The sequence below is a fragment of the Theropithecus gelada genome, chromosome 18, assembly GCF_003255815.1.
Source record: "Theropithecus gelada isolate Dixy chromosome 18, Tgel_1.0, whole genome shotgun sequence".
Taxonomy (NCBI): Eukaryota; Metazoa; Chordata; class Mammalia; order Primates; family Cercopithecidae; genus Theropithecus; species Theropithecus gelada.
The window spans coordinates 72422744-72494154 of NC_037686.1; the positions used below are offsets into that span (position 1 = coordinate 72422744).

Genomic DNA, 71411 nt, shown 5'->3' on the forward strand with positions numbered 1-71411 from the left:
TCGTTGTTGTTTTTGGAAATATAAGCAAATATGTGTATGTGTTTGTATTTCCTTCCTGTAGTGCAGCATGTTATGCATGTTGTTCTGAATGCCGCTCTTTGCACTTTGCATTATATCCTGAGTCTCAATATCAGCAGAAAGTGTCCTTTGAGTTACCGTATGGAGTCATTTCCTTAGCCCAGTACACCTTTGCTCACACCCTTTTCCTTTGTACCATTAAATTGTCAAGTATATTGCATTTCTATACATTATAGGCTCAACAATACATTATATACATTGTTTTGTACAATTGCATTTTAAATCAGTTATGTGATGAGAAAAGAAAATATGAATTTATACGTATTTTATAATTACATGATTACCTTTACTGGTGCTCTTTGTGTGGTCTCAGATTGTCATCTCTAGGGTGGACCCCCAGCCCTCTTTTAGCCTGAAGAGCTTCCTTTAGTATTTTCGTAAGGCAGGTCTACTAGCAGTGAATCTCTCAGTTTTTGTTTATCTAGGAAAGTCTTTATTTCACTTCAATTTTTGAAAGATAGCTTTGCTGAATGTAGGATTCTTGAGTGACAGGTGTTTTTTCTTTGAGCACTTTGACTATGTTATCCCACTGCCTTCTGGCCTCCATTATTTCTGCTGAGAAGTCAGCTGTTAATCTTATTGAGGGTTCCTGCCTTATTTTTCTCTTGCTGTTTTCAAGACTTTCTCCTTGCCTTTGCCTTTTGGCATTTTTATTGTGATGTGTCTTTGGAGTTTTTCATGGTATATAGATTACTGAGTTTTTGTTGTTAATTTTGGGAAATTTTAGGCTATCATTTCTTTGAATATTTCTCTTCTCCTTTCTCTTTCCTCTCCTTCTTTCCGTCATATGTATGCTGGTGCATTTAATCATGTCCCACATTTCTCTGAGGCATCATTCATTTTTCTATTCTTCTGATTGCGTAATCTCTATTGATCTATTTTCTTTTTTATTTTATTTATTTATTTAGAGACCGGGTCTCTGTCACCCAGGCTGGAGTACAGTGGCATGATCATAGCTTACTACAACCTCAATCTCATGGGCTTAAGTGACCTTCCTGCCTCAGCGTCTGAAGTAGCTGAGACTACAGGCATGCACCACCACACCTGACTCACCTTTTAATTTTTTGCTGAGACAGGGTTTTGCTATTAATGTGGTTTGGTTCTGTGTCCCCACCCAAATCTCACCTTGAATTGTAATAATCCCCACATGTCAAGGGACAGGAGAAGATGGAGATAATTGAATTATGGGGGTGGTTTCTCCCATACTGTTCTTGTGATAGTGAGTTCTCATGAGATCTGATGCTTTTATAAGGGACTTCCTTCTTTGCTCGGTTCTCATTCTCTCTCCTGCCGCCCTGTGAAGAGGTGCCTTCTGCCATGATTGTAAGTTTCCCAAGGCCTCCCCTGCCATGTGGAACTGTGAATCAACTAAACCTCTTTTCTTTATAAGTTACCCAGTCTTGGGTATTTCTTTATAGCAGCGTGAGAATGGACTAATACAGCTATGTTGCCCAGACTGATCTTGAACTCCTGGCCTAAAGTGATCCTCCCACCTTGCCTCCCAAAATGCTGGGATTACAGGCACGAGCCACCATGCCTGGCCTGATCTATTTCCAAATTTGCTAATTCTTTCCTTGGCCAGGTGAAATGTTTTGTTGAGCCCTTCAAGTGAGGTTTTACTTAGACTATTATAATTTCCATCTCCAGACTTTCCATTTGGTACTGTTTTATACTTTCTGTGTCGTTATTGGTATTCTGTATTTGATTAAGTGTTGTCATCTCATCTTCTTTTATCCTGATTTCTTTTAGTTCTTTCAACAAATTGTAATGGCTACTTTGAAGGCTTTTTCTATTAAGTTTGACATCTCTCACAGAGAGTTTCTGTTGTCTGTTTTATTTCTGGTTAAGAGGTCATGCTTTGCTGTTTCTTTGTATGTGCTGTGATTTTTTTGGAAACTGGAAATTTTAGATCAGGGGTCCTCAACCCCTGGGCTGTGGGCTGGTACCCATCTGTGGCCTGTAAGGAATGGGGCAGCACAGCAGGAGGTGAATGGCAGGTGCCCAGCCAACATTACTGCCTGAGCTCCGCCTCCTGTCTGATCAGTGGCAGCATTAGGTTCTCATAGGAGCATGAACCCTTTTGTAAACTGTGCGTGGGAGGGACCTAGGTTGCATGCTCCTTATGAGAATCTAATGCCCAATAATCTAAGGTGGAATAGTTTCATTCCAAAAGCATCCCCCAACCCCTTCCCAGTCTGTTGGAAAAAATTGTCTTCCATGAAACCAGTCCCTGGTGCCCAAAAGGTTGGGTACTGCTGTTTTAGATGATACACATAGCAACTCTGGGTATGGACCCTTCTCTCTAGGCTTGTTACTGTGATTTACTTGTTTGTTTGTTTAGTGACTGGCTGGCTTATTTTACTGGAGTCTACCTATGCCCAACCCCAGATTCCCAGTGTTAAGTATCTAACGTTGTTCCTCAGGGAACTCAGCCTTGGCCATGTCCATAGTCACCCTGGGATTTAGTAGGAGCTCTCCTTTGATCAGGGCATGGCTCACTTTGACTCTCTTTTCCTGGCCGTACCCAGCTGTCTAATCCGCTAATCACTCTGTTGTTTTAACAACACTCTGGAGCATAAATCACTCCACATCCTAAAGAATCAAATTCAGGATCCTTTGAAGGGTAGTTCCTGAGGCCTGTGTTTGAGATTTGTTCTGACTTCAGGCAGGCTCCTCGGAGCTCTTTTACCAGTTTTCCTAGGCAAACTAGCAGGTGTGCGGCCAAGCCTGCATCTGCTCCTTTCCCTTTAGCCATCACCTTCACCGTTTTTTGAGAGCGCCCTTAGGCTTGTACCTCCCCACACTTTGTTTCAGTGAAATCAGCTCCTTTGGGAAGAGATTCGGAGTTATCTCTCTTACAGTCTTCTACCTCCAGGCAAAATTCCTGGAGCTTGGTGGGTGGTGGGGAGGGAACCCGGGCAAATTTCCTTTTGGGTGACATCCATCATCACCCACCTAGGAGTTGAGATTGGGGGGCAGGCAGTAGCCTGAGGTCTTCTTGGCTTGCCTCTCCTGTGGTGAAACCACCACCAGGACCCCAGTATTTTCAGCGCCAGGTGCCCAAGAGCCTTTGTCCCACAGAGGCCAGTGTGGAAGGGGGCCCTGCCCTTCCCAGGAGGGAGTGCCCTTGCGGCCAAGGAGAGGGTGTCGTGTGGGTGAGGAGGAAACACAAGGCTCTGCGCACATCCCTGTGTTTCTAAAACAGCACGAGTGCCCGCCCCTCTGTTGGTGCATGGTTGGGGCCCCAGAGACTGGGACAGGGAGACCGGATATTCCTCCTTGGCGGGAGTCTTGAGGTGGGGTGGGTCACCGGCCTCTCCAGGGTTCTCTGCAGATCCCAGAGTGTGGGGGTCATAGCTCACTGAGCCCTGCCCCCTGGCTCTGCAGAGCAGACCCCCAGCCCTCAGCCCCATGCCTGGACCCCTGTGGGTGCGACCAGGAGAGACGAGAGCTGTGTGACCCACATTTTATAGGAAATTGTCTTCACCTTTTCCAGTGCATTTGCCAAAACCACAGCTTTATCTACACCCAAAGCACGGCACCACCAAAACAAGAAAGAAAGCCACCTGGTCCCCTGGAATCCCCCACCCTGCCGAGGCACCCGGGGCCTTTCCTGGGAGGCTCAGGGCTGCCCTTGGAGACTCAGCTCCTTCCCAGCTTCCCCAGGCGTGCAGTGCTGAGGGCTGGACCTTGGATGATTTGGGTTTTCTGGGATTTTAGAAATTCTTAAATGTGGCCTAATGGGAAAGGGAGAAACTAACCCACTGTGAGAATGTCTGGTTTCTCTTTCAGCGGCTGTTCAAGTGGTGTTTGCAATGTTTTTTATTCACTTCGCAGTGTTTCTAAGAATGTGCTTCTCATGTGCAGCTTCTGACAAACAGCCAGAGATAAACGTTCATGGGTGTCTGGTCTGCATGAAGGGTGTCCTGCAGGAAGAGGGGGCTGTGGGGCCCTGTTTCTGCAGGTGGCCGGGGGCTCTCTGGCTCCAGGCAGGAGAGAGGGTGGTGACTTGAGATGTGTTTTAGAGTTAAGTATTATAATTTATTTTTATCATTTGTGTTTCATGGTGCTTACTCAGCATTGGGCAGCATAGATACAGCCGGTAAACTCTAAGTGTCAGCAAACCCAGTGTCTTATTTTTAAGCGAATGTGTTACAGGAAAGGGGTCCTGATCCAGACCCCAAGAGAGGGTTCTGGGATCTCATGCAAGAAAGAATTCAGGGCGAGTCTATAGGGTAAAGTGAAAGCGAGTTTATTAGGAAAGTAAAGGAATAAAGAATGGCTTCTCCATAGACAGAACAGCCCCAAAGGCTGCTGGTTGCCCATTTTTATGGTTATTTCTTGATTATTTACTAAACGGGGTGGATTATTCATCCCTTCCCTTTGTAGACCGTATAGAGTAACTTCCTATATGGAAACCCCTATTTAAGATGGAAATGCTCTGCTTCAAATGCCTCTGACATTTCCCCCCTCCCTTTTACAAGAGAACCCTTAATCCTAAGACTTGCAGAGGGACAAAGATCCATCTTCTGTAACTACTTCAGGCTGGATAGAGGTGGTGATATTCCTGCCTTCAGGGCATTCAGGGTGAAGAGGCGCTCAGTCAGAAAGCTCCAGTATGGTGACAGCCATTCACCAAGTTCTGGCAAATTTAAGAATTTGAGAAATTTAAGAAAACATTGAGCCCTTTCCGCCATCTTTCCGCGCCGCCACAATGGTGTGCATGAATGTCCTGGCAGATGCTCTCAAGAGCATCAACAATGCTGAAAAGAGAGGCAAACGCCAGGTGCTTATTAGGCCGTGCTCCAAAGTCATCGTCCGGTTTCTCACTGTGATGATGAAGCATGGTTACATTGGCGAATTTGAAATCATTGATGATCACAGAGCTGGGAAAATTGTTGTGAACCTTACAGGCAGGCTAAACAAGTGTGGAGTGATCAGCCCCAGATTTGATGTGCAACTCAAAGATCTAGAAAAATGGCAGAATAACCTGCTTCCATCCCGCCAGTTTGGTTTCATTGTACTGACAACCTCAGCTGGCATCATGGACCATGAAGAAGCAAGACGAAAACACACAGGAGGGAAAATCCTGGGATTCTTTTTCTAGGGATGTAATACATACATTTACAAATAAAATGCCTCATGGACTCTGAAAAAAAAAAAAAAAAAAAAAAAAAAAAAAATTCAGTAAGCTTATCCTGCAACCCTACACAGAGCACGACAGCAATATATTCCACAACAGTAAGGCAAAATAAGTAAAATTATCCCAAGTAAACTAAATTAGAAGGCTTTCCATGAACTGGGCAACTGCTGGAACCAAGCTCATAGGGGGTCACTAGCTGATTCCAATGTGCCTAGAATTAGAATCTCGATTCAGATTTTTACATTACCCATCCCTCTTGTTCCTTCTGAGCAGCGGCCAGAGTTCACTGGTTGGTTCACAGGAATAAACAGGGTTATTCTAAATTGCAGGAAAATATTATTAAAAACAACGGATGAGACTAGAATCTAAAAATAGGTGTACCATAGTTTTTGAAAAATAATTTCTCTCTCTCCAGTACCCCATTTTCACCAAGGACAAATCATTGTAAGACTGATGTGCTTTGTTACACTTGGCCTGATTATTTGTATAAAGTGCAGCAAGAATAATTATTTTTCACATAGACTTTTAAAATAGGCTTTGATGGAACTGTGTTCCATAGAAGGAATCTCAGATAAGACTTTTTTCTTTTATTATTATGATTATTATTATTTATTATTATACTTTAAGTTCTAGGGTACATGTGCACAACGTGCAGGTTTGCTACATATGTATACATGTGCCATGTTGGTGTGCTGTACCCATTAACTCGTCATTTACACTAGGTATTTCTCCTAATGCTATCCTTCCCCCTTTCCCCCACCCCATGACAGTCCCCTGTGTGTGATGTTCCCCATCCTGTGTCCAAGTGTTCTCATTGTTCAGTTCCCACCTATGAGTGAGAACATGTGGTGTTTGATTTTCTGTTCCTGTGATAGTTTGCTGAGAATGATGGTTTCCAGCTGCATCCATGTCCCTGCAAAGGACATGAACTCATCCTTTTTATGGCTGCGTAGTATTCCATGGTGTATATGTGCCACATTTTCTTTATCCAGTCTCTCATTGGTGGACATTTGGGTTGGTTTCAAGTTTTTGCTATTGTGAATAGTGCCTCAATAAACATATGTGTGCATGTGTCTTTATAGTAGAATGATTTATAATCCTTTGGGTATATACCCAGTAATGGGATCGCTGGGTCAGATGATATTTCTAGTTCTAGATCCTTGAGGAATCACCACGCTGTCTTCCACAATGGTTGAACTAGTTTATACTCCCACCAACAGTGTAAAAGTTTTCCTATTTCTTCACATCCTCTCCAGCATATGTTGTTTCCTGACTTTTTAATGATCACCATTCTAGCTAATGTGAGATGGTATCTCATTGTGGTTTTGATTTGCATTTGTCTATTGACCAGTGATGATGAGCATTTTTTCATGTGTCTGTTGGCTACATAAATGGATAAGACTTTTTTAAAAAAACCGAGCCCAGCTATGGGTTTGTGCCCTCAAATACCTATGAGTTAGGTAAATTCCTCTCCTCTTGAGGTCCCAAGATAACTTGGGGCTCCTGAGCCTGTCATAAATGACATTTTTTACTTACCACAGGTCAGGCCCCCTGTCCAGGGACCATATAGACAAGGTATGTTTTCCTGAGGGGCTTTTATTGACTCTACAAGTCAAGTTTGATTCCTTAAAGGAAAACATACCATTCCAGTCAAATCCTTGGTAAAATAACCAATTTGGTAAAATAACCATTCCAGTCAAATCCTTGGTAAAATAACCAATCCAATTGTGTCCTGTTACAAATGAAAACAGATTCTTATTGCAGTTATGCAAACAACTATATTGCCATGAATTAAGAATACTCACAAATAGGCCGGGCGCGGTGGCTCACGCCTGTAATCCCAGCACTTTGGGAGGCCGAGGCGGGTGGATCACAAGGTCAGGAGATCGAGACCATGGTGAAACCCCGTCTCTACTAAAAATAGAAAAAATTAGCCGGGCGCAGCGGCGGGCGCCTGTAGTCCCAGCTACTCGGGAGGCTGAGGGAGGAGAATGGCGTGAACCCGGGAGGCGGAGCTTGCAGTGAGCCGAGATTGCGCCACTGCACTCCAGCCTGGGCAACAGAGCAAGACTCTGTCTCAAAAAAAAAAAAAAACAAAAAAAACCCAAAACAAACAAACAAAAAAAGAATACTCACAAATAGTTTCCAAATTCTGTAGAAATCAAGTACAAAGAAACAAATGTGCACAAAATTTTGTTCACAGGAATATGCTTTACTCAATTTTTTTTTTTTTTTTGAGACAGAGTCTCGCTCTGTCACCCAGGCTGGAGTGCAGTGATGTGATCTCAGCTCATTGCAAGCTCTGCCTCCCAGGTTCATGCCATTCTCCTGCCTCAGCCTCCTGAGAAGCTGGGACTACAGGTTCCCGCCACCATGACTGGGTAATTTTTTGTGTGTTGTTTTTTTTTTAGTAGAGATGGAGTTTCACTGTGTTAGCCAGGATGGTCTCAATCTCCTGACCTTGTGATCCGCCCACCTCGGCCTTCCAAAGTGCTGAGATTACAGACATGAGCCACCACGCCGGGCCCCTAAGGTAANTTTTGAGACGGAGTCTCGCTCTGTCGCCCAGGCTGGAGTGCAGTGGCCGGATCTCAGCTCACTGCAAGCTCCGCCTCCCGGGTTCACGCCATTCTCCTGCCTCAGCCTCCCGAGTAGCTGGGACTACAGGCGCCGGCCACCTCGCCCAGCTAGTTTTTTGTATTTCTTAATAGAGACGGGGTTTCACCCTGTTAGCCAGGATGGTCTCGATCTCCTGACCTCGTGATCCGCCCGTCTCGGCCTCCCAAAGTGCTGGGATTACAGGCTTGAGCCACCGCGCCCGGCAGGTAAGATTCTTATACCTTTTATAACCCTTTACAATTTTTTTTGTTAAAGAGCAGATTATAAGTAGGATTTTGCTTTAAGAAAAACCTGTTGTGTTTTTATTCCAATGTTTAATTTACAGGAAAACAGAATAATACCCCTTTAACTTTAGCCAATGTCCATACACAGAATTTCTTGTACAATTAATTTTTTACAAACCTTCCACAACTTGTTCAAACCTTTAGCTTGATCCTAACTTAAAACAATTCTTTAGCTCTTTAATCCAGGCAGAAACATCCACATTCCCATGACTTCTTAAAATCTTTTTACCAAAAGTATATTCCACTTTCCTTTTCGCCTTGGGTGTAGAACTATTTCTTGAGTAGTCTCAAATACAATGTTAACTCTTAGCAACTTTTGCTTTGGTGAAAATCTCAGTAAGTAAGGGATTTTAATTATGTCCCAGGTGTGGAGCCTAGCCTAGGACCCACCAGACAGAAGTGCAGATAAGGGCGGACTCTCCAGCATAGTTCGGGTGTGGCTCTCCACGTGTCCCCAGGTGTTATCTAGAATCTAATGTCTACAAGGTAGGTGAATTGAACAACTTTCAAAAGTCAAAGAAGCAGTTTATGACCTTAAAGCATGTAGTCAACTTAATATCTGACCTGCGTAATTTAGACCAAATGTCTTTATTTTACCAATAATCTTTAAAACTGTTTTTGTTTCCCAAAGATTACTTAAGTCACGTGAGCTAAATAAAAGTTATTACACTTTTTACTTTTCTGACAAAATATTTGATTTAAGCTGTTGTTGTTATTAGACCAATTAACCAAAACTCTTGTATATGACACACACAACACATATAAATAGAAGACAAAGGACTCATCCCCGAAGACAGGAATTGGGCCCTAAACCCGGGCCACCGATGTGAAAAAAGAAAGCACAGCCTCATGGTTACAAGATCAAGCTCCCAAGGACATGCAAGACAAGAGGGAAACCTCATCCAGTTTTGTTTTTTTCAGGGACCTGCAGCAGCGTTTATAACCGACCCGTTTGCCAGGCCATCTTGAACAGTGGGCTTATGGGAGTCTCGTTCTCCATGGTGGTTCCCACATCCACTCAGGGGTGTTTGGGTTCTCAGGGACACCTGCTCCTTGCTGGGCACCAAGGCCTGGACTCACCACCCGGCCTCTGGGGTTCAGGCCATGGACATCCGCCCTGAAGTAACCTGTGGGGACTGTCACGCCACAGTAAATGTCCTGGGTCCTTGGCATCAAGCCTGTCAAGCTGTCTTTACTTTCTCAACAGCACTGGGTGGGAGGTGGCTGGGCCTCGGCGAGTGTTGCCTGTCTCTGTCGTCACCACTAGGATGTCGGTGGGAAGTGGCGTTCTCTCCACACAGGTGCTGCTTTGCCTGTGGATCATGTTTTTCTTCTCCCTGTTGACCAGCACACGTGACAAATTTGAGTTGGGTTTTTGTGGACTTGGTGTACTTGATCTGTAATGGGAAGGATATTTATAAAATAGGATTACTCCAAATGTTCTAAACTACACCTTTGCTTTTAGATTGCGCCAAGTGTAGGTATTGGTGTCTGTGTGTGAATGTCTTGCTTTTGTTTTTTAAGGGCATGAAGCAACAGGATTCATCTCCCTCAGACATTCCTGTTTCACAAACACAGTACTTGAGGCGTCTGATGAAATACTGCATGACTGCAGAGATGTGCCCATTGACCACTTCCCATTAAGGGGTCATCGCGGCTAACTTGCTTATTTTTTTATTTTTTATTTTATTTTATTTTATTTTGAGATGGAGTCTTGCTCTATCACCAAGGCTAGAGTGCAGTGGCGTGATCTTGGCTCACTGCAACCTCTGTCTCCCAGGTTCAAGTGATTCTCCTGCCTTGCCTCCCTAGTAGCTTGGATTACAGGCACCCGCCACTCCACCCGGCTAATTTCTGTATTTTTAGTAGAAACAAGAGTTTCACCATCTTGGCCAGGCTGGTCTCGACCCCCCGACCTCGTGATCCACCTCCTTCAGCCTCCCAAAGTGCTGGGATTACAAGCGTGAACCACTGGGCCCAGGCTATTTTTTAATTAAATTAACAGTAAGTTACACTGATAAACATCACTTATAAATAATATAATAAATTACAAATAATACATTAATAAATTAATGATACAATTAATTTTTTTAATTTTAATTTTTGACATGTTAGGCATTGAGGTAAGTGTACTGGATTAACACCCGTCGTGCACAGAAGAAAGGAATGAGGAAGGCACGTTTGCCACACATCTGCGCCCTCCTCTGGGAGCCCTGCGTGTTCCTTGTGGTTTAATCTTCCAGAACTCTGACGGGGGCATTACTGTGAGTTCTGCTTGTCCAGAAGGCTTCTTCTTAAAGCTTTCTGAGCACTGGTACTCATGAAACTCTCCCCAGTGAAATGAAAACACACACAGGCAGGAAGCGACCAGTTCTCACCTTGAGTGGTTTCTCCCCAGTGCACGCTTTTTAAAACTCCCAGTGTTTTCTTTTTTTTTTTTTTTTTTTGAGACGGAGTCTCGCTCTGTCGCCCAGGCTGGAGTGCAGTGGCCGGATCTCAGCTCACTGCAAGCTCCACCTCCCGGGTTCCCGCCATTCTCCTGCCTCAGCCTCCCGAGGAGCTGGGACTACAGGCGCCCGCCACGTCACCCGGCTAGTTTTTTGTATTTTTTAGTAGAGACGGGGTTTCACCGTGTTCGCCAGGATGGTCTCGATCTCCTGACCTCGTGATCCGCCCGTCTCGGCCTCCCAAAGTGCTGGGATTACAGGCTTGAGCCACTGCGCCCGGCCAAAACTTCCAGTGTTTTCTAATCAGATCTAGGTAATACTGTGGCATCACCTCCCACATCTGCCTTTACCTTCCCCATCCTGTTCTTCATCCTAAAAAAGGCTGTGGGACCAGCCAGTCTCAGAGCCCGGGCGGAGCCTCAGTCCCCTGGAACGTGTGCTCTGTGGAGGGTGCTGCCTGGCAGGGCCTGCATCAGGGTGCCCCTGGCCAGACCAGAGCCTCGGAGGTCCCTGGGCTGCAGTGAGGGAGATCAGAGGTCGTGGGCTGGGGCCAGCCAAGAGGAGTAGGGGGCAGTGGGGCGTGCGGCCTGGCCCTGGACATTTCTACCTGCGCGTGTGCTCCACAGGACAGTGGTCAGGAGGGCCCAGGAGTGAGTGTGCAGGGTCCTGGGTGGGCTCCACATGCATCTCATGGGGCAGCAGGACCCTGATGAGGGCACCCACGGGGTGGGAGGCTGGAGTGCTCCGCTGACCAAGATGGGGAGGCCCGGGTCACGGCTGGCTCTGCCTCCGAGGCTGCGTCCAGCAGCCGCTGGCTTCGCCATGTGAGCTCGTGGAAGCCCATGCAGTGTGTGCCCCTTCTGGTTGTATCTGGGGAGACCCTGTGAGGGGATGAGTTCGGACCTGAGTTTCAGTCAGCGGAAAAAGAAGTCTCTGGAGGACTTGATTCTTTCAGGGCATTCAGTTCTGTGTTTAGCCCGTACCCAAGATGAGATTTCTAATACAATGATGTGTTTAAAATTAACCATATCTCCAGGACAGCATCCAGCTGTGAGCCTTGGTGAAGAAGGTCCTGGAGACGGGCGTGAATGGGGTGGGGCCATCCCTGGACCCAACAAGAGGTTTGTAGGCCCTGGGGATGTGTCCATGGGTGCTGAGGAGACGAGGGGTACACGCTGTCTGGGTTCTCTTCTCTCCACTCCATCTCTTGCAAGGTAAGGAGGGGTCTGCTGTTGATTCCTGTCCTGCCTGTGGTGCTGAAGCTACCCTCAAGCTGGGCTTTCTCATCAGGGGCAGTTTCTTCATTGCTCGTACAACTTCATGCTTCCCTGGTGTGTTCTGGGCAGATTGATCCCCAAGGACATGAGAGCCGAGGCCGTGTTTTTAGAGATAAGCAGCAGCCACAGGGACTTAGCTTCTTAATGAATTGCTTCACAAATCTCAGTAGCTCCCTGCGATTAGTCAAGATATGTAGAGCTGATGGCAGGGAGGACACGAGGTGGCTCGAAGGGAGCTAAGCTTTGTGTGTGAATTTAGGATGTGAGGCCAAGAGCCCTACAGGCAGGCAGAGGAAGGTGTCGGAGGGAGGAGAGGCCAGTGTGGGACCTTTGCCTCGAAGAAAGCTTGCAGGTAAGGCTGGGAAGTGTTGGGAGAGAGCTGTAGTTGATCTTTTTGGTTTTGGATGTTTTCTGGTGGTCCTCTATGACTTTGGAAAATGGAGAGAAGAAGGAGAGGCACAGGCACTGAAGGCAGCAGCTGCAACTGAGAATCACGACACCTGTTGGGGGTGCTCACCTGCCCAGGCCTGGGTGAGGAGGTGCCGGGGCCTGGGTGCACACATGTTCCTGCTCCAGAACTCAGTTGGGGGCTTGGAGCAGGGCAGCAGCAGAAGCTGCACATGGTGAGCGTGTGGGGCACAGAAGGCCGTCTGCTGAGGTTCCACGCCACATAGAAAGTAGCCAGTGAAAGACAAGGAGGTGTCCCAGGAGTGGAAGGGCTGGGGCCTGGAGAGAGGGGAGATGGGAGGAGTTGGGAGCTACCGAGGACACCACCCCTGGAGCTGGCAAGCATGGCAGGAAGGGGAGAGTTGAGCCGAGAAGGGCGGCCGGGACAGGAAGATGACCTGGAGTGGGAGCCCCAGAGGTCCTGCTCAGGGGCCTGCAGACCAGTATGCCTGGAAGATTCTGCAGGCCGATTATGAGGCCCACCAAAGCAGGCGGCCCCCTTCCCGGGCCGTCCTTCAAGCTTGGCAATTGTGTGGGAACAAACAAGGCCTGTTGGGTGTGTCCATTTCTGCTCTTGCTGCAATTCTGAAAGTCGACCATTTAAAGACTGTTTTTGTTTTTTTTGTTTTTTGTTTTTTTTTGAGATGGAGTCTCGCTCTGTTGCCCAGGCTGGAGTGCAGTGGCACAATCTCGGCTCCCTGCAACCTCCGCCTCCCGGGTTCCCGCCATTCTCCTGCCTCAGCCTCCTGAGCAGCTGGGACTACAGGCGTCCGCCACCTCGCCCGGCTAATGTTTTGTATTTTTAGTGGAGACGGGGTTTCACTGTGTTAACCAGGATGGTCTCCATCTCCTGACCTCGTGATCCGCCCGCCTCGGCCTCCCAAAGTGCTGGGATTACAGGCTTGAGCTACCACGCCCAGCCAAAGACTGTTTTTTAAACATATCTTATAATGAGAAATACTTCCCTTTTGTTGTTTTTTTGAACTCTTGACTTAGTGTAGTATAGGATCTGGAAATAAGAAACCTGGGTATCTTGGAATAGAAATATAACAGCTTGTCTGTTTTCTTCTGTTGCACAACTTAAATATGCTAGAGTTAAGTGGGTCAAAATCTACCCGGAGGTGAAAGCTGAGTGGACGTGGGTCCATTCCTCTGTGAACTGGGGATGGCAACGCAGTCTTCAAAGGGTAAAAGCAAATGGACAGGCCTGGAGGGGGACCCAGCTCAGATGCGTTCACTGGGCTTTGGCTGTTTTTATGGCACACACAAAGGTCTGGGAGGAGCACGGAACCCTCCCTGAGGATGAGGTTATGGAGGCTCAGGTGCTGCCTTATATACTTACATGTAGTGTGAATTTTTTCAAGAAAGGTATTGTTTTTATAATGTAAAAACAGATTCCATATTGAGGAGAGTAAGTAGACCTGACAGGTGTGCAGCCTTAGGCGTTAGCTATTAAATTAAATACATATTCATTGAATTAAAAATCAAAAATTTAAATGTTTTCCTCCTCTTATTAGAATATGCCATTCCAAAAAATCCACCATATTATTCTCTCCCCCAAGAACTCCGTCCTCAGTGCGGCTCCTGGCAGAATGAGGGTGAGGCGTTGGAACGCGTACCGTGGCATCACTGTCAAAGTTCCATGTGGCAAATATAGTTTTTAATCCTTGCTTTTCTTTTGTTTTCTTAGTTATTAGCATCATTCTCCCAGATGCTTCCTCGATCACAGAAGTGGCCACTGTGTTACTGGATTAGGCTCTAATCCCCATGCCCTTGGCCAAGTCACATTTATCCTCCGGGTTCACTGGTGCCTGTTGGGATGGTCCTGCCCTGGATGTGTGGAATGAGCAGCCGCTCCTGTTTCTCTGGCACCAGCCGAAATCCTCTCTTCTGCTCGAAATTTTTGGCAGCCTCGCCGGCAGCTCAGAATGAGGCTCAGTTAGGACGGGGAGCTCATGAACCCCGGGGCGCAAGTCCTGGGCATGGTCCTAACTAGCAAGGGCTCCAGAAAGGGACGCGGTGAAAGAAAAGGAAAAGGAGTTATTTTTCTGCTATTGGATGGGTGATGCATAAAATGTTTGGAAGCAGCGTTGCTGTGACATGCCCTTCTGCATTGCTGGCGGGTGGGGTGCCCTCCCTAGGGGAGTGGCCAGCGGCGTCTGCTGGAATCCCAAACACATTCGCCCTTTGACCCAGCCGTACCTTTGAGGGGACCTGCCCTGCACCCCGTTCTCTGCGGGAGCACAGTGGGAATGAGGAAAAGTCCCGGTTGTAACCAGAGCAGTATTGTGAAGATGAGCCTTTTAAACAAAATTCTAAAATATTAAAATCCGTATGAATACTCTGTAACTTCAGAGAATCAGGTCTAGAATAATATTAATAAGAGCGAATATCTAGTAAGGGCTGAATTCTCTGGGGGCCCCATATGGACTTAGTTGTGTCCCACTCGGCTAGATAGACCCAGTACAGGACATTTCTTTCTTTACGAGCCTTTTAAACATCAGAACGGCATGTTTTTCTTAAATGGGCAGATCCTTCTATTCTCAAATTGCAAAGCAAAATGTAGATGAAATGAAAAATCCATAAGGGGGGCAAACAGCATTCTGGTCATGCCTCTTTTGTTTTATTTTCCTTTTTATTTTTATGATTATTGTTTTTATTAGAGACAGGATCTGTCTGTGTTGCGCAGGCTGATCTTCAATTCCTGGCCTTAAGCAGTCCACCCGCCTCAGCCTCCCAAAGTGCTGGGATTACAGGCGTGAGCCATCACAACCGCACCCAGCCTGTCTCTTTTATGTTGAATGCTAGGTTAGGTGGCATTTGTAAATACCATGGGTAAATTCCTTTCTCTTTCTCTCGTTCAAGGTGGATGAAGAGCTGATCATTGAAGTCACCAGTTATTTTTCTTAAGAATATGAATAACAATGGGATTTGCACTCATTATGTTTTCAGAATGGCTTCGCATAATTTTCAGTGAGTACTTTGGACTCTTCGTATATCGACTTTTTGCCTTAACAGCCTGGTTTGACTTAAGCCTGCACTGGGTTTTTCTTTGATTTTGCTTGGGAATGGTTTGATAAAGGAAAATGGATGATCATATAAAATAAAACTCAACATGGAATAAATAGTAACTAGAAGTGAGCAAAATACTTCTATAGAAATAAACATCTTAAGATGACTTTTTAAAAAATTATCAAGAGTATCAAAAAATATAGCAGTCCATTAGGTAATTTGGAATAGTTTTTCTATGAACCCATGATTACGTAAAATTATTGAAACCTCTAAAGAAATGTCCTATTTTTAGGCCGCGTACAGTGGCTCACGCCTGTAATCCCAGCACTTTGGGAGGCCGAGGTGGGCGAATCATGAGGTCAGGAGTTCAAGACCAGCCTGACCAACATGGTGAAACCCCGTGTCTACTAAAAATACAAAAATTGGCCAGGCATGGTGGCACGCACTGTAGTCCCAGCTACTCAGGAGGCTGAGGCAGGAGAATTGTTTGAACCCGGGAGGGGGAGGTTGCAGTGAGCCAGGATCGTGCCACTGCACTCCAGCCTGGGTAACAGAGTGAGACTCTGTCTCAAAAAAAATAATAAAATAAATAAATTAATTAATTAATTAATTTTTAAAAAGAAATGTCCTATTTGGAAACCAAATTTTCTTTTTGGAAGGCCCCCACCTTGTGTTCAGTCAAAAATTAGTTGGCAAGACAGGGACTTCTAAGCAAGTTATTTTTGTAGTTGTGCTTCGAATATCTGTGGAATATTAGCTGACACAAAGCAGATTTTTCGTGTTAGATATTGGAATAAAGAGAGTTGCTCCTTACCACAAATGTATAACGTTTCTCTACTGGCATCACGTTGTGCTAAACCCACTATTGGGTTAAATATATGAACTTTGGTGTTGTCTTTATTTATAACTCAAATACTTCAAAAGGACAGCTCTAGAGAAGGTAAAATTTCACAAGACTAAACCTTGGGATACCCAAAGTATTACAGTACAAAGACTTACATTTAAATGGAAAAGCAAGAAGTGTGGACTGAAAGCTCTGAATATATCACCAACAGCAGCCCTGTAGGTGGATCCAGGGTTTGCAGCTTTGATCTTGAGGTGAGGGGGCAGCCAGTCATGCACGAAGCCTACATTTGTGTTCATCGCTGCCACACTAGCCTCAGTTGGTCACTCCCAGGAGGGTGCACGGTGCTGCCTGGACCACTGTACACACCGAGGGCTCACTGTGCTGCCTACACCCCTGTGCAGACCTGCAGGCCGGCGCCCGGCGGCAAGCCCCTGCTCACCCAGCCTGAGTGCTGTTCTGCTTGCCGACAGATTCGAGGGATATTCTGCAGACTCTGGGCTGTTGAGAAATTTGTGATCCAACGACAGATGTCCCATTTATGGATCCAGTTGGACCTTTTTGTGGACTGGCTTTAAGGTTTCAAAACACATTAAATGCCGCCTCCCCAGTGTTGAAACTATCTTTCAGGGCTGGGAGTAGCCTTACATCCTAGCCACCCTTTCTTTGTACAGAAAGTAATCCCAAGTGGCCCTGAAGGTGGCTGGTGTCCGAGTGTACGGAGAGCCCAGGGCCTGTGTGCTTCACCTTTGGCATGAGTGAGGCTCTGTGCACGTGAGAAAGCAGCCTGTGGACCTGTCCAAGAGGGCCCGGGTGCCAGCAGGGATGGCCAGGGTGCTGTGGGATCACCGTTGCTGCCAGCTAGTCTCTCAGAGTAAAATGGGAATAAAACCAAGACGGGATTGGAGCTGGTACTTTTGTTGTTGTTGTTGAAGGCAGGGTCTGGCTCTGTCACCCGGTTGAAGTGCGGTGGTGCAGTCATGGCTTATTGCAGCTTTGACCTCCTGGGCTCAGTTAGTCCTCTCACCTCAGCCTCCCAAGTAGCTGGGACGACAGGTGCGCACGACCATGCCTGGCTAACTTTTTTTTTTTTTTTTTTTTAAGAAACGGAGTCTTGGCCGGGCGCGGTGGCTCACGCCTGTAATCCCAGCACTTTGGGAGGCCGAGGCGGGTGGATCACAAGGTCAGGAGATCGAGACCACGGTGAAACCCCGTCTCTACTAAAAATACAAAAAATTAGCCGGGCGCGGTTGTGGGCGCCTGTAGTCCCAGCTACTCGGGAGGCTGAGGCAGGAGAATGGCGTGAACCCGGGAGGCGGAGCTTGCAGTGAGCCGAGATCGCGCCCCTGCACTCCAGCCTGGGCGACAGAGCGAGACTGTCTCAAAAAAAAAAAAAAAAAAGAAACGGAGTCTTGCTGTGTTGCTGAGGCTGGTCTCCAACTCTTGGCCTCAAGTGATCCTCCCACCTCGGCCTCCCACAGCGCTGGGACTACAGGAGTGAGCGGTGGTGCCCAGCCTGGAGCTGCTGGTCTGACAGGAACACACCACTCCTGTCTCCTTTAAGATGGGCTGACAGGGAAACGGTAGCTCATGTAATTTTCTCGGCATTGGAGGCCGATGTCTGTTGTCACAGAAGTGTGGGGGATTTTGTACATAAGTGTTCTTTATTTTGAAGCAGTCCCAAATGTGGCGCGTTTCCTAGGGTGTCCCCAAGTGAGCATTACGTGAGGGCTGCGCTCTGCTATTTCTCAGTGAAAACTGGTTCATTGAGATCATTACTGGAGTGAAGTAAGTACGTGTGGAAGTTTTGTGTCTGACTGGGGGGAGTATCACTAAAATTAGACGTTTTGTGATGTAGACTCTGTGTGAACAAGGACATTGTCGTGAGTGTCTCCCGGTAACGCGCTGCAGCCGACCGTGGCTTTCCGTTAGCATCCCTGAGTGGAAACGTCTCTGCACTACACAGATGCTCCTCCACTTACATGGCGTCTACGCTGACAGGACCCCCTGTAAGACCGCTGGTAAGGGGGGCGTTACTGAATGCAGATGGCTTTCACGCTGTCGTAAAGCTGGCCCGTTGTGCGTCGGGCTGTTGAGAGTCGGGCCTGTCCGTGCTGTGCTGTGTCCTCAGTTCTGGGTCCACTCTGCCGTGTGCGATTCCGGAGTCCCGGAGCACTGCCACTCCTCCTCCTCTGCTGTGTGGAGCAGCGGCTGCCTCCCTCCTTTTCCGAGGGAATGCTGTGGAGCAGGGGTTCCTTTTTTTTTTTTGAGACGGAGTCTCGCTCTGTGGCCCAGGCTGGAGTGCAGTGGCGCGATCTCAGCTCACTGCAAGCTCCGCCTCCCGGGTTCCCGCCATTCTCCTGCCTCAGCCTCCCGAGTAGCTGGGATTACAGGCGCCCACAACCGCGCCCGGCTAATTTTTTGTATTTTTAGTAGAGACGGGGTTTCACCGTGGTCTCGATCTCCTGACCTTGTGATCCGCCCGCCTCGGCCTCCCAAAGTGCTGGGATTACAGGCGTGAGCCACCGCGCCCGGCCTGGAGCAGGGGTTCCTAACCAAGCGCTGCTCCCCGTCCGTGGCCTGTTAGGAACTGGGCTGCACAGCGGGAGGTGAGCAGTGGGAGAGTGAGTGAAGCTTCCTCTGTATTTGCAGCTGCTCCCATCACTGGTGCTACTGTCTGAGCTCTGCCTCCTGTCATGTCTGTGGTGCGGTGGATTCTCGTAGGAGCGTGAACCCTGTCGTGAACTGTGCCTGCGAGGATCTAGGTTGCATTCTCCTCCTGATAATCTAATGCCTGATAAACCATCACTGTCTCCCATCACCCCCAGATGGGACCGTCTAGGTGCAGGGAAACAAGCTCACGGTTCCCACTGAGTCTACGTAATGGTGAGTTGTATAATTATTTTATTATATATTATAATGTAATAACAAAGAAATAAAGTGTACAATAAATGTAATGCACTTGAATCACCCCAAAACCATCCCCCTGTCCCTGCTGTCAGTGGAAAAATTGTCTTCCACAAAACCCATCTCTGGTGCCAAAGAGGCTGGGGACCGCTGCTCTGGAGGCTCCCTCCCTGTCTTCCTCAGTCCTGCAGCCTGGCCTTTACGTGACTGTGAAAGCTTTGTAATAAGAATGTCAATAGAAAGAACACCACGAGGCCGGGTGCAGTGGCTCACGCCTGTAATCCCAGCACTTTGGGAGGCTGAGGCGGGCGGATCACAAGGTCAGGAGATCGAGACCATCCTGGCTAACACAGTGAAGCCCCGTCTCTACTAAAAAATACAAAAAAATAGCCGGGCGAGGTGGCGGCGCCTGTAGTCCCAGCTACTCGGGAGGCTGAGGCAGGAGAATGGCGTAAACCCAGGAGGCAGAGCTTGCAGTGAGCTGAGATCCGGCCACTGCACTCCAGCCTGGGCGACAGAGCGAGACTCTGTCTCAAAAAAAAGAAAGAAAGAAAGAACTCCACAGTTGAGTGGATTATACTTGGGCTTCTGTCTTGGTCTGTTTATGCTGTTATATTATAATAAAATATCTGAGACTGGATAACTTATAAAAAACACACATTTATTTCTGACAGTTCTGGAGGCTGGAAGACTGTGATCAGGGCCCTGCAGCTCTGAGGTCTGGGGAGGGCTGCTCTCTGCTTTCAAGATGGCCCCTTGTTGCTTTGTCCTCTGTGGGGAAGGGATGCTGTGTCCTCACATGGTAGAAAGCAGACGGGGAAAAGGACCTGCCTAGTTCCCACCAGCCCTTTCATAAGGTAACAAATCCCATTCCTGAAGGCTCTGACCTTGTGACTCAGTCACCCCTAAAGGCCCCACCTGTTAATACTATCACTTTGCCACTCACGTTTCAACACATACATTTGGGGGGACATTTGGACCATGGTAGCATTTGTCTTTTTATTGCTTATAGACTGTGTTCTGAAAAAATGAAAAATGATTTTGACACAAACCAATGCTTTTGAAATATTCTAATATGTTTATCTGGAATATGCCTCTTAAAGAAAACTGAAGGGCCAGGTGTGGTGGTTCATGCCCGTAATCTGAGCACTTTGGGAGGCTGAGGCAGAGAATTGCTTGAGATCAGTCAGGAGTTGGCCACCAGCCGAGGCAACATACCCAATCTTCAAAAAAAAAAAAAAAAAAATTAGCTGGGCCTGGTGGCACACGCCTGTAGTCCCAGCTATTTGGGAGACTGAGGCAGGAAAATTGCTCGAGTCGCAGAGTTCAAGGCAGCCGTGAGCTGTGATTGCACCACTGCACTCCAGCCTGGGCAATAACAACCCTGTCTCTAAAAAACAAACAAAAAGCCTGAAATGTTTAGCTTTTCGTTGATTTTCGTGATTTTTCCTGGTGACCTCAGACCTTCTCCTTTTGTCATGAGGGGAGATTTCCTGGCATGGTGCTCCCGGGGTTTTGTGCTTCCTCTGAGTGGCCTGGCTGTCTCTGGTTCTTGGTCACTAGGGATGAAGGATCGTTTCACTGGCTCACTTGTGAGCTGTTCCCTGGAGGGGCGTGGACAGGCACACGCGGCTCTGGAGGTACTTGGTGGGCAGCCTGGCCTCCAGCGGCTGGTGCCACCTCCCTTTGCTTCCTGTACCCCCAGGATTTCGCCAGACCCGCCTGGCAGCCAATGTCGGGAAGTTGGGCACAGAGCCGAGTCCTGAGGCCTGGGACACTGCCTGGTGAAGGTCACCCAGTCTGACGGGCTCCAGAGCCTGCAGGGCTTCAGCGCCTCCGTGCAGGGCACCCATCGTCTGCTGGCCGCCTGTCTCAGCATGAAGAATTCAGCCAAGGGCGAGCTCCCGGATGCCAAGAGCTTGCCCGTGGTGGGGAGCCGGATGACCACCATGGCCGCAGCTCCCACCCCTTCCACGTGGCATGGCAGACGATCACGCAGCCTGGGCTCAGAGGAGCTCACATCACGTACATGGCACCCTCGGCTGTTGGGGAAGACCTTTAAAGACGAGGGGACAAGGCCTTCTTCCAGGGCACTGGGCCAGCGTCCTCAGAGGCCGGGGGCCCCTCGTGCTGGTCCTGGGCGAGGAGCTGAAAGGTCATCTAAGGGCCTCGGCCTCCTCCAGACACCAAGGGAACCAAGAGAACCACACAGAATCCTCAGCTGTGTGGACCATTGACCTTAGAGAAATTCCGATCATCTTTTTCCTGCCGGATCCTGCCTGTAGAGGGCCGGGAAAGGCTCTAGAAAAGGGACGTCTTGTGATCCAACTGTGGCTCCAGTTCCATATCTTGATCACTGCAGGGAGGGAATCTGGGGGTCCTTGCGGGCCCACAGGAGACGCACTCTGCTACTCAGACCTAGAGTCCAGATGCTTGTAGGACCTGAGCAATGTTTAAGTATTTACTTAAAACAAAAGAATTGTGTTTCTGTACTTAGGCACTAACTGCTCTTTTGCACCACCGAGTACTTGCAATTATGTTCTACGGTGGGGATCTGCCACAAAACAATAAAAACAGGATGCAGAACACCGGAAAAAAAAAATGGGAGTTGTTGAACAGTGGAGTTACTAGGACAGGACAAAGAAATTGAGTACAGGGGCCCTTCCTGGCTGTGAAAGAGTTGAGAAGTGGAGAAGGAAGGAGGGAGGGGCTGAGCCGAGAGGAAGGCACCCACACTGCACCCCACCCGGGGGTCTTCCAAGGCTGGCCTCACCGATTTCCTCTGTACCTTGAGAATGAAGGCAGCTAGTGCCCAAGGGCACAATTAGCTCTTTTAACAGTGAGAGCAAGGCTCTGGGGTTTTTAAGTTGACACTTGGATGCACGGTTATCATTTACATAGCTGGAGAGAGGAAGAAAGCCTGTGATTTTGGTCGGATGTGGTCGCCTGAGCCAGCAGGTATCAGAGCTGACACAGAAATAGGGATTCATTCTCAACCATGGGCTGCTCCTCGCACCACACCCTTCAGAGTGTTCCCCAGCCCCTCAGGCAGCTATCAAGGGACAGCTGATCCCAGAATGGCTAAAGAGCAGCCCTGACCCAAAACCACACGCAGACAAACGGAGTTGGTTTATATTTATTGGTGAACACTAGCAGTGTACCAGGGCAAGGCCAGGCAACACTTTTGCTTCTAATTTTATAATGTAGCACTAAAGAACAGTAAAACCAAAGAGAAGGATAGGAGAAAATCACTGAGGAAGCGAAGAGAAGTGAGAGTCCACATAAGAGAAACCTCACATTGCATCGCACAAACGAGGCTGCGCATAGAATATGTGAGGGTGGACAGAGGTGCGGGGAAACCGTTTCTATCTTAAAAGTTAAGTGCATGTTTGAAAAATGGCAGGCATTCCGCTTTTTTAGGAAAAGGAGTAAAATTTATTAAAAATATGACAATTATAAGGGGCAAGTTCTGAATTAGGTATTATACAGTTTCGCCTTGTTTTCCATACAATATATATAGTTGGAATTTTTGTGAATTACCAGCTTTAAAGGTTCCGGGCCCTCATTTCACGTTTGTCTTCGTCGGCAGTGCATTCTGTGGACGATGAACACAAATGCAGCTGTGGTTGTGCCTGGCCTGCGTGTGTTGAACACGTTCCTGCTGTGTGGGAGCTTCCTACCCAGCAGAGCCTCAGAGTCTGAGTTCTCAATGTGAGCCTCATTTTATTTTATTTTAAAATGCAATTGTGAACTTTCCCCTTAAACAATTCAGAAAGCAGCAGTCTTATGTGGTCTTTTAGAAAACAAACTCAAATGGAAGAGTGTCCTGGTATATTAGTGAACAAAATTTACTCCTGAATATGAGTTTGTTTTTAGTGCTTGGAACCAGCACTTCATGGAAGAGAACAGCAAAAAGGAAGCAGCAGAGAGATGGTGTCCGAGGAGTTAAAAGTTATTTTAATTACAGCAGGCAACTTGGGAAGACTGTTTCATGGTGTCAGAAGTCTATATGACAGGAAGGTAAGAGAGTATCTCAAAGGAGGAAGAGGAAGGAGAGATGTGGTAGGTGAAGTTGTAATGTGATTTAATGATGGCTGAGAACTTGTACAAAACCCAGAAAATGAAGATAAATTAGATATGAAGGAAGAAAAAGGTCAAAGATGAGATTGTAAAACTGTGATGCAGACTTGCTGAAACTGGAGTTTGGGTCTTAACTGCCCCTCCAAACCCCTCCTCCAGTTTGTGTGAGAGTTTGTCAGGAGCCTGGTTTTTGCTCTGCCATGCCTGGCCACGCCGGGCCCTGTTTTGGTGCTGAAGTCTGGTGTTGGAAGGCTGTGGCACTCATAGAGTAAGACCCCCGTCTCCCAATCTTCTTGGTCTCTCTGAGCTGCAATTTCCTTATCTGTAGAATGAGACAATGACAGATCTTGGATCAGTTGAGCAATTTGTTTCTCAGATTGTTCAATTGAAGAATTTGTTCCTAGATATTTGTACTAAAACATACTAAAACTAAAGTGAGAACATCATATTAGTTAACAGGAAATTGTTCTGACATATGCAGTAAAAGGGAATCGAAAGCATTCTTTCGAAATTGCACCACACATTCAGCCAAAATCCGAGTCTGCCATCTTGTGATGAGCACCTCCCATGGTCTCGCACGAGTCCGCCATCTTGTGATGAGAGCCTTCCATGGTCTCACATTTTGTCCGCCATCTTGTGATGAACGCCTCCCATGGTCTTGCACTTTGCTTAGTGTTTGTTCCCATAGGAGTTGACATTTTGGGTGTGTATGCCAAGAGGTGACACGAAACAGAAATTGGGATCACTGTGGCTAACCTGAGCATGTTGGAAACCAAAGAGAGGCTGATGTTAATGTTGGATTTTTGTGAAAAAAGATTCCTTTCAAAGAAAGACCTGTGACAATTGGTAATTACAGCTAATGTGTTTCCACCAACAGCCATTTTGCATTGGCATCACACCATCCACCATCAGCGTTGCTGACAGGAGCAGTGTTCAGGAGCCGTGGACAGTGGATTGCGCTGCTTCAGGAGCCTGGTGGCTGGGAGGTTTGCAGGCTGCCAGGGGCCTCAGCTGAAGACCTGGATCCACAGGACCCACAGAGGCAAATTGTTCAATTGATCATACAGTGTGAGAATGAAACATTAATTCCCCTCTCTACCTCATATGAGAAATGTGAATTGTCTTTTTTAAATTTGGGAATCTGGGTTATAGTATGTATGAACCAATTTTTTAAACAATGACTTTTTTTGGGGCTCGAAATGTTTTGTTTTGTTTTGTGGTAGAGGTGAGGTCTTGCTATGTTGCCCAGGCTGGTCTCAAACTTCTGGACTCAAGAAATCCCCCTTCCTTGGCCTCCCAAAACACTGAGCCTACAGGTGTATTCACCTTAAAAAAAATTTAAAGACCACTAGGAGGTCAGTAGTCTCAAATGTTTCACTAGTTCTTCATCAAGGTAGGAATGAATCTGATTAAAACAACTTGGAAGACTGTATTCTGGAGAACCAGAGAAAACAGGGGGGAATCACCAGAAATACAAAGGAAATCTGAGTGGGGCTGGGAAGAAGCTTAGCACAAGCCACTCTGCCCCTGGACACCAGGTTGTGTGGGACTGGAGGGCACTGGCTGTTTTCTGTGTGCCCTTCTTGTCACTTTGCTTCTCTGTGGACCAAAATGGAGGCAGATGCAGTTGATTCTTGTGATTTGCCACCGTGAGTTCTAAAAGTCACCTAAACACTGAATTTGTGAATACAGAGCCCTTGCTTCTGGAGAAATACAGGGCTGGGTTCCTGCGAGCCTCTGGTCACAACATTTTCATCAACCAATCAGTACATAACCTTGCTTATGCGTGTTCCTGTTTAAAGACACCTTTTTGAATAGATGTTGGTGATCCCACTAACACTGTGTCCATGGCCAGCGGCCCTGGAACTCACCCCTGAATAAAGCTGTCTCACACGCATTTCTCTGTGAGGCACATCACAGCCTCTTGCTCTTAGAATGCTAGACAGTACGTCAGCACTGGGCTTGGGGTCATTTTAAACAGCAAAATCACTAAGAAAAAGCATAGAAGTGTGAAGAATATGGCGCTATGTGGGCCGTGAAAAGAGCACTTGTTTGTGGCATGAGCTGAAATGAAATGGCAGAGCATCACCTGTGCGACCTCAGCCAGGCCGTGGCCTGTGGCTGACATGGGGGCAGCACAGTGCAGGCAGGCAGGGCACACTCGAAGATGAGCTGTTATTATCAAAGGGTGTGAAATTTCCAGACAACCACTGACTTGACGAATCCTCTTGGGCACCAGAGCACGTGCTGCGTCTGAATTGCTGGTTGGGGAGCCCAGGCAGTCGAGGGGAGAGGAGCACTCACTCGCTTACTGGCAACAAGCTGTCTGGAGAACAACCTGTTTTTACTCCCCTTTTGCAAGCAAAACACTCCCACTAAGGTAAAGCTGCACGGGCAGCACTGACTGAGCTCTGCTTTTCTAAATCTGTTTGTTCTCTTGACCTCGAGCCTGTCCCAGGCTGTTTCTACTCTACACGTTGCAATTCACTCTTAGCTGCTATTCACGATGTAGGTGTGAATTACCACCTTGGTGTCTCTAGGCTGTGAGTGTCCTGCCTGCAGTTAGCTTCTCCCATCTAAGCCATCAGTGCTGTGCTCTGAAACACCAGACCATCTTGAAACCTTTCTCCTTCTTCTCTGAATGACTGTACTTCCCCTTTGAAAGGGATAAGTACAGCAATAATTATATCTTTCCCAGTATGTCTAATTTGTTCACATAGGGTCTCTTCATTTTACTACCTTTCTAAAAAGGATCAGATGTTATACTGGCTTTGAAAGTACTAAATCAAACAAAATATGAATTGACACATTAAAAAGATGTTTTTAAAAAAATTGCAGAACTTCTCTGAGTTTCTAAGGGAAACTTATTGCAAATCTCCAAGAGAAGCCCCACGAGGATCCCCTGAGGGATGAGGGGCCCTTTGGGGTTGTCCAGATAACTCCCCATAGAGAGGAAACAGAAAGTGGTAATGGGAACATAAATGAGGTGAAGGAGCCAGAAAGGAGAGCTCAGGCCGGGCGCGGTGGCTCAAGCCTGTAATCCCAGCACTTTGGGAGGCCGAGGCGGGTGGATCACGAGGTCAGGAGATCGAGACTATCCTGGCTAACATGGTGAAACCCCGTCTCTACTAAAAATACAAAAAACTAGCCGGGCGTGGTGGGGGGGGCCTGTAGTTTCAGCTACTTGGGAGGCTGAGGCGGGAGAATGGCGTGAACCCAGGAGGCGGAGCTTGCAGTGAGCCGAGATCACGCCACTGCACTCCAGCCTGGGAGACACAGCGAGACTCCGTCTCAAAGAGAAAAACCCAATATCATTTAAGAGAAAGAAAAAAAAAGGAGAGCTCAAAGCTAGAAACATTCTTACTTTCTCTTAAAAGAGACAGGGTTTTGCTCTCTCACCCAGGCTGGAGTACAGTGGCATGATCATGGCTCACTGCAGCCTCAAACTCCTGGGCTCAAGCGATCCTCCCACCTCAGACTCCTGAGTAGCTGGGATGATAGCTGCATGCCACTATGCCCACCTAGAAACTTTTTTGAGAGTAATAAGAGCAGGAAAAGGGGCCTAAAATGGAAATAGTAAAGTGCCCTAGAGAGACTGGAACCTTGGAAGTGCTGATGGGGAAATGACTCAATGTCCTTTACCTGAAAATCCCTAGGCATGGATTTCTTATGTGCAGAGTCCTAAGGATACCTGCTAGGTCAGTGGAACTTCCTTTTTTTTTTTTTTGAGACGGAGTCTTGCTCTGTCCCCCAGGGTGGAGTGCAGTGGCTGTGATCTTGGCTCACTGCAAGCTCCGCCTCTCGGGTTCCCGCCATTCTCCTGCCTCAGCCTCCCGAGTAGCTGGGACTACAGGCGCCCGCCACAGCACCCAGCTAATTTTTTGTATTTTTTAGTAGAGACGGGGTTTCACCGTGTTAGCCAGGATGGTGTCGATCTCCTGACCTCGTGATCCGCCCGCCTCGGCCTCCCAAAGTGCTGGGATTACAGGCTTGAGCCACCGCGCCCGGCCTGGTGGAACTTTCATAAACTGTTCTGATTCGGAGTGAAAGGCAAGCAGGCTAGGCCCCAGGCTGGAAAGCCATTTCTCTGTGTTCCAGACCCAATTTTATCCTTCTGGGTGTTGGAGAACAACACAAATTGATATCACAGCCTTTCCAGGCATTTTACTGGAAAGTTAGGACATTGATTGGAAAAGAGCAGGGCTCTAAGAATTGGAATGGGAATCGCTGGGTGGATTGTGGTGCAAATGAGAAACTGGAACCTCAAATTCCACATCATCTTCCTTTTGCTGTTAGAAGCCAATGCTCTTTTCCCACCTGAGTGGATCAACCTGCCCTTGTGGAAGACTTTGTCATGTTCTCATTGAGACAATTAGCTTGCAAGAGCAGGTCGTTCTCAAAGCAAACCCCAAACCTCTTGCTGCCTCCAGACCCATCACCACAGTCAGATCCCTGCGCACCAAGGGGGATGAATGCAAAATCTGACTGGGGGAAAGAGGCTTACACAACATTTTTTCCTGGCCAGGTGCATTGGCTCATGCCTATAATCCTAGCACTTTGGGAGGCTGAGGGGGAAGATTGCTTGGGCCCAGAAATTAAAGACAAGCCAGAGGAACATAGATCCCATCTCTACATGTAATTTAAAAATTAGTCGGGTGTGGTGGTGCACACCTGTAGTTCCAGCTACTCAGGAGGCTGAGGCAGGAGGATTGCCTGAGCCCGGGAGGTCGAGGCTGCAATGAGCCGTGATCGTGCCACTGCACTCCAACGTGGGTGACAGGGCAAGACCCTGTCTCAAAAAACAAAAACAAAAAAAATGATTTGTCCTAGTTATCAGTAGAAACATGAGTAAAGTGTGTAAAAATGAATTTTATTGGTATTAGAGAAGGAGGAAAACTGCTAGATTGGGCTGAATTTATTGATACAGGTGTTCTTGGCAGATATTCTGGACTCCATGTGTTAGTGTGAGTAGCTGGGAATGACTGTGTTTGCTTCGTTAGTTGATGGGCCTGGAGATATGGTTTGGATCTGTGTTTCTGTCCAAATCTCATGTTGAATTTTAATCCCCAGTATTGGAGGTGAGGACTCGTGGGAGATGATTGGATCATGGGAGTGGATTTCTCATGAATGGTTTAGCACCATCCCCTCAGCACTCACGATGGTGAGTTCTCATGAGATCTTGTTTAAAAGTGTACAGCACCTCCCCTCTCGCTCTCTCCCTTGCTCCTGCTCTGTAAGACGTTCCTGCTCCCCCTTCACCTTCCACCATGATTGTAAGTTTTCTGAGACCTCCCCAGAAGCCAAGCAAATGTCAGTATCATGCTTCCTGTACAGCCTGCAGAACTGTGAGGCAATTAAACTTGTTTTCTTTATAAATTATCCAGTCTCAGGTATTTCTTTAGAGCAATGTGAGAAAGTATGAATACACCTGGCATCCTTTGTTCTTGGCAGCACTGCTCCTAAAGAGCTAGGACTCCTCCTGGGAATAGGGGTTCCCATCCATCCATTGCTTAGGAAAAGCAATGGGTCAGGCCCTCGCTCACTCTCTAGAACAGACTACAAACATGCAAATTAGAATTCTTTTAGAAAAATATATCTGGAGTAGTTTGTGGCCAACATTAAATGAAGTTGAGATCCATAACTTGATTTAATGTAGAGGAAATAATTTAAAGGCTTAAGGAGATATAAATGATGTCGATTTATCAAGTGAGTCCTGCTCAAGCATCTTCTCACTAGGTTCTCCTAAGAGAGTATTGAGCACCATCTTTATGAAAGCATGGAGAAACATATTGATATGGTTTGGCTGTGTGTCCCCACCCACATTTCATGTTACATTGTAATCCCCAGTGTTAGGGGAGGGACCTGGTGGGAGGTGACTGGATCATGAGGGCAGATTTCGCCCTTGCCATTCTCATGATAGTGAGTGAGTTCTCATGAAAGCTGGTGGTTTAAAAATGCGTAGGGTTTCCCTCTTTGCTCTTCCTCCTGTTGTCATGTGAAGACGTGCTTGCTTCCCCTTCGCCTTCTGCCGTGACTGTAAGTTTCCTGAGGCCCCCACCCCAGCCATGCCTCCTGTACAGCCTGGGGAACTGTGAGTCCATTAAACTTTTTTCTTTATGAACTACCCAGTTTCAGGTAGTACTTTATAGCAATGTGAGAACAGACTAATTCACATATTAATGAAGGGAGCACTAGTATCCTTGCAGAACTCATATAAACCACTTCTGCTTCATAAGGGACTACTGTTGCACATGCCCAATTTGACACTTCTCCTGCCCCAGCCTGCAGGTGGTTCTCTGGTGGGCATCCCTGATCCTGCATTCCAGAGCAAAGCCTAGTTAGCGCTTCCTGATTGAGTACGAAGAGCTCTGGAGAAAGGTAACTCATTTCATGTGTAACTAAAGCTTCTCTGCACACATGAAATGAAGAAAAAAATAACATTTCTTTGAGATGCAAGTGAACTGCCAGCAATTCTAAGGAATGTGTGTGTGTAGCCGTAGACAGCAGCATACCTGTCTTTACATATGCTAACCCTTTGCCTTGAAGGCATTTATTCTAGTCTGATGGTCTAAAGCCCTATTTCTTTTTCAAGATTCAAGTCAGGTCTCATCTTCTCTAGGAAAAGTTTTCCTATATTTTTCCCCTCCCCATCCTGCTTCTCCTAGAAGATCCAGTATAAACATCCATTGCTTGTTGTCAGCATGAATTATCTTGTCTGTCCTTCTCACTGACGGCCTTCTCTATAACAAGCAGCAGAGTGATGCTCAGTAATTGTGAGTTGAATGCTTAACAAGATGTGACAAAATCTCTATTAGAAAAAGGTGAATAAGTCAGCATAAAAGGCATTGTTTTTGTTTCACTTTACTATTTGGATGAAATGTTCAGATATAAACTATCTGAAAGATTACATAATTTATTAGGAGCTAATAAACAAGGATTACTGCAAAGGGGATAAAAAGGGATAAAAAGAAAATAAAGGAAAAAGAAAATTTCTATTTTGTTCCATTTTAAATCTTCTAATCTGCTTCCCTACTCTGACCTAATTTATAGTAATGTAGCCTCAGCATAAAGACAATCATATCAAAATTTGAATTTGCTCTTTAGAGTAGAAAAATTTTATGAGCAATGTAAAAGTAATGTACCTTCTTTTCTATTACCATATTTAATTTCTATAATAAACTTGCCAGCATTGGTAGAGACAGTGGACTGATCAAAGTCTCACTTTTCCAACCTCTCATATGAGCAGTATTTCCTTCCATCAAAAAATTAGCAAGTGGGAAAGCAACAGCATAATTTTAGTTTAAATACAGTTTTTTTCCTTATTGACAATCATTATACATGGACTTCAATCACATGCAGAAACTGTAGATGCAAGGAAGTGCTTGTTTCTGCTTGATACTATACTGAATTCTGAGTGCAAAGCACATTAGAAATATTAGAAATAAAGGCAGCATGTAGATTCAAAGGCCCAAATGAATCATTATATATATTTTTTACCAGTAGCCAACTGATCTAAAGAACAGATATTTATTATTTATTCAAAACTTAATGGTCAGTCTGTACTTGAGAATAATTTATGTTCTGTTGTGGGATAGAGTATTCTCTATGTGTCTGTTAGGTCTAATTCGTCTATAGTGTTTAAATTCTACTTTTTATTGATTGTCTGTCTAGATATTCCACTCATTATTGAAAATGGGGTATTGAAATTTCTAATTATTATTGTAGAACTGTTTCTCCCTTCAATTCTGTCAATGTCTGCTTCATATATTTTGGAGCTCCATTGTTTGATGCATATATGCTTATATTTATAATTGTTATATTTTATTGATGACTTGGCCCTTTTATCAATGTATAACATCCTATTTTTTCTCATAACTATTTTTTACTTAAATCTGTTTGCTATGATATTTATATAGCCATTCCAGCTCTTTTGGTTGCTCTTTGTGTGGAATTTTTTCCATCATTTCACTTTTAACTTTTCTCTTGGGTGCAAAGTGAGTCTCTTGTGGGCAGCATATACTTGGATTATGTTTTAAAATTTATATTGCCGGCCTCTGCCCTTTAATTGGTGAATTTAATCCATTTACATTTAACGTGATTACTGATAATGAAGAATTTACTTCTGCCATTTTGCTATTTGTTTTCTATATTTCCTTAATTGTATTCCTTAATTCCTCCAATATTGCCTCCTTTTGTGCTTAAACAATTTTGATTTCCCCCTTTTTTCTTTTCCATATAGTTATTTTCTTTGTGGTTATTATTAGGATTAGAGTTAAATCCTAAATTTATACCAATCTAGTTTAAATTGATACAAACATAGCTTCAACAGCATACATTAATTCTACTCCTATCCAGATTCATCCCCTACTTTACATTGTTGCTGCCATTAATTACATATTTATATGTGTGTGACCATTAGCATAGATGGATTTATAATTATTGCTTTATGCATTTGTCTTTTGAGTCACATAGGAAACAAAAATTGGAGTTACAATCCAACAATACAATAATACTAGCTTTTATATTTACTTACATATTTACTTTTACTAGAGATCTTTATTTGTTTGCATAACATTGAGTTGCCATCTAGATTTCTTTTGTTTGACCTTGTGTTCGCTGTAGCATTTTTTGTAGCTAAGGTCTACTAGTGATAAATTGTTAGCTTCTGTTTGTCTGGGAATATCTTGAATTCTACTTCATTTTTGAAGAATAGTTTGCCAGATATAAAATTGCTACTTGACGGTTTTTTTTTCTTTCAGTAATGTAAAACATATCATCCCACTGCTTCTGGCCTCCATAGTTTCTGGTGATAAATTGGCTGTTAATCTTATTAAAGATCACTTGTATGTTACAAGTTGCTTTTCTCTGGCTGCATTCAAGATTTTCTCGTTATCTTTGGCTTTTGGTATTTTGAGTGTAATGTGTCTCATTGTGAATCTCTTTGAGTTTATCCTGTTTGGAGTTCATTGAGCTTCTTGGATATGTAGATTCATGTCTTTCATCAAATTTGAGAAGTTTTTTGGCCATTATTTTCTCTTTCCTTTTTTTTTTTGAGATGGAGTCTTGCTTTGTTGCCCAGGGTGGAGTGCAGTGGCATGATCTCGGCTCACTGCAAGCTCCACCTCCTGGGTTCACAGCATTCTCCTGCCTCAGCCTCCCAAATAGCTAGGGCTAGGACTACAGGTGCCTGCCACCATGCCCAGGTAATTTTTTGTATTTTTAGTAGAGATGGAGTTTCACCGTGTTAGCCAGGATGGTCTTGATCTCCTGACCTCGTCTACCTCAGCCTCCCAAAGTGCTGGGATTACAGGCATGAGCCACCATACCTGGCCCCCATTTTTTTCTTTCCTTTGTAGAGACAGGGTATTGCTCTGTTGTCCATGCTGGAGTGCAGTGGCACAATCATAGCTCACTGTAACCTCAAACTCCTGGGCTCAAGTGATCCACCCACCTCAGCTTCCTGAATATGTAGGACTATAGCTGCATGCCACCATGCCCAGCTAATTTACTTTTTAGTTTTTTGTAGAGATAGGGCCTCACTCTGTTGCTCTGGCTAGTCTCAAACTCCAGGCCTCAAATGATCATCTGACCTTGACCTCCTAAAGTGCTGGAATTATAGGCATGAGCTACTGCACCTGGCCTCAGTTTTCTTTATTTTGTTTTCTTTCTGTTCCTCTGACTGGATAATTTCAATTGCCCTATATTCAAGTTTGCTGATCCTTTCATCTGCTTAATCAAATCTACTGTTGTGCCTCTTTGTTGAATTTTTCATTTCCGTGATTGTACTTTTTGGCTTCAGAACTTTTATTTGCTTGTTTGTGCTTGACACACAACTATATATTTATTAATATTTATTTATATATATTTATTATCTATTTACATCTATTTATTAGTATTCCCTACAGTTCATGCATCATTGTCCCAACTGCCCTTAGTTCTTTGTCCATGGTTTCCTTCACATCTTGAGCACAGTGCTGTGCTTTCTAAACGTGGTGTTCGTCATAGTAAGAAGCATGAGGGGCACGTGGGTCCGCCTCACAGACAGGCGAGTCTGCAGCTCTTACCGGACCCTTGTTCACATCCACGAACTTGGCTGTGGATCACCAGGGAAACTGGGCGAGATTCTGCTGTCCAGGGGTTTTGTCCTGAGAACTTGGCTTTTAGAACATTCTCTCTGGTTTTCTGCTTGGGGGTGGGGGTCTGGTGCCAGGTCCTGGGTCTGTTTTTGGAGGAAGCCGGCCCACAGGCTGGGGACCTGAGACACACTGTGCACTGGCATGACACGCCCGCCGCCCGTCACCAGCTCGCAGGGCATCCACGGTTGAATCCTCTGCTCTTCCAGGAAAGACTTATGCTTATCATGGTCCCAGTTCTCATGCTGATCTTTCTAAATGGCAAAACTTCACCAAGGCTGACTTGGGTCTTCAGTGGCAACTCTGGGAACATTTGGCTCGCAAAACATTGTTCATTTCAGAGATTCTTTATAGAAGAGAATGAATAAGATTCCCCAGGCCTAAATGCAGAGGCCTCCAAATGAATTTGTGAATAAAAAAGTATTTAGCTAAGAGATTGTCTGGCCAATGCTAATGACTGACTTGACAAACAGCCCCTCACCCGCCTGCCCTCCGTGTCCCCCTGTGTCTAGCCCTCCTCCTCCCCCTTGTCCTCTCCTGTTTCTCTCCTTCCACACCTCCATCAACTCCTTCCTCCTCTCCCCTGTGTCCAGATGCCCTACCTTTTTCCAACAACTCTTCTACCACACTGTAACCTAAACTTCCCCCATATTCCTTGAAGCCAGAAACAAAGGGCTGACCCCAATCTTTGAAGGCCTTGGATCCAAAGGCCTTCTCATGCACTTCACTAGCTCTTGATGCTCTTGTTCTGCCAGTAAAGAAACCAAATGGATGAGGATGTCGATTTTTCAAGGTCTGAAGGCCATCAAGAAAATTGTCATCTCTTGCTTCCCAGTGGCTCCTAACCCAAACCCCTTCCTGCCGTCAACTCCTCCTGAAGCCACTTGCCGTCATGATAGAGATTCTTTGTCTTTTTCAGTGTGCCCCCGCATAGAGACATTCAGCACCCTTCATCCTCACCTAGGTAGGACAAGAGTATACCTGGGCAGTTATGCCTTAGAGTCTCAATGAAGCTCCCTCCTATTTTTTGCAGGTCTTCAATCAAGACTTAAAAGATGGCCATGTGCAGTGACTCATGCTTGTAATCCCAGCACTTTGGGAGGCTCAGGTGGGAGGATCACTTGAGTCCAGGAGGTTGAGGCTGCAGTGAGCTATGACTGCATCACTGCATTCCAGCCTGAAATACTCAGGGTGACAGAGTGAGACCCTGTCTCAAAAAAAAAAGAAAGAAAGAAAGAAAAAGAAAAAAGAAAAAATCAAAATATAAAAGATCTAAATTTCCATGGATTTGGTTCTGATACTATATATAGATAATTTCCTACATTTCTCAGAGAACAAAGAAGCCTGCGAAAAAGATTCAATTGACTTTCTCTCAGCCTTGGTAGAAAAGGGACATAATGTTTCAGAAGACACATTACCATTTTGCCAAAACATAGTTTATTATTCAGGACATGCCCTATCTAAGGAGACTACCCAAGTTTATTCCAGATCTCTCACAGAATGACAATTGAGAGGATTTCTAGGTTTAATTGGATACTGCAATAAGTGCCAAATTTTTCTAAAATTACTACACTTTTTTTTGTGAATTGACTAAGGACTCAGTAAGAGATCCTTTGCTTTGGGAGCATAAACATGCACAGGCCTCTGGGACCTGAAGAAGGCTCTTCAATGGCCCCTTCCCTTGGCATCCCTAACTGCAAAGGTTCCCATGGTCGGTTTTGCAGGAGCAATCTGTGCAAGTGCTTGGGTTTTTACTCAACTTCCTGGGAACCATCAAAGACCCTGGACTCACTATCGCTTTACCCTTGATCTGGGTGCAGAGGCTTATTCTCCTTGTCTTAGGACAATAGCTGACACTGAAAACTTTTTGAGGCTTCTGATGAACCAGTTTGTATTAGTCCATTTTCACACTGCTATAAAGATACTACCTGCGACTGGTGATTTATAATGAGTTTAATTGACTCACAGTTCCACATGGCTGGGGAGGTCTCAGGAAGCTTACAATCATGGCAGAAGGTGAGGGAGAAGCAAGGCACCTCTAATATGGTGGCAGGAGAGAGAGAACTCAGTGGAAACTGCCCCTTTTAAACCATCAGATCTTGTGAGAACTCCCTCACTATCACAAGAACAACATGGGAAACCACCCCTGTGATCCAATCACCTCCCACCAGGTTCCTCCCGTGACACATGAGGATTACAATTTGAGATGAGATTTGGGTGGGGACACAGAGCTAAACCATATCACAGTTCTCGTCTCCCCATTTGACCTCCTTGTTCCTGCTTCCATGCAGACATTGCTGCTGTCTGCATACTTCCCAGACAGCCAATTAGCCTTTTAGGAGGTTCTGTTCCTCTCCCCTTACTGTTCACGCTGCAGTGCCCTGAATCCTGCTGCTCTCATGCCTCTGCCAAGGAAAGGGAGCCTGAAGGGAGTGCTACCTCAGCCAGGGAGCCTTCTGTAACTTTTTAGGTTCACTGGAGACCTTGATGGAGAACCCTGACCTAATACTATTTGTGGATGGATTCTAGCTCAAAAGTGAAGCTGGAAGTGGTCAGGTAGGATGTGCTGTCACCACTCTCTCTTCTTTGTTAAGGATATTGTCCTCTCCCGAGGTAAAATCAACCCTGATGGCCAAGCTCACTGTGCTTACTAGAGATTGTCAGACAGTGAGAGTCCAGAGGGGCTGCACACAGAGACAGCAGGTGGGCTTTGGGAGCAGCACACAACTGTGGGAAGCTTTGGAAACAGGAGGTTTCTCACTTCTACTGGGACTCCCATCCAAAATGGACAAGTTCAGAAGCTTTTAGCTGGACTCCTACTTCCTAAAGAGGTGAAGCCTTTCCCTTCTGTTAATAAGGTTGAGGCCGAGGCAAGAAGAGACACCATGGAAACTAAAGGAAATACTTGGTCCTCATGCCAAACCGTTTTAGCAAAGGCTGTGATCCTAATCTAAACCCCTAAAGAATAAACCCCTGGAGGGATTCAAAGAGGCCGTTATAAGGTATCCACTGTTGTGGAAGAAGCCTGGTTGTACCGTTACTCAGATAATCTCTGGCACTTCCTGTTGGTGGTACTAGATGATTTCAGAGGAATATTGGCTAAATTTCTCAATGAAACTACTGCTCATGGTACAGACAAATTGGTGACTATCTTAAATCGATATTGGTGGGGGAACTTTAAAAAGATAGTTGAGATTATTTTAGGCATGTATTATGACCTGTCGACCATATAATCGTGGAAAAATCCATAAAGATGGAACATGGCCAGGCATTAAGATCTCAATAGCCCCATGAGCATCTTCAGATGGTGATATGGTTTGGCTCTGTATCCCCACCCAAATCTCATCTTGAATTGTACTTCCATAATTCCCACATGTTGTGGGAGGGACCCAGTGAGAGAGAATTGAATCATGGGGGCGGTTTCCCCCATGCTGTTCTCATGGTAGTGAATAAGTCTCACGAGATCTGATGATTTGATAAGGGGAAAACCATTTCACTTGGCTCTACTCTCTTTTGCTGCCACCACATGAGACATGCCTTTCACCGTCTGCCATGATTGTGAGACCCCCCAGGTCATGTGGAACTGTGAGTCCAACTGAACCTCTCTCTTTTGTAAATTGCCCAGTCTTGGGTATGTCTTTATCAGCAGTGCGAAAACAGGCTAATACAGATGGATTTTACCTGCTTCTGCCCTCCGTGAGAGTTGAGGATGCTTTAGTTATTGCATGTCTATTTTCAGGGTGGGTTAAAATGTTTCCTTAACAAAAAGCCACAGCCCTTACAGTTCCTAAAAAGCTGCTTGCTTCCATGTTTCCAACCTTGGAGCATCTCCGCTTTCACATCAAGTGACCAAGGTACACACTCTATGGAGCCATTATAAGAGGATCCTATAAAGTGTTACCTCCTACCCCCAAACCACACTGCCTTCACTACCCACATATTCTGAATAGATTGAGAGAGCCAACGGCATCCTTAATTAAAGGTAGGAAAATTTTCAGAACCCCTGGAGCTCCTTTGGCCAAAGGTCCCACTCCCCTTCTGGCCATATGGTTCCCTCCTTCAGGGAAACATCAATTACCCTCTGAACTGGTGCTATAGACTGAACATCTCACCAAAACTCATATGTTGAAATCCTAACCCCCAATGTGATTTATTAAGAGTGGGGTCTTTGGGAGGTAAGTTATGAGGGTGAAGCCCTCATAGATGGGGTTAGTGCCCTTGTAAACAGAGACCCAGAGGAGACCCATCACTTCTTCCACCATGTGAGGTATAGTGAGAAGATGGCCTTCTATGATGAACTAGGACTTCACCAGACACTGAATCCGATCACTGCCTTGATCTTGGACTTCCCAGCCTCCTGAACTGTGAGAAATAAATTTCTGTTGTTTATAAGCCGCTCAGTCTGATATTTTGTTATAGCAGCCTGAATGGACTAAGACAGCTTGTAATGCATTTAGGATTTCACCTCTGATCCTAGCCCTGGCCCTGCTGCACCCAGACGAGCAAAATACTGGTGATGTTCGGCCAGGCGCGGTGGCTCAACCCTGTAATCCCAGCACTTTGGGAGGCCGAGACGGGCGGATCACGAGGTCAGGAGATCGAGATCATCCTGGTGAACATGGTGAAACCCCGTCTCTACAAAAAAATACAAAAAAACTAGCCGGGCGAGGTGGCGGGCGCCTGTAGTCCCAGCTACTCGGGAGGCTGAGGCAGGAGAATGGCGTAAACCCGGGAGGCGGAGCTTGCAGTGAGCTGAGATCCCGCCACTGCACTCCAGCCTGGCCGACAGAGCCAGACTCCATCTCAAAAAAAAAAATACTGGTGATGTTCAATATTCAACAGCCCCCTTCTTACAACATCTTCCTAAATAGCTTCCTCATGATCTTCAACCTGGAGATTTTGTCTGTTAGAAGAGATGTCTGAGAAAATTGCTCTTAAATTTTGTTGGAAGGGACTTACCATCTACGTTTACAACAACCACAGCAGTGAAACTCCAAACATTTCACAACTTGCTAAAGAAGCAATCCAGAATCCCACACAATTGGAAGCCTATTCCAAGAGCAGACCTCAAGCTTTAGAGATTCCCCAGAAGCAGCCCATCTTAGGAAGCAGGAAGTTGACTGACTCAAGACCTTCAGAACAAGCTCAAACAGTGGAAAGTTTCTGCTCAAGATAGTGGACCAAGACTCTGATTCTTGTTTTAGTTTTCGTCTTTTGCCTATGATCATTCTTCTAATTTTCTATAGGCCTCTTGTTGCTGTCCACTCATAATGACCCCCTTTTTCTCTTTTCTTCCCTTTTTATGATAATAGTTAGATCAGAAAATAGTCTAACACCATTCTCAGATTATCCCAGACAGTAGTCAGTGCCCTCAATCTTACTGACTACAGGACATGCCATCAATCACCACATTCCAATGATGAAAACCTCTAGGCAATTCTAGTTTTATTAAATGAGACATAGCAGATCACAGCTGAAAGCGTTTCCACTTGCATCTACATGAACAATAAAACCTAAAAGTAAATTTGCATTCAACAACCTTCATAGAGTGATAGACCAATATTTGCCACCTTAAAGATACCAATAGAGACCCAATTAGCATAACCCAGCTAATGTAAAACCTTGGTTCCAAGCTAGTGTCATAGACAAATCCCTTTTTTCCTGGATCTCCATACACCCCTATTGGATGCTACTTTCTTTGGGTCCAGAGCTGATTGCTTTCATGAACTTTATTTTATTTTATTTATTTATTTTTTGAGAAGGAGTCTCACTCTGTCACCCAGGCTGGAGTGCAGTGGTGCTATCTCGGCTCACTGCAAGCTCCACCTCCCGTGTTCATGCCATTCTCCTGCCTCAGCCTCCTGAGTAGCTGGGACTACAGGTGCCCGCCACCACGCCTGGCTAATTTTTTTGTATTTTTAGTAGAGACGGAGTTTCACCATGTTCGAGCCAGGGTGGTCTCGATCTCCAGACCTCGTGATCTGCCCACCTTGGCCTCCCAAAGTGCTGAGATTACAGGCGTGGGCCACCACACCTGGCGAACTTTATTTTTTATTTTTATTTATTTATTTATTTTTTGAGACAGAGTCTTGCTCTGTCTTCTAGGCTGGAGTGCAGTGGCACAATCTTGGCTAATTGCAACCTCTGCCTCCCAGCTTCAAGTGATTCTTCAGCCTCAGCCTCCTCAATAGCTGGGATTACAGGCATCTGCCGCCACCACGCCCACCTAATTTTTGTATTTTAATTTTAATTTAAAAAAAATGTTTTTATTTTTAGTAGAGATGGGGCTAGTCTTGAACTCCTGACCTCAGGTGATCTGCCCACCTTGGCCTCCAAAAGTGCTGGGATTACAGGCATGAGCCACCTTGCCCCAGCCTCTCATGCACTTTAGGAATAGAATTCTGAGACTTGTCTGTACATAGAGACTCTAATTTTAGAAATCACCAAGGCTGGAAATCCGGCTGATCATTCAGGCACTATTCCTGGAGAAATTACTGACTCATTGTTTATACGAACAAGCAGAGCAGTGTTCCCAGAGGTGGGAATCATACAAGTAGAGGAGACTTTGAGAAAATTACTACTCACTCTGGCAGAAGTGAGAAGTGTGAACACCACCTCCTGTGCCCTGGATGGAACACAGGCCAGTCTCAGCTCACTGGTGTACATGGTGATGAACAAGCCTATTGCTCTAGATTTCTTGTTGGCGAGTCATGGCATCTGTGCTGCTAATACTCCTCACTGTACTTGGATGAATGGAACAGGCAAAGTGAAAGAGACTATACAATGCCATAAGGGAAAAACTATTTGTCTCTTTAAGGCTGATCCTATGGGATCCCCTATGGCCTATGGGATTTGTTCTCTTGTTCTGAGATGGGAAACTGGTGTTCCCAGTTCAGAAGCATCTTATGAGAACTATTAGTCATGTTTTGTCTTAGCGGTCATGATGCTGTTGGTTGCATCCTCTGCAGAGTCTGCAGTGCTTCTGTGCGGCTGCTCTGTCATCAGATGATCTCCATGATGCTACAACACAAAGAAAAGATTTCTCATGAAATGATTGCCTATGGAGGCAACCAGACAACCTCCAAGCTGTGACGATCTGGATCTCAAGCCTCCCCTGAGCTGTCCAAACTCTCCAGTGAGAGAATGACCACAAGGGGAAGGGAGACCAAACTGAATGTGCCAACGAAAAATGGTCTGACTGTACAAGACGATCTGTGACCTGTGCCTCTGCAGCAATCAGCCCAAAATGGCCAGGACTAAGTCAGTGACTGCCAGTTTTCCATACTTGTATTGTTTCCACTTCTAACTCAGGACCAACCAGAGAAAGCCAAGCATATTTCCAAAGCCAGTAAGCTCCACAAAAACAAGTGCCCCCTCTAGGGTCTGCCTCCAGCTCTCCATGCCAACAACTGCAGATTCTCTCCCCTCCAAATTTTCTCTCAAGGCTGGCCACTGCTTTTCATCTTCACTGCTGCCACCCTCATGTCAGTTCCCAACTGTCATCGTCTTTCACCAGGACTGCTCCAACAACTTCCTCTTAAGCTGCATCTTCCTTTCCTCAATCAACATTCCTTTCTCCACAGGACAGCCCTGCTGTACATTTCAAATGCAAATCTAATCCTATCAACCCAGCCACTGAAACCACTTCCTTGGCTTCTCCTTGGTCTTAATACAACCCAAATGGCTTCCTAGCCTGGCCCTGGCCTCCCCTGTGATCCTCTTCTTCCTGTGGCCTGCACTTTGGCTGCTCTGGTCTGGCTGTGCCAGGCTCCCTCAGGCGCAGGCCTTCTTTGGGGCCTCTCGCAGACCTCTCTTCTTCTCCGCCTCTCACAGCTTTACGTATCCCCTGATCCCAGACCCTGCTTCTTCGAGACTGCGGGTCTACATCAGGTTTCTGGGTCACAGGCGTATATGGAGATTTCCTTTCTCAGGAGCACTGACCAAAGTTTATAAGTACATTTTCACTGTGTAGTTATTTCGCGGATGCCTTTCTCCTCCATTAGCTTGAGCTCCAGGAGAGCAGGGATGGAGTCTGTTCAGCACTGTATTCTTGGCACCTGGTGGACTTACACAGAGCGTATGTGGGATAAAGGGGAGAAATAACCTGGTGTGGTGGTTTATGCCTCTCAGTCCAGCACTTTGTGAAGCTGAGACGGGAGGATTTCTTGAGTCCAGGAGTATGAGCCCAGTCTGGGTAACATAGTGAGATCCTTTCTCTAACAAAACCAAAGAACTTAGCCAGTCATGGTGGTGCACACCTGTAGTCCCAGCTACTTGAGAGGCAGAGGTGGGGAGATCCCTTGAGCCCAGGAGGCCGAGGCTGCAATGAACTATGATACTATCACTGCAGCCTGCCTCTAAGAGTATGACCCTGTCTCTAAGAGAAAAAAGAAACCTCAAATAACAAAGTAGAGAAAGAGTACGTGTAAGTTGTTCCCAAAGCTCTCCTCTTCTGTGGCTCACTGGTTTTAGATGAACTCTGCAGTTTCTTTGATTGTACATGTGCACGTGCACGGTCGTCTCTGTGCGTAGACCAGTCGGGCTGCTGACTATAGTTGTACATGCTTGTGCTTTACACAGAGTGAGCGGAGCGGGAAGTGGGAGCTGAAATCCAGCTCACTCTGTTCACGTAGGTCTGTGCCCTGCTGTGGGGCTGGGTCTGCACAGAAGCAGAGGAAGTGATACTGGAAAACATACCAAGGCACCTTCATCTTGACGAGCCAGGTCCCGGAGGACAGCAACACACCCAGAGGCCCTGCTTTTCTAATTCACACAAAGGTGCCTGTGGCTGCCACAGTCAACTCTGGGGCTCCCTTTGTTCTGAACAACTATCTTACAAATGCCAATGCTGGTTATAGGGGGACCTAGAGGAGAGCGTGGGAAGCTTCCACACGGGCCATCTTCATTTTCAAACCTAACGGAGCAACCGGAGTCAAGGAATCTACTCTGCTCCTGCCACCAAGTCTGTGGTCTTCTTCTTATTCAGAAGTAGGTATGCAGAATAAACCTGCATGAGCTGTGACTTGCCTGGTAGATAAGTCCTGAGGTCCAACTTGTGTCTTTGGTTTGATGACTTCAGTGTCATGCACTTTTCTGAGTCTATGAAAATGATCTTGACGAGTCCCCAGGTCATATTGCTCATTCCTTCTGTGGTGGGAGGGACAGTCCTTTTTATCTCAACGCTGTGGATGGCGGTTTTAAACTGTATTCATCAGATATCCACGCTGAAGTGTTTAGGGATGGTGTACTGATGTTTGCTTAAAAAAAAAAAAAGAGTAACAGGTAAATATTTGAATACATATGTGATAACGCAAGTAAGCAAATGTTAACTGGAAAAGCTAGGTGATGGTGTTCCCTGAACAATTATTTCAACTTTTCAGTACATTCAACATTTTCATAGCAAAATGCAAGGGGAAAAGAATCATTCGACATTTAAATTTTATTATATTTATATTTATCAAATTTATTATATTTATGAAAATGTTGATATTGCATTTATTAAAGTAATGTAGGCACGAGGGATACAATGATGAATGAGACATGGTCCCTATTGGCGCCCCGTAGAGAGACAAACAGTGAGCAGATAACAGTAAACAAGGTGGCGAGGGCAGCAGGAGACACAGAATGTTTTGGGAATGTCAAGAAGTACCTCCCACATTTTGATGTGTATGTGTGTGTTCAGAGAGAGCTTTCTGGGAGAGAGGCCGGTAGGGTTCAGCCTTGAATGGCAATGGAATGAAAATTAGCTCAGGGGTTGGGACAGGAATCCCATGAACAAACACCATGTGGTGTTTACAGGAGCAAAATGGGGCTGGGGGCTGACTGGTCAGCTTTGGAGAATTTGTGTGTCATGCTGACCAGCTGGGCTTGATCCCTGGGGGATTTTGAGTGATTGCGGCAAGAAGGGAAGGACAGTCAGATTCACTCTTTAAAAGGGCTGACTGGGGAAAGTACCTGAGGTACCAAGCTGGAGGTAAGGTGGTGGGAGCCTGTGCAGGTGTTACAGGCAGGAGATGACCTGAATGCCTGCAGGGGTAGTGAGGCTGCAGATGAGGGAACAGATCTGACGAATATTTGGGATATAAAGTTGGAAAACTGGAGACAGGGAACACACTGCTTGCTGTAGGAGTGGCTGTTGAGGAGAGAACGATGGGCTCAGATTTGAACGTTTTGAATCTGAGTTGCCTGTGGGACTCTGAAGTGGAGCTGCCCCCTTTGGCAGCCAGAAAAATACAACTGAAACGTAGGAAGAGGTGGAGATACTGGTTTGGAATGGAAATAACAAGGTTTGAATCTGTGGTCGAAATTAACAAGGGAGAAAATGCAGAAAAAAATGAGAGGCGTGGGAGTTCCAATACCCAGCACGGTGCCTGGCACACAGGAAGCAGGTGGCGCGTATGTGCTGCACCATGTAGGAAAAAGCCAGCAGGATCCCAGAGAACACCGCGTTCAAGGATGGGCCAGGAAGAGACGCAGGCGAAGATGAGGAAACAGTTCGTAAGTTTGGAGATTAAGGAGCCCGTCTGGGGAGTAGTGGAGTAGGGGGTGGGTTTGTGGGGAAGGTCTGTAGGAAAGGGGGATTGGTCTGTAGTAACAAGTGGAAGATAGATCGAGAAAGACGAGGCCTAAAATCTGTTTTGGACTCAACAGTTAGGAGGGCACTGGTGACCAAGGCGTTTCGGCAGAGTGGTGAGGGTGGGGGTGAGAGGCATGCAGAGGGCTGAGGAGACAGACACAGGGACTGCTGTTTTGAGAAATGTGATAGAATGAGAGGTCACTAGAGGATCAACGGGAGACTGCAGACTTTAACTACACTTTTCATCCCACCCATAATTTTGCAAGGAGGATATATAGGGACATCACATCCGTTTACCACTGTAACTCAAAATAAAATTTTAACTCGTAAGCAAACATAAAGGGCAAACTCTTCTTCAACTATGACTTGTATTCCCGTAGGAAAAAAGCAAATTGTGGTCAGGTCATATCGGCCCACCATTTAACACAATTTTAAAACGAATATGGACATTTATTTAGTGCCTATTATGTTTTTAGTCACTGGGCTAAACTGAGCAGAGGGCTCCCATTGAGAGGGAAAAGCTGAAATTATGGGCAAGTGGATGGTGACAAGGAGGCTCTGGAGAGGTCTGTGGGCGGAAGGCTCAGCCTGGGCACAGCCTTTGCCCCGCGGCGGCTGGAGTGGGCCTCAGGGCTGGAGGCCGGTGGCGGGTTGCAGGAGCTCAGCACTCTGGAAGGAGACATGGCCTTGTGCTGAAATGGGCACGCGTCCTGCAGGGGGCTTCGCCAAGAAGGAAAGGCCTGGAACAGCCACGGAGGGTGCGGCTGAGTTAGGGTCAGGGGAAGGAACACTGGGGGAGAGTTTGGGTCAGAGTCAGGGTTAGTGCTAGGGTGAGGTTCAGGTGCAGGGTCAGAATTAGGGTTAAGGTTGGGGGCACTGGGGGAGGTGCCTGCGCTGCCCTCGTGGTTACTCCCACGTGCTCTGGGGCACGAGGGCCTCCGCCAGAGGCCTGGGGACTCCACAGAACGAAGACCTAGAGCCATTTTGAAAGCCCTACTCCATGTTCCACTCATTTTGAGGAATAAATTATTATTGCTACCCAATTGATAAAAACCTGTGCAAAAGTGAACTTTTAGGTTAAGAGTTTATACAAATGTATGCAATTAACCCTCTCCCCACACAACTTGTAGTAGATCTAAAAATCAGAATTCTCAAGAAAAGGTGTGATCACTTTCCCACAGGAATGATGAAGTCAGGAGACCCCAGCCAGTCGGTTCACCAGGATATGTCAATCATGGCACACTTGTCCCAGTTCTGGGAGCCAAAGTTCTATCTTCCAATGGCAAGGCAGCATTATCACAGCTGGGCTCCCATTGGCTCTGAGATGTGGGCGGGGTCACCACTCCTGGAGCTGGCACTAGCTCCACCCCATTTCATGCAAATGAAGTCAAAGCTGCGGTGAGTCCACGTGATTAGTCACATGGTTGATGACACACTCTCCCCACCCCTTTAGTGACGTCATTACCCACTCAAACTCTCACGAGAGTTTGCACAGATGTGGAAAGGAGCTGGCAGGGCAGTTCCCTGGGCCAGAAGGGAGTCAGGGGGCCCTACAGGGGCCCCCCCACTGCCACCCCAGAGCCTCCACTCCAGCTTTGGCCAGGGGCCCCGGGGGGCCTGTGGGAAATGCCAGGGGCCCCCAAGCACACTCTGCTCCCATTGGCTAGCTGCGCCTACATGCAAATGAGGGCCAACGTCACTTCCTGAGGCCAATCGAGCGCCATTTTCTCTTTCTGGCTGCGCGGGAGGAGGGGACGAGTCGCGCCGGGGGTGGGCGCGCGCTGAGGCGGGGGTCCCGCCGCGCGGGGCGGAGGCGCGGGCGGGTGCAGGCGGCCCCACGGGACGCGGCTGCGCTCGGCGGAAGACGCGGCAGCTCTGCGAGAGGCAGCAGCAGAGACGCGGTGCTCCTCGGGGGCCGAGTGGTAGGTACGGCCCGGCCCAGCGCGGGCCCGCGCGGCGACGCCCCCTGCCCGGGTCCTGGCCCCCGCCCCAGTCTGGCCCCCTCCGAGCCCCGCCCCCGTCGGTACCCAGCCCACACCCACGCCAGCCGCCCGCCCTGGCGCCGCCCGTGGCCGTCTCGGGAATCCTGGGACGTTCTCACGGCGCGGGTTCGCGGCCCGAACGGCGCCCGTCGACCCCCGACGCGCCCGCGGCCCGCCCCGCCCGCCGCCGGTCACGTGGGAGCGGGGGCCGCCCCGGGAGGGCGGAGAAGTGGACGGGGACCAAAGGGGAGAGGAGGAATAGGGGGAAGATGGGGACGGGGACCGAGGGAGAGAGGGGGGACTGGTGAAGGGAGCGAGGAGTAGAGGGAGAGGGAACGGGGATGGAGAAGAAGAGAGGGGGCAAGGAGCTGTGGCGACCCCTGTGAGGACCCCAGCAACGCCCCACCGCCAGCCCGCCCGCCGCAGCCCCGAGACCGGGTTCTCCTGGAAGCTTCTCCCCGGAGGAGCCTTGAGTGACGGCAAATGTAGGGCAGGAGCTGACAGTGACACCTAAGTCTGCCCAGGTTTTTTTCCCCTAGAAAGGTTTGAAGAACAGCTGATAACGGGGCCCTGTTTCTTCACCGTTGAGCTTTCGATGCGAATATCAATAATTGATATGTAGATGTTGACTTTACATATTTTTCATCAGCCGTTGCTGGTTGCGTTGAAATAGATTCCGTTTACAAAATTTCTATCACAGTTGGCTTTGGAATGTTAAAAATTTTAACTGCCCTTTTAAATATTGTGCAGAGGCAGAATGAGAAATAATTAAGTATTTTAAGTAGTTTATTTGAACAGAATAAAAAAACTTGCCTGAGTACTTAAAACTTACTCTATTTGCACGGGTAATCACTGCCTCTTGGGATCTTGAGGAATATACTGCGTGTGGAGGAGTGGGGTGGGGGAGGAGAAGCTGGTAAGCAGATAACTGACAATGCAGATTGGCAAGTGGGGCAGCAGATACTTGTAGAGTACTGTGGGCATCTGCCACGCAGAGCCTTTGTCAAAAAAGGGTTTTTTTTTTTTTTGATAAAGAGCCTTTGTCAAAAAAGTCTGGGTACCATTTGTAGGGGTGAGGAGCATTAGTGGGAGAGAGGACCACATGTAAAAAGTTGCGTAAAGTACATGTTCAGCTGTGTTTGGAAGTCGGTAATGTATGTGTAACTTATTTAAAGATGTTCCTGGAGAGTTGGCCTTGTATGAGTGTGTTTTAATATTTCGGTTAAATTTCGGTTAGAGTTAGGACTTCACTCTGAAAACAGCATTGAGCCCGTCGTCCTTAAACATGGAAGTGACAGATGTGTGTTAAGAAAGGAAGTACAGGAGTGGAGATGAGACAAGAGGTTGTCCTACCGGCCCTCTAGTTGAGGGGAGGAACAGTGAGGGTTAGGACATGTCTGAAAGGAGTTGATCGTTGTTTCTGGGGGAAAATGACAGCTAAGCTAAGATTTTTAGCTGAAGAGATTCTGGGATTTGGGAGACACCTTTTTAATTTGAACCCAAGTTTGCAACATGCTGTTGGTTAATTTATGATTGCCCTCGTAAGTTCACCAACAGCATGTTGCAAACTTGGGTTCTGCCCTGCCCTTCACCCTCTGGGTATCGTAGACCTGTTAGGGCAATGTTTTACATAGGTGGAAACAGGTATCTCCCAGTGATTTGAACCCAGATCTGCGGAATATATGGTCCAAATATTCTGTGTTTTTAAAGTTGTTCTTTAAAAAGCCCTGTATTCCAGTAGTTGGGACATTTCATTTAGTTTTTTGGAGTTAATTAATAGCAAACTCAGTGCTTATGTGCTGTTTTGCATGTATTAACTCATTTGTCCTCATAGCTACTCCGTGAAGTAGGTCATACTTGCCCTGTTTTACAGAAGAGCCAGCTGAGGCCTGGAGAGAGTAAGTGATTGCCTGAAGATTACACAGCTCATACACGGTGGAGCTGATGTAAACCCAGGCACACAGCTCTAGAATCCTTTTTGGTGACCATCGTTTTGTGCAATTTCACAGGAACTGAAAAAAGTTCTGTGGTGTTAAAAAGTACTGTTTATTACTGTATTACTTGAATGACTTTTTTTTGTTTTTTTTTTGAGACGGGGTTTTGCTCTGTCACCCAGGCTGGAGTGCAGTGGTGTGATCTTGGCTCACTGCAACCTCTGCCTCCCGGGTTCAAGCGATTCTCCTGTCTCAGCGTCCTCAGTAGCTGGGACTACAGGCGCACGCCATCATGCCGGCTAATTTTTTTGTAATTTTAGTAGAGACAGGGTTTCCCCATGTTGGTCGGGCTGGTCTTGAACTCCTGACCTCCGGTGATTCTCCCACCTCAGCCTCCCAAAGTGCTGGGATTACAGGCGGGAGCCACCGTGCCTGGCCAACATTTTTTTTTATAGTGTATTTTTTTACTATAATAGAATATCCTAGGCCGGGCGCGGTGGCTCAAGCCTGTAATCCCAGCACTTTGGGAGGCCGAGGCGGGCGGATCACGAGGTCAGGAGATCGAGACCATCCTGGCGAACACGGTGAAACCCCGTCTCTACTAAAAATACAAAAACTTAGCCGGGCGAGGTGGCGGCGCCTGTGGTCCCAGCTACTCGGGAGGCTGAGGCAGGAGAATGGCGTGAACCCGGGAGGCGGAGCTTGCAGTGAGCCGAGATCCTGCCACTGCACTCCAGCCCGGGCGGCAGAGCGAGACTCCGTCTCAAAAAAAAAAAAAGAAAAATAGAATATCCTTAAGAGATCATTATACTAAAAATTCCCCAGAGAAATCCTTTATGTACCCTTTTGAGAAATAATATTTTCTTGTGCATATCAGTGGAATTTTATGGTAGTTCCATGCCTACCGCAAACCTTAGGAATTGCGATTTATTTTGACTTGAGATTGATATGTTAGTGCATGATATATAGGTTAGTGCATGATATAGAAACAGTTGGCCGACCTGGTTAGCTTGCTATTTTCTAGTGGTGAAAATACAGATTTTACTGAGCTCTAAGAATCTGTGGAGAACAGTATCCATAGAGGATCTATAAATATGAAAACATTGAACTATTTCCTAGTTAATTCATCCGCTGGGCATTTTATATGGAATCTTTTATCTTAGGATTGATAAATTATGCTGTAAGAATGGATCTAAGAATGAAAAATTGTGGTAGCTTATATGGGTAAAAGTCAGCTTCCCTTCCCCAGTGGTTGGCAACAGTTATGAAACCTGTAGTTTAGTTGTATTTTATTTTTTATCCTTTGTTGGTTTCCCTAAAGCTGTTAGGAAACTACTTAAAAAAAAAAAAAAAAAAAAAAAAAGGGTAACTTCCCCCCATTTTTTAAATGAAAAGGTATTTGTGTGCTTGTGTTTTGTTTTGTTTAGAAGGGCCACAATAACAATGAAGGAATGGGAGCACTTTCATTTGAGAATAAAAAGTGCCTATTTTTCAAATTCAAGGGAAAAAAATTAAAAAGTGACAACTCCTTGGCCCTAGTCTCAAGCTTTGAACAAGTAACCCCAGAACCCTGCCCAGTCGCTGAGAGCCTCATTTTAGTAAACCCTTTCTGAGGTTCGTGTATGTACAACCATGCTTACGTGAATCGGCCAATCATCAATCACTCTGCTTTTAAGTCTTTGTACTCCAGGCTTCTCAAAACCCTGTGATAAGATCAGCTCTTGCTGTGTGAGTTGAGACTTTCTTGGAAGCAGTAAATTTAGCTTCCCTGTTTCAGATACATGTGGATGATGGTCCCTGCTTTAGACAATATTGTCTTGTCAGCCAGCTTTCGGAGAGTAACCCCAGAGGATAGAGAGGATAGTGGAACTTTAAGGAGGAAATGAAATCAAGTCTGGTAGAGTCGGTGGAAAGCAGCTAACAAAATGTTTGTTGAGTTTTGCTCTGACCAAAGAAGCTGGTCTGGGCTAGAAAGTGACCTTGAGCTTAGTGTTTAGAAATGCATAATGAGGTTATGGCAGCTCTTGTGTGGGAGTGTAAGCTTTTGAAGGCTAGAACCCAAATCAGTGCATTTTATTAAAGAAAATTTTTAAACTTAAAATTTTATAAAGAAAATTTTTAAATTTTATATCCTCCCAGTTCTACGATGCTAGTGATCCTTAAATCTCTCCTTTTGCTGAGACCAGGATACATTTTTCACATAGATAACTTTAAAAATAAATCTAGCCGCTCCAAAACAGCTTCTCAAAAACTTGGCGTTTGCTTGTTACCCACCAAAAATTTCTCCTTATTATATGTTAACCCTTTCTGCCTCCCACTGCTTTCCCAGTTTGATTCCAGTCTACCTTTTTGATTTTACTTTTGCCAAATAAATTCAGACTTTTCCTCCTTTACCTCAATAATTTTTTGATGCTAATTTATTCACCTTGTATTTCTTGGGCACCAGCTTTCCATAGCCATTTCCTCTTTAGAACTCCCTGGCACTTTCTGCATATCTTATGGTTCTTACCCTGTTTTATTTTATATTTTTTGTTCATTTAATGAACATTTGCTATGTGCTGTGCTCTGTGATGGGACCCTGTCAAGCAAATATGTTTACATGATTTCTGCCCTGAAGTAGTAGCCCAATAGGAGAAATGGATATATAAGTAGATAATTGCAACATGGTGAGTTGAGTGCAGTGGAGTGGTATATGGTTATTGTGCTGAGTCCTAGGAGGGATCACTAAGCCTCTCCTTGGGTGGGGCATACAAGGGAGGAATGTAGGAGAAGAATTGCTTACTCAGAAATTGTCCTTAAAAATCAAGAGAGAGTCAGGCATGGTGGCTCATGCCTGTAATCCCCGTACTTTGAGAGGCTGAGGGGGAGGACTGCTTGAACTCAGGAGTTCAAGACCAGCCTGGGTAACATAGGGTGACCCTGTCTCTACAAAAAATAAAAAAAGTTAGCCAGGTGTGATGGCATACACCGGTAGTCCAAGCTACCCAGCAGGCTGAGGCAGGAGGATTGCTTGAGCCTGGGAGGTTGAGGCTGCAGTGAGCTGTAATCAAGTCACTACACTCCAGCCTGGGTGAAAGAGCAAGACTCTGTCTCAAAAAGTCTTGAGGGGTATTGCCAAATTACCCTGTAAAAGCATAAAAATTGTAATTTTTCTACTTTTACTACCACCAGATGTTAGTAGTCTTAGTAGTTATATTTTGATAGTAAAAAATTGACATTTTAAATGGCATTTCTTTAGTTATTATTAATGAAGTTAAATAACCAAACATTTGCCACTTGAATTTGACTAATACTTATTTTAGCTTTTATAGCCTACACATTTAAATGTTTTTTGGAATAGTTGCAGATTTATAGGAAAGTTACAAGTATAGTACAAATAATTTTTTTCGCTGAATTAAGAGTAAGTTGCCAAAAAAGTTGTCACATTACCCTAAATACTACAAGAGCATTCTCCTCTTCTTCCTTCAAACAAGAACATTCTCCTACATATCCATAACAAAACCATCAAAATCAGGAAATCACTATATTCGAGTGAGTTATAGTCTATGTAGTTATATAGTCTATATAGTCTATGTAACTGTATAGACTATCACTGTATAGTCTGTGTAACTGTATAGACTATAACTGTATAGTCTATGTAACTGTATAGATTATCACTGTATACCAAACCACCCCAAACTTAGTGGAGTAAGACATTTTATTTAAAAAGCTCATCAGTTCTCTGGGTCAGTTCTATTCAGACAGGGAAGGGAGATGGTTTGTTTCTGGTCCACAGTGTCTGGGGCCTCATCTGGGAAGACTCAAAGGCAGGGGGTGACTTGACAGCTAGGGGCTGGAATCCTCAAGAGGCATCTTCGCTTCCATGCTGGTAGTTGATGTGGAACACCTCTATGTGGTGTCTCTGTGGGCTAGTTGGCACTGTCTACACACGTGGTGTCTGGATTCTGAGCATGATCATCCTGAGAGAGAGGTACGTGGCATTTTTATGATCTAGTCTTGGAATTCTCATGGCATTTCCTCCGTACTTTATTGGTTAAGGCAGCCACAAAGTTCTGCCCAAAGGTCAAGAGGAGGGGGCATAGATGCCCCCACTTGCGGGAGGAGAGTTAGGGCCATATTGTAAGAGCATGTGGGTTGGAAGGTATTGTTGTGTGTTGGGAAAATTCACTTTGCCACAGGTTATATCTGTTACTTGATATATGCCCAAATTGTCTCTTATCTGGCCTATGGGAGCCCTTTCAAGCTGGTTACTTTTGTGTTCTTTTGACATGCCTTACTGAGCAATTTCTTTATATTCTGGCACAGGGTATTCTAGGCTCATCTTGTCTTTACCATGCTCCAGCCATTTTTCCAAGGGTTCTTTTTAAAGGAAAGTGGTATTTAGGAATTAAGATTTGAGCCCTAGTTGTGCCTACTGCTACTGGGGTGTATAACTACATGAGTTCACTTCAGTAACGCCTAGTCTGGTCAAGTACCACAGGGTTTATTTTAATTTTATGCCTTTTTAGATACTGTTTTAAACAGCTTGAGATATAATTTACATACCATACAATTCACCAATTTAAAGTGTACAGTGAATGGCTGTGAGCACGTTCACATCGTATATACATCACCACAGTTGAATTCAGAACGAAGAAGCCCTGCTTCCATCACTTCCCAGTTCTCCCAGCCCTGGCAGCCACTGCTGTGCTTTCTTTTTTTTTTTTTTTGAGGTGGAGTTTCGCTCTTGTGGCTCAGGCTAGAGTGCAGTGGCGCGACCTCGGCTCACTGCAACCTCCACCTCCCAGGGTCAAGCGATTCTCCTGCCTCAGCCTCCTGAGTAGCTGAGATTACAGGCGCCCAGCTAATTTTTTGTATTTTTAGTAGAGACGGGGTTTCACCATGTTGACCAGGCTGGTCTTGAACTCCTGACCTCGGGTGATCCACCCACCTTGGCCTCCCAGAGTGCTGGGATTAGGGGCGTGAGCCACTGCGCTTGGCCCTCTGTTATGCTTTCCATGGATTTGCCTGTTCTGGACACTTCATATAAATAGAAGCATACAATCCTTGTGTCTGGCTTCTTTTACTTAGCATATTTCCAAGGTTCATCCATATTGTAGCATGTATGTTTTTCATTTCTTTTATGGCCAAATAATCTATTGTATGGATATGCCACATTTTATTTATCCAGTCATCAGTTTATTTATCAAATGCCCCAATCTGGGGGCATTAGGGTCGTTCACACACTTTGGTGATTGAATAGTGTTTTCATAAACATCCTTATGTAAGTTTTTGTGTGGATGCATGCTTTTCATTTCTCTTGAGTGGAATTGCTGGTTCCTATGTTACGTCTATTTTTAATCTTTTGTGGGACAGCCAGACTGTTTTCAGGCACACACCAAGACTGGCTGCACTGGCTTACGTTACATTTAGGAATGTCTGAGAGTTCCAGTTTCTCCATGTCCCTTGCCAACACGTTTCTTTTTTTTTTTTTCTTTATAGGTATCCTGGTGGACATAGTATCTCTTTGTGGTTTTGATTTGCATTTCACCAAATGGCTAATGATGTTGAGCATTTTGTTTTGTTTTGTTTTGTTTTAAGACGGGGTCTCACTCTGTTGACCAGGCTGGAATATAGTGGCATGATCAGACTCACTGCAGCCTTACCTCCTGGGCTCAGGTGATCCTCTCACCTCAGCCTCCTGGATAGCTGGGACTACAGGTGTGCACCAGGATGCCTGGTTAATTTTTGTATTTTTTGTAGAGGCAGGGTTTCACCATGTTGCCCTGGCTGGTCTTCAACTCCTGAGCTCAGACAGTCTGCCTGATCTGCCTACCTCAGCCTCCTAAGGTGCTGGAATTACAGGTGTGAGCCACTGTCCCCTGCCTGAGCATCTTTTCATGTACCTTAATGGATATTTTTCTTTGGAGAAGTGTCTGTTCAGATCCTTTGCCCATTTGTAAACTGGGTTATCTGTGTTTTTATTATTGAGATACAAGAGTTATCTGTATTCTGCATATAAGTTCCTTATTAGAAAGAAATATGGTTTGCAACTATTTTCTCCTGTTTTGTGGGTTTTTTGCTTTTTTGATGGTGTCCTTTGAAGCATAAAAATTTTTAATTTTGATAAAATCCATCATACCTATTTTTTCTTTCATTACTGGTGCTTTTTGGTGTCCTATCTAGGAATTCCTTAACGAATCTAAGGTCGTGAATGTTTATGCTTATGTTTTCTTATAAGAGTTTTATAGTTTTAGGTCTTACATATAGGTGTGATCCACTTTTGAGTTAATTTTTGTATATGGTGTAAGGAAGAGGTCCACCTCATTCATTTGCATATGAATGTTCACTCGTTCTGCAACAATTTGTTGAAAATTATACTCTAATCCTAGTGTTTTACCAACCCTATCAAAAAATGTATTTTTGTGTATTATATACATGTACTTATTACAGTTTTGTTTTCTTTCCTTTTAAGGAAAATTTCAAAAATGTTTCAAATTCCTGTGGAAAATCTTGACAACATCAGAAAGGTGCGAAGAAAGGTGAAAGGTATTCTTGTGGATATTGGGCTTGACAGCTGCAAGGAGTTACTGAAGGTAAGAGGACATAAGTAGCCAATTGAGGCCGGGCGCGGTGGCTCAAGCCTGTAATCCCAGCACTTTGGGAGGCCGAGATGGGCGGATCACGAGGTCAGGAGATCAAGACCATGCTGGCTAACACGGTGAAACCCCGTCTCTACTAAAAAATACAAAAAATTAGCCGGGCGAGGTGGCGGGCGCCTGTAGTCCCAGCTACTCGGGAGGCTGAGGCGGGAGAATGGCGTGAACCCAGGAGGCGGAGCTTGCAGTGAGCTGAGATCCGGCCACTGCACTCCAGCCTGGGCGGCAGAGCGAGACTCCGTCTCAAAAAAAAAAAAAAAAAGTAGCCAATTGAAATATGGAGGTGAGATTTGAACTGGGGTTTTCGAAAAGTGGGTGAGATTCCTCAAAATGGAAATTGCTGTTATACTTCAGATGACTGTGGGAAAGCCTCATTAGTACTTATTTATGTTTTTATGACATAAAGTGAGCTATTTAAGCTGTTCAGGTTTTTAAGCTACTTTAAGGAGGGGATTTTTCTAGTCATTAGTTATTAAAAAATTGTTTTTGATGTTTGAGAGAAATGTGATTTATTTGTTATTTTGGCAAAAGAAAACTAACTTAATTTCCCAGTATTGTTAGAGCGATCAACAAATGGGCATGCATGAATGAAATGATAGGGTTTTTAAAAAAATCCTGATTTGTGTAGTTGTATATGTGATTTCAGAAAAGTTTTCCTAAAATTTTGTCTGTCCTTATAACATTGAGAATATATAGTTGGCATATATAGTTTTAAAAAATGTTAAATAAAAGTTGTTGTATATCCTGGCCGGGCATGGTGGCTCATGCCTGTAATCTCAGCACTTTGGGAGGCTGGGGTGGGTGGATCACTTGAAGTCAGGAGTTCGAGACCAGCCTGGCCAACATGGTGAAACCCTGTCTCTACTGAAAACACAAAAATTAGCCGGATGTGGTGGCGGGTGCCTGTAGTCGCAGCTACTCAGGAGGCTGAGGCACAATAATTGCTTGAACCTGGGTGGCAGAAGTTGCAGTGAGCTGAGATAGCGCCACTGCACTCCAGCCTGGGTGACAGAGTGAGACTCTGTCTCAAAAAAAAAAATAAAAAGATTTCTTATATATCCTTGTAGTCATTGGTAATGATATTTTTGTTTTGTCTAATCGTTTATAGCCTTGCTTTCCCCTTCCTTAATAAATCTAGTCTAGGATCAGATACGTATTTGGTTGTCATGTCTCTTTAGTCTTCTTTTAATGTCAATTCAATTTTTTAAGGTGGAATTCTGTTAGGAAGTTTGTTTTCTTTTTAGGTAACATGTCAGTAACAATGAAAGTTTCTCATCCTAGAGTCCTTTGTTTTTGACTTGACTAGAACTGAACATGACTCATGAACTTTTGCTTCCTTAGCCTGAGAATGTGCTTACTTACCTAAATTTGTTCACAACTGTTTACTTTTTCTTTCCAAGACTTTATTAACAGAGAGATATGGTACTTCACAAGGGAAAATCAAGAGGTTTGAATGGCTTAAAACTGTTAGATTAACTGTTGAATTATTAAAACTATTTTGGGGAGAAAATTTTATTTGTAGTTGGGCCTATATATTATGAAATTTTTGAAAACTCAAGCAATACAGAAGTTTTTTATAGAAAAATTAGAAAACAGACACAGAAACAAGACAGTAAGACTCACGCATAAACCATTACCCTGAAATATCCAGAATTAACATTGTTATATATGCATAGATTTTTAAAAATGGGATATATTCACATTTGTTTCTTTTTTTTCTTTTTCTTTTTTTTTTCTTGAGATGGAGTCTTGCTCTGTCACCCAGGCTGGAGTGCAGTGGCCGGATCTCGGCTCACTACAAGCTCAGCCTCCCGGGTTCCCGCCATTCTCCTGCCTCAGCCTCCCGAGTAGCTGGGACTACAGGCGCCTGCCACCGCACCCGGCTAGTTTTTTGTAGTTTTAGTAGAGACGGGGTTTCACTGTGTTCGCCAGAATGGTCTCGATCTCCTGACCTCGTGATCCGCCCGTCTCGGCCTCCCAAAGTGCTGGGATTACAGGCTTGAGCCACCGCGCCCGGCTAGGAGTTGTTTTTTTATAAAAATTAACATCTGATCAGAAATTAACATTGAATCTGGGATGGGTGAGGGACGCTTGTCAAGTTGCCTGCCAAACGTACCTTGGTGCTGCCAGTGCAGGACGGGGATGCTTGCCACCTTGCTGCACACTGAGATGCCACAGCAAGTGTGGCATTCAGCCACCTCCCCCCCAACCCCCAGTCTGTGCCAGTCCCCTGCTTGGGGCTACAGTGAAATGTGGACCTCTTGACAACCTGGTACGGTCTTAGGTGGAAGATGTGAGTGAGAGAGTGGTTATAGGGTTGGGGACTGGGAGGAAGGCTGAGGCCAGGTGGGCTTTGGGGTGAGGGCAAGGCAGAGAGCAGTTTCAGCCCTGACCCTGGAAAGGGTAAAGGAGGCAGACCATGTGTAAGCTGAGACTCCAAGCCCTTGGCATATGCTCCATGTCCCATCAGAGTTCACTTTCATAATATAAAACACAAATTCAAAGATAAATTGTTAAGAATTCATGATGGTTACTGCTGAGCATTAAATCCCTTGAGTGCAGGCTTTGTGCAGCTGTGCTAGTTACATGCCCATGGAGCTGGCCCTCACTGGTATATTTTTTTCTTTTCTTTTCTTTTTTTTTTTTTGGACAGGGTCTCGCTCTTTTACCCAGGCTGGTGTGCAGTGGTACCATCACGGCTCACTGCAGCCTTGATTTCCTGGGCTCAGATCATCCTCACAACTCAGCTTTCTGAGTAGCTGGCACTATAGGTGCGCACCACCACACACCTGGGTACATTTTGTTTGCATTTTTTATAAAGTTAAGGTTTTACCATGTTGCTCAGGCTAGTCTCGAACTGCTGGGCTCAAGTGATCCACTTGCCTTGGCCTCCCAGAATGCTGGGATTAATACATGTGTGAGCCACTGCACATGGCCCATGACTAGTATTTTCTTTTATTCATTTATGTTTTTTTGAGATGGAGTCTCACTCTGTCACCAGGCTGGAGTGCAGTGGCGCGATCTCTGACTCCCTGGTTCAAGTGATTCTCCTGCCTCAGCCTCCTGAGTAGCTGGGATTACAGGCACGTATGACCACACCCAGCTAATTTTTGTATTTTTTAGTAGAGATGGGGTTTCACCATGTTGGCCAGGATGGTCTCGATCTGTTGGTGGACATTTGGATTGATTCTACCTTTTGGCTATTGTGAATAATGCTGCAGTGAACCTTGGTGCACAAGTATTTGTTTGAGTCACTGTTTTCAGTTATTTCGGGTGTATATACCTAGGAGCGGGATTATTGGGTCATATAGTTATTGTTTACTTTTTCAAAGAACTGCCAAACTTTTCACAGTGAAAGTGTACCATTTTACATTCCTACCAGAAGTGTACAAGAATTAAATCTGTTCACATCATTACCAGCACTTACTTTTTTCTTCCTTCCCTTCCTTTCTCCCTTCCTGCTTCCTTCCTTCTGTCCCTCTTCCTTTTCCTTTCTCCCTCCCTCACTTGCCATCCTAATAGTGTAAAGTGGAGTCTCATGGTGGTTTCGATGTGCCTTTTCATAGACACAAATGAGTTTCAGCATTTTTTCCTGTGCTTGTAAACCATGTGTATATCTTCTTTGGAAAAATGCCTGTTGGCAGGTTCTTTCCCTGTTTCTTTTTTTTTTTTTTTTTTTTTTTTTGAGACGGAGTCTCGCTCTGTCTCCCAGGCTGGAGTGCAGTGGCCGGATCTCAGCTCACTACAAGCTCCGCCTCCCGGGTTCACGCCATTCTCCTGCCTCAGCCTCCCGAGTAGCTGGGACTACAGGCGCCCGCCACCTCGCCCGGCTAGTTTTTTTTGTATTTTTTAGTAGAGACGGGGTTTCACCGGGTTAGCCAGGATGGTCTCGATCTCCTGACCTCGTGATCCGCCGGTCTCGGCCTCCCAAAGTGCTGGGATTACAGGCTTGAGCCACCGCGCCCGGCCTTCCCTGTTTCTTAATTGGATCTTTTGTTGCACAAAAGTTGTTAATTTTGATGAAGTCCAATTTATCTATTTTTTTCTTTTGTTGTTGTTTTTATGTCGTATCTGAGGATCCATTGCCAAGTCCACGGTCATGAAGATGTTCTCCTGTGTTTTTCCAAAGAGTTTTGTGGTTGTAGTTCTCATGTTAGGTCGCTGGTCTGTTTTGAGTTAATTCTTATATATTGTGTAAAGTAGGAGTCCAGTGTTGTTCTCTTACATGTAGACAGAAATTCAGTTGTTTCAGCACCATTTCTTCAAGAGACTGCTTGTTCCCTATTGAATGGACTTGGCACCCTTATTAAAAATCAGTTGGTCCTGGATATATGGGTTTATTTCCGTACTCTCAATTCTATTCCATTGATCTATATATCTGTCCTTATACCAATCCTATACTGTTTTTGTTTTTTCCTCTTTTGAGACTGAGTCTTGCTCTGTCGCCCAGGCTGGGGTGCAGTGGCACGATCTTGGCTCGCTGCAACCTCCGCCTCCCAGGTTCAAGAAATGATTCTCCTGCTTCAGCCTTCCAAGTAGCTGAGATTACAGGTGCCTACGACCACGCCAGGCTAATTTTTGTATTTTTAGTAGAGATGGGGTTTTGTCACGTTGGCTAGGCTGATCCCAAACTGCCGACCTCAAGTGATCCCCCCACCTCAGCCTCCCAAAGTGCTGGGATTACAGGCGTGAGCCACTGTGCCCGGCCCCTATACTGTTTTGATTTAAACAAATAGTAAGTTTTATAATAAGTTTTGAAATTGGGAAATGTGAGTCTTCCAATTGTATTCTTTATTTCAGTATTGTTCTGGCTTTTTGGGGCCCCTTGTAATTTCATATGAATATGAGGATAGACTTTTTCATTTCTGCAAAGAAGACTGTTGGAACTTTGATAAGGATTGTGTTTTATATTACTTTGGGGATTATTGACATCTTAACAACATTGTCTTCCTATTTGTGAACATACTCTGTTTCTTTTTTTTTTTTTTTTTTTTTTTTTGAGACGGAGTCTCGCTCTGTCGCCCATTCTGGAGTGCAGTGGCGCATTAGAACACAAAAAGACAAAAATTAACGTAACTGTTAATTCTGAATATTTCAGGGTAATGGTTTACTCGTGAATCTTATTTTCTTGTTTTGTGTCTATTTTGTAATTTTTCTATAAAAACTTCTATATTGCTTGAATTTTCAAAAATTTCATAATATATAGGCCCAACTACAAGTTAATCTGATTTAGGAGATTCCAAGGGTTTTAGGAGTTGTATGTCAGGAAACAGGGATGAAGACCAAATGTATATTTCAGAATATCATACATGGCACATATTTTTCTATTTTTATTTTTATTTTTATTTATTTATTTTTTCTGAGACTGAGTCTGGCTCTGTCGCCCAGGCTGGAGTGCAGTGGCCGGATCTCAGCTCACTGCAAGCTCCGCCTCCCAGGTTTACGCCTTCTCCTGCCTCAGCCTCCGGAGTAGCTGGGACCACAGGCGCCCGCCACCTCGCCCGGCTAGTTTTTTGTATTTTTTAGTAGAGACAGGGTTTCACCGTGTTAGCCAGGATGGTCTCGATCTCCTGACCTTGTGATCCGCCCGTCTCAGCCTCCCAAAGTGCTGGGATTACAGGCTTGAGCCACCGCGCCCGGCATTTTTCTATTTTTAAACCTTTAATCCAAAATGACTTTATATTTCAAGTTTTAATAGACAGCATGTAATTGGTCTTGCTTTGTTACCCAACCTGTTAGTCTGTGCCTTTTGAGTATCTAGACCCAGGGATTGGCAAACTATAGCCCACGGGTCAAGTTGGGCTTGCTGCCTGTTTTTGTAAATACAGTTTATTGGGGCCAGGTGCAGTGGTAATCCCAGCACTTTGGGAGGCTGAAGTGGGAGGACTGCTTGAGGCCAGGAGTTTTAGACCAGCTGGGACAACATAGCAAGACTCTGTCTTTAAAATAATAAATAGGCCGGGCGCGGTGGCTCACGCCTGTAATCCCAGTGCTTTGGGAGGCCGAGGCGGGTGGATCACGAGGTCAGGAGATCGAGACCATCCTGGCTAGCATGGTGCAACCACATCTCTACTAAAAGTACAAAAAATTAGCCGAGCTTGGTGGCAGGCGCCTGTAGTCCCAGCTACTCAGCCTCAGGAGGCTGAGGCAGGAGAATGGCATGAACCTGGGAGGCGGAGCTTGCAGTGAGCCGGGAATGTGCCACTGCACTCCAGCCTGGGTGACAGAGCGACACTCTGTCTAAAAAAAAAAAAAATATATATATATATATAGCTAGGTGTGGTCGTATGCACTGGTAGTCTCAGCTACTCTGGAGGCTTAGGTGGGAGGATCCCTTGAGCCCAGGAGTTCAAGGCTGCAATGAGTCATGATTACACCACTGCACTCCAGCTTGGGCGACAGAGTGAGACCCTGTCTCAAAAAAATTTTTTTTAATTAAAAGTTTATTGGAATAGCTATTCTCATTAGTTTAATATATTGTCCAAGGCTGCTTTTGTGCACAGTGTGGCAGGATTGAGTAATTGTATCAGAGACTCTATAGGCAGCAAAACCTAAACTATTTACTAACCTGTCCTTTACAGAAGAAGTTTGCCAGTCCTTGTTATTTAATGTGATTATTGATATGGTTGGTTTTAAATCTCCCATCTTGGTGTTTGTTTTTTTGCTTGTCTCATCTGTTCTTTATTTTTCACTCTTTTTCTGCTTTCTTTTGGATTGAATATTTTTTATGATTCCATTTTATCTCTATTATTGACTTATTAGCTATACATCTTTCGCTGACTTCCTTCATATCCTACTACTTCATCGGTAGTATTAGAACCTTAGAGCAGTGTGCTGTAATGTCTTCTTCCAGCCTTTGTTCTGTTGTTTTCTTCCACATGTTAGAAATCTTACAGTATGTTGTTACTTTTATTTTAAACGGTAAAAAAGAAAAAAATTATATTGATCTACATGTCATTGATGATACTCTTCATCCCTTTGTGTAGATGTGTATTTCCATCACAAGGCATTTCCTCTGCCTCCTGAAGAACTTCATATTTTGTAGTGCTGATGTGCTTAATTAACTCACTATACTTTCTCTCTAAAAAAACTTGTCTTTCTTTTAGGAAGGAAGGTACTTTTGCTAGGTGTGGAATTCTAATTTTTTTCCCTTTTAATATTTTAAAGATTTCACTCTATTGTCTTCTAGCTGGCATTTTTTCCAACAATATGTTTTCTGTCATCTTTGTTCCTCTCTGTATTTTTAATACTTTGATTATAATGTGCCTTGGTTTGGTTTTCTTTGTGTTTCTTTTGCTTGGAGTCTAGTGAGCTTCTCAATTTTGTGTGTTTATAGTTTTCATCAGATTTGGAAAATTTTGTGGCATCATTTCTTCAACTAGTTTTTCTTCCCCTCCCCACTTTGTCCCTGATACTCAATTACACATATAATAGTTCCCCTGTATTCTCAGTTTTGCTTTCCACAGTCAACCATGGTTTGAAAATACTATATGGAAAATTCCAGAAATAATTAATACATTTTAAGTTCCATGACATTCTGAGTGGTGTGTTGAGATATCGCACCACTGAGCTCTACCTTTCACCTCACTTCATCTTGTCACGTGAGGCGCCACACAGGCATCGTGTCATCTCACATCACCACAAGAAGGGTGAGCACAGTACAGTAAGATGCTTTGAGAGACCACATTCACATAACTTTTATTACTGTATATTGTTACAATTGTTCTATTTTATTGTTAATACCTTCCTGTACCAATGTCCTGTACCAAATCTAATTTGTAAGTTGTATTTTATTGTAGATATGTCTGTGTAGGAAAAAAACGTAGTGTATGTAGCATTTGGCACTGTCCACAGTGTCAGCATCCACTGGGGTCTTGGAACACGTCCTGTGCCGATAAGGGGGGGACTCCTGTATATTAGGCTCCTTGATACTGCCCCGTAGCTCATTGATGCCATTGTTGGGTTTTTTTCAGGTGTGTTTGTGTGTGTGTGTGTGTGTGTGTGTGTATTTTTCTTGCTTTGTCTTCAGATTTACCAGTCTTTGGCAGCGTCTAATCTGCTCTTAATCCCATGCATTGTATTTTTCATGATAGTGCATTTTTCTTTTTTTTTTTTTTTTTGAGACAGAGTCTCGCTCTGTCGCCCAGGCTGGAGTGCTGTGGCGCGATCTCGGCTCACTGCAAGCTCCGCCTCCCGGGTTCACGCCATTCTCCTGCCTCAGCCTCCCGAGTAGCTGGGACTACAGGCGCCCACAACCGCGCCCGGCTAATTTTTTGTATTTTTAGTACAGACGGGGTTTCACCGTGGTCTCGATCTCCTGACCTTGTGATCCGCCCGCCTCGGCCTCCCAAAGTGCTGGGATTACAGGCGTGAGCCACCGCGCCCGGCCTGATAGTGCATTTTTCGTTCGTGGAAGTGCAGTTTACCATCCATCTTTCACTGTCTTTCACTTCTCTCGTTGCATTCATGTTTTCTGTAATTTCTTGTTCTCCTGGTGTTGGGTCATATTTTTCTGCTGCTTTGTATGACTGGCAGTTTTTGTTTTTTGTTTTCTGATTGGTAGTTTTTGGCTACATGCTGGACATCGTGTTTTATGGGTGCTAGATTTTGTTGTTTCCTTTAAATATATTTGGATTTTGTTCTAGAACATGTTTAAGGCACCTGGAATTTTTAAGCATTGCTAGAGTGGGTCTGGACGGCCTGGGACTGTGGAGACAGACCTCGCTGTGAGGGCTTGACTCACGTCACTGTATTAAGGGGTCATTCCCCTCTCCCGGTGGACTCTCTGGCATTTTGACAGTTGTTTTACCTTCTTTCAGTGGTTCCCACTAGTGAACCAGTGGAAAAGTTCCACTGGTTTTCTCACACATGAGAGCATCAGTGCTCAGAAAAAGTCTTCAGGAGACCCTGTGCAAATTTATCACAAGGTCAATATGGTGGGATAGTGGCTTATTTCTTTTGTCTATTTTGAAATAGTGAATTCTTGCTTTCTATTGGGTGATAATGATTTCATAATTACTGTGGGGCTCTTCTTAATTCCAGCCTTCTTTATTCATTTCTGCTGCTCTAGCAGCATCTTCTAACTGGGCTTAGATTCTTGTGTGCTGGTTTTTAAGATGTATTTAAAGTTCCTTTGTGTTTCCTAGTGTTTATGCTTATTTCTCTTTGTTTCAAATGTTTTTGCTCTTTGTTGGAATCAGAATAAAGGACCCACGTGTTGTGTACTTCATCTTTTAAGATAGTTCTGAAAATAACCTAATTTTCAGTAGAAATCTTTGTAATAACTTGGCTAGGTGTGGTGACTCATACCTGTAACCCCAGCACTTTGGGAGGCTGAGGTGGGTTGATCATGAAGTCAGGAGATCAAGACTAGCCTGGCCAACATGGTGAAACCCCGTCTCTACTAAAAATACAAAAAGCAGCCGGGCGTGGTGGCATGTGCCTGTAGTCCTAGCTAGTTGGGAGGCTCAGGCAGGAGAATTGCTTGAACACGGGAGGTAGAGGCTGCAGTGAGCCGAGATTGTGCCACTGCACTGCAGCCTGGGCAACAGAGCAACACTCTGTCTCAAAATAAATAAATAAATAAATAAAAAGAAATCTTTTTATAACTTGTCTTTTTCTTGTTAGTTCTGAATTGACTTGATAAGCCACATACTATCGTAGAGTTAAAGGTAATTGTATTAACTATTTTTCTGTATTTTTTTGTATTGAAAGTAATCATTGTTATAAAAATAATACTATATGAATGTTTGAAAATGCAGGTAACCGTTTTTAATTAGAAAATGAAATTTAAAATGCCACATTTCTGTCATTCAGAAGTTGCCACCATTAACATCGTATTGTTTAGCTGTTTATTTCTGTATGTTATCGTTCTTCCCATGAGATTGTATTGATTAGCTATTTTATCACTTGCTTTTTTCACTTTCTTCTGTCTTGTCATGTATTACATGTTCACCTTGTTTAATACACAGTCCATACTCAGATTTCTTCAGTTTTACCCAGAACTTTTTTTTGTTTGTTTGTTTTTGTTTTGAGGTGGAGTTTCACTCTTACTACCCAGGCTGGAGTGCAGTGGTGCAATCTCGGCTCACTGCAACCTCTGTCTCCTGGGTTCAAGCAGTTCTCCTGCCTCAGCCTCCCGTGTAGCTGGGATTAGGAACACCCACCACCATGCCCAGCTAGTTTTTGTAGTTTTAGTAGAGACGGGGTTTCACCATGTGGCCAGGCTGATCTCGAACTCTTTACCTCAGATGATCCGCCCGCCTCAGCCTCCCAAAGTGCTGGGATTACAGGCGTGAGCCACTGCACGCGACCCCCAGAACATTTTTTACACTCGGTTTATGTAAGCCAGAAACCGTGTGGACCCTGTTACATCTAGTGGTTGGGTTCGCAGTGCTTTCCCTTGGCCAGACCAGCCTCTTGTCCTGCAGAGATACCCCTCCTTCCAGATCTGTCTGGTACTTTCTTGTAGTGTTGTTTCAGCTTAGTCCCCTGTCCCCTGAGCTGCTTTTAAATGAGAACTTCTACTGAAAGGCCCACTTGATTCAAGTTAAGCATTTTGGGCTAGAATATATATATGATGTTCTGTGCTTCTTGTGTCACTTCAGGGACCCCAGTCATATTTTGTTGCTTCACTACAGTAGGCGGCAGTCTGGTCTTTGTGTGTATTACATTCTTTCTGTGGCCTGGAATGTAATGCATTTAACACCTGTTGATAATCCTGGTCCTAGATGGTGGTTTTACTGGGGGACTTGCTGTGAGTGAGGTCTTTCTGATTCTGTCACTTGTGGATTGTTAGCAGACTTTCTTCTGTAAACTCTTGTTACTCAGCAGTTGGGACTGTTTGGTTTCTCTGGGAAAGGCAGGATAGTTTTATCCTTTCCTTTGAGCTGTCACTTTTCAAAGTGAGTAGTTAGTTAACCTTTCCAAATGGTGATTCGTGAAATGCCTTTTTTTCTTTCTTGAGCACTTCTGTGGCTCTCCTGTGACTTCGTGTGTTTGGGTCTCTCCAGCCGTTTGTCTTTCTGATGCTCAAATATTACAGCATCCAGGTGCTCCTGGTGCTCTTGTCATGACCCCTCCCCTAAAGGGCCTGTGAGGGTGGGGCCCTTCTTTCAGCATTTGTCTCATTTGTTTTTGAGCATTTGTACTTGTACTTTTCTGTAGGTTCTGCAGTTGGCGTCGTGAGCTAATTCTGAATGCACTATTACCTCACAGGACTGTCCACACCATGCGATTATGGACTTGATACCTCTTTATGCTCACTTCTTAATACAGTTTGCACTTTTAAACAAGTGAGCTGTGCTGCACAGGTGAAGTGCTTTGTATGACTACACTTTCTACACGCTTTGGGAAGTAGCTGAGAGCAAAACAGGAGTAGATTTTTACTTCTTTCAACTCAGAAGAAAAGTAATGTTGGGCCACATGGACTTTAAAATTTTAGATAGAAATGGAAAATGTTTTTCTTGTACGCCTTCTCACTTAGTGTCTGATTTTCACTTTTTAAAACATTGTTATTTAAAACCTTCTGCTGCCCTGCATCTGGATTCTGCCCCAGGCCTTGTTGTTTTTCTCTCTCTCCTGTCCCCTCCCTGTCATGTTAGCCACCCCAGCCCCCTGCCCACGTCATGCTCGGGTCAGGCAGACACAGTTGGAGCTCTCTGCTTTATACTCCTTTACCACTTCACGGTTATTATTCATAGCACCTATCACCCATGAAAGACAGTATTTTCTTGTGAAGAAAAATTTTACAAAATATCTGCGTTTCTCAATTGTGAAACTCTGTGAGGTTGGGATCCCATTTGTCTTATTCATGGTTGGATCCCCAGAGTCCAAAAGGAAATATTTGAGGGTTGAAGTAGTGATAACTACAAAAGGGTGAGGTAGATTCCTGTTCTGTGGAGCTTGTAATTATTTTGTCTTAGGCCATTTTACCTGAATGCAAGGTGGAGGCCTTCCTTCTACCTTTCCTCCCTTCCCTACCTGCTGCCAGCAGGCTTTGGAAGTCAGCCGTTGAACCCCTGCTCTGAGGATGCTGCTCCTGTGGGAGGTCTTGGCTCATGCATTTCTGGCCTCTGGACCCCTTTCTAGGACCTGTGTGCTCCTCTTCTCTCCGTGTTCACCTGCCCCTGAGAGTCTCCAGTATGCACTGTGTTTCTCACACTGCTGCCTCTTTCAGCTGATTGTGAGGTTCTTCCTGACACTGTTGTCTACACTATAGGTCTTTTGCATAGTTTTCTCTCTCTAGCAAGTGTAACTTTTTGAGTGAAAAATGATTGATTCCATCTGAGGAAAAAACCCTCTACACGTTCTAGATCTTTAACTGCTTTGAAAAATATTTAAAGAGTAAGATAAAAATACTTTTCTTTCATTCCCTAAGACAAATGGATTGAACAATAGCAGTAAGGTATAGTTTAAAAAGAGTGTGTTCAAGATGAAGATTCTTTTTTTTTTTTTTTATTTAAGTTCTAGGATACATGTGCACAACGTGCAGGTTTGTTACATATGTATACACGTGCCAATACTATGCAGCCATAAAAAGGGATGAGTCATGTGCTTTGTAGGGACATAGATGAAGCTGGAAACCATCATTCTGAGCAAACTATTGCAAGGACAGAAAACCAAACACCACATGTTCTCCCTCATAGGTGGGAATGGAACAATGAGAACACCTGGACACAGAGCGGGGAACATCACACACTGGGGCCTGTCGTGGGGTGGGGGGAATGGGAGAGGGATAGCATTAGGAGAAATACCTAATATAAATGATGAGTTATAAATCATGCTACTATAAAGACACATGCACACGTATGTTTATTGCGGCATTATTCACAGTAGCAAAGACTTGGAACCAACCCAGATGAAGATTCTTTTACTTTGAAGTACTTTTTTGTTTCTTTATATGTACTCATGAAGCTACATGGGTTTTAGAATCCTTACGTTTAGGCTTTGCATATGTATAAAGGATGTAGATACTTGTTGGGAGGTCTTTCTTTATTTCTTATGAATCTGTAATTTTGACTTTGATTATTTCAACCTTTTCCTCAGTTCTCATACTTAAAGGGTACTCCATCAAAATTTGCTGAGAGCTTTATCGTCTCTCTATATCCAGGGGTTCTGCATCTGTTGATTAAACCAGCTGTGGGTTGAAAATATTTGGGGGAGAAAATGGATGGTTGCATCTGTAGTGAACATGTACGGACTTGTTTTCTTGTCATTGTTCTCTAAACAAGGTGAGTAGGAAGATGTGCATAGGTTACATATGTGCAAGTAACTGCATGATTTAACATAAGAGGCTTGAGCAGTCTTGGATTTGGTGTCTCCAGGTGGTCGTGGAACCAGTCCCCATACCGAGGGGTGACTGCACTTTCATTTCTCTCTTCCCCTGTGGATTTCTAAGGTACCGAGTAATCTCATCAGGTTCGTTCTTTCCTTTCCTTTCCTTTTCCTTTTCTTTCTCTTTCTCTCTCCCCTCTTCCCTCCCCTCTCCCCCTTTCTCTCTCTCTCTTTCTCTTTCTCTCTTTCTTTCTCTCTCTCTCTTTTTTCTTTTCTTTTTCGACAGTGCCCTGCTCTGTCTCACAGGCTTGAGTGCGGTTCACTGCAACCTCCACTTCCCGGGTTCAATCAATTCTCCTGCCTCAGCCTCCCAAGTAGCTTGGAGTACAGGCCTGTGTCACCACGCCCAGCTAATTTTTGTATTTTTCAGTAGAGATGGAGTTTTGCCATGTTGGCCAGGCTGGTCTCGACCTCCTGGCCTCAAGTGATCCACCCTCCTCAGCCTCCCAAAGTGCTGCGATTACAAGCGTGAGCCACCGTGCCCGGCCTTATAATCTCATCAGGTTGTAATTAAATATTTCTTTATCTTCCGAATTTACATATTGTTCTTTCTCTTTTTTTCTCCCTTTTTAAAAGGACCTTAAAGGCTTTGATCCGGGAGAGAAATACTTTCATAACACATCGTGGGGAGATGTTTCTCTCTGGGAACCTTCTGGAAAGAAAGTGGTATGTATTTTTTGTATTTGTTTTTCATGTTTCCTCAAAAGTGAGGAATGAATGTAAATGTGGTCTAAAGAACATCACATGTATTGGGGTTGCTGGTGAGTGAATGGGGAGGAGGAATAATGCAACCTTTCAGAGAAGTGGCAAGAAACCAAGTGTAGTGTGTGGTGAGGCAGGGTTACTGATGCTCTGAGAGTTTTCTGAGTGCAGAGTTGATACAGTGATGCAGTGAAACTATTGTTTGTCCTTGATTATAAGATGTCATTGCTGTAAGAAGGACGTTTGATTTAATAATTGTTCTGAGTAAAACAAAATGCCACTGCATTAAGTGCATACCGTGAATGTACATCCTGGTTTCAGAAACTGAAATAAAAATGTAGACCTCTGAATCAAGGGACATTTTAAGTAATTAGAAACCTCAAACTTTTAAGCAAATTCAGGCTAAAACATGAGCCATACTGCTGAATTCTCATCAAAGTGTTTTCTGGGACACCTTTTCTGCCACCAGTTGTTAGCACCTTCTTTGGTATCAAACTCAGCTCATCCCAGACTTGACTTGGCTGTACCCTCTCACCAGCTTCTGTTGTAAAAGTCATGCTGGCCTTGGGAATTTGGGCTTTAACATATTTCAGTAATTTAGTCATTGTCAGAATTTTTTTTATTTTTGTTATTTTTTGGGGGACAGGGTGTCACTGTTGCCTGGGCTGGAGTCCAGTGACGTAATCTTAGCTCACTGCAGCCTTGACCTCATTGGTTCAAAGTGTCCTTCCACTTCAACCTCCTGAGTAGCTGAGACCACAGGTGCATGCCACCATGCCCAGCTAATTTATTTTTATTTCTATTTTTTGTAGAGGTGGGGTCTCACTGTGTTGCTCAGGCTGTGCTTTGTCAGAATTTTCTGTAAAGATAATTTTTGTTAGCCCACTTCCTTTGAGTGCCGTTTTTCAGTCTGTGACCCGACACTCTCCTCTCTACCATGAGATGCAAGATTCCTTGAAACCACTGTGATTTAGTTGTCCTTCACCTGAGCACAGCTTGTGGCTACTACAGGATGCCTCGTTTAGCAGATCTTGACTTCATGAATCTTAAGCCTCACTGATTTTTCTCATCTGAATTCTTAAAATATCTTATAATGTAACTCCAGTTACTCAGGAGGCTGAGGCAGGAGAATTGCTTAAACCGGGGAGGTGTAGGTTGCAGTGAGCTGAGATCACGCCACTGTGCTCCAGCCTGAGTGACAGAGTGAGACTCTGTGCAAAAAAAAAAACAAAAAAACCTGAAGAATGGAAGTGTGTGTGTGTGAGTGTGAGTGATAATGAGCACACAGATTTAGGAAAGGATGAGAATTAACCCTTGATCACTGTGATAGTGCCACAGTGAGCTCGGGGGCTTTAGATGAAGCTAGGTCTTGGCTTCCTTGTTTGTGGAACTGGGGAGCGGGTGTTTTGTGGTTCATCAGCTCTGGGTTCTCAAGACTCTGTCATGAGACCAGAGATTTCAGTGTGCTCTCAAGTTATTGCAAACCAGCAAGTCTTACTGGATGTTAGAACAGAGTGCACCCTGTTGTATGAATGTGTTTTTAGGCCCCGAACTTGTTAAGTTCCCCAAAACGTGCCTTAAATAGAAATTCCATATGGTCAGTGTTGCGTTCTGTGGCCTTATCCTTATGTTAGGGTCATCCATAGTGTGAGTTTAGGCTTAGTTGCACTTTCTTTACTATTTATCAGATAGTTTATTGGGTACTTGCATGGGCCAGACACTGTCCATTTGACTCCTACCTTCTCTAGAAATAGGGGAAGTAGAAAGATAGTAAAACAGTTTGAAAGTTCGGTTAGTTGTGGATAAATTCCAGAGGTTTTAGAATTTGGAGCAAAAATAACATTGGAATTAAGAGAAATGGGATGAGGGGGAGAAAATACTTTCTCTTGTAGAAAATTAATGAAGCTTTTAAAATTGATGCTGTTAATAATTCAAAGTACAGGACTAAGTAATTGTATTTGTGGTTTTAGTGGATGACTTAGAACAAGGGTCAGCAAATCGTGAGTGTGAGCCAAATCCTAGATGTGTATAAATTAGCCACGACCCATGAGCTAGGAACAGTTGTTAGGCTCTTAAATGCTTACGAAAAAATTGACAATACTATTTTGTGACATGTGAAAAGTATATGAAATTCAAGTTGGTGTTTGTAAATAAAGTTTTATTGGAACATAAATTACACATTATTTTGGGGACTTTTGTACAACAATGGCAGTGCTGAGTAGTTGCCACAGAGACTGTACTGTATGGTCCACAATCCTAACATAAGCATTCTCAGGCCCTTCACAGAAAAAGCTTACCAACCCCTGGGTTAGAAAACACTTAAGTCAGGTTAAATGCCTAGCACATTAAGAGAAAAGGGGTCAAGTCCTCAGGGACTGTGGAAGGTTAGCATCTGACAGTTTATTCAACTATGCTTAAGGCTTTCTTTTCTTTTAACAGAGATACCGAACAAAGCCATACTGTTGTGGCCTCTGTAAATACTCTACAAAGGTGCTTACTTCATTCAAAAATCATTTACATCGTTACCATGAAGATGAAATTGACCAAGAGCTGGTGATCCCTTGCCCAAACTGTGTATTTGCATCTCAGCCCAAAGTTGTGGGAAGGCACTTCAGAATGTTCCATGCGCCTGTCCGGAAAGTTCAGAACTACACAGTGAATATTTTAGGTGAAACTAAATCATCTAGGAGTGATGTGATAAGTTTCACATGTCTAAAATGTAACTTTTCAAACACTTTGTACTACAGCATGAAGAAGCATGTGCTGGTAGCCCATTTTCACTACTTAATTAACTCCTACTTTGGCCTGCGAACTGAGGAAATGGATGAACAACCGAAAACTAACGATACTCTTTCTATAGAGAAGATCCCACCACCTGACAAATATTTCTGTAAAAAGTGCAACGCCAATGCCAGCAGCCAGGATGCATTAATGTATCACATTTTGACATCAGACATACACAGAGATTTGGAG

General features: G+C 45.0%; 1 protein-coding gene, 1 long non-coding RNA gene and 1 pseudogene across 4 annotated transcripts in view; all 3 read left to right on the top strand.

Moving 5' to 3' along the window:
• Positions 1 to 4759: 4759 nt before the first annotated feature.
• On the top strand, positions 4760 to 5230 carry LOC112611382 (annotated as a pseudogene). The gene has a single exon (XR_003116643.1). The product of XR_003116643.1 is annotated as a 40S ribosomal protein S15a pseudogene (transcript).
• Positions 5231 to 12411: 7181 nt separating this feature from the next.
• On the top strand, positions 12412 to 24329 carry LOC112611383. The gene is made up of 4 exons (XR_003116644.1): positions 12412 to 12471; positions 15161 to 15268; positions 22648 to 22769; positions 23827 to 24329. It is a non-coding gene; the product is annotated as an uncharacterized LOC112611383 (long non-coding RNA).
• Positions 24330 to 45326: 20997 nt separating this feature from the next.
• The window catches only part of ADNP2 (ADNP homeobox 2), a 30287-nt gene continuing 4202 nt past the window's right edge, over positions 45327 to 71411 (top strand). The window contains exons 1-4 of one of the 2 annotated variants that reach the window (XM_025365611.1): positions 45327 to 45769; positions 54218 to 54338; positions 68313 to 68402; positions 70878 to 71411. The exon at positions 70878 to 71411 is cut by the window's right edge and continues 4202 nt beyond it. In XM_025365611.1, coding sequence (XP_025221396.1) covers positions 54231 to 54338; positions 68313 to 68402; positions 70878 to 71411 — 732 coding nt within the window. In that variant the 5' untranslated portion in view covers positions 45327 to 45769; positions 54218 to 54230. The remainder of the gene's footprint in view (positions 45770 to 54217; positions 54339 to 68312; positions 68403 to 70877) is intronic. The other variant, XM_025365612.1, reaches the window with a different exon arrangement.